Here is a 72089-nt window from a genome sequence, read left to right as displayed (position 1 = left end):
ACCTCCCTAGTGCTGGGATCAAAGGCGTGAGCCTCCACCGCCAGGCTTTGTTCCTCTTTTAGACTGGTTCAATCTCGTGCAGCCCAGGGTGGTCTTGAACTCCTGATCTTCCTGCTTCCTCCTCTCAAGTGCTGGGATTAAAGGTGTGAGCCACCGCTGCCTGGCCTCTATGGTTGACTAGTGGCTAGCTCTGCCCTCTGATCTCTAGGCAAGCTTTATTTGTTAGAACACAAACAAAATATCACCACATGCTGACACACTGTTAATGGGGATGTAATTTAGTACGGCCACCAGGAAAGCCAGTATGGGGGTTCCTCCAAAGACAAAAAGTAGAGTCATCATGTAATCTGGGGTATATACCCAGAAGAAAGAATTGAAGCCAGCTTACAGCAGAGATGTATGCATGTCTATGCTCGTCACAGGCTGCTCACAACAACCAGGATAAGGAACCCACCTGCTCAGTCACCCTCCCAGAGATGAAAATGTGGGGCACAGATATGCTGGACTACTATTCATCTAAAAAGAAGGATGGAATCATGTTCTTGCAAGGCAATTGGAGAGAAGGGAAGGGAAGGGTAATTGGAATAGTAGATTTGGTGAATACGTTAATGACACGTATGGAAATGTAAAGTGAAAGCCACTAACATGTAAAACTCTTATGCACTAATAGCTATTAGTGCATAATAGCTTTAAAGGTTGTGAGCCTTTAAAGCTGAGCTATCCTAACAGCCAGCACTGATAGTTACAATGAAGCTACATGGTAAATGAAATACTAGAGTTTTAAAAGGTCATGAGCTGGCAGGGTGTAGCTCAGTGGTAGAGCACTTGCCTCACTAGGCCCTGAATTCAACCCCTAACACCTGAGTGTAGAAACACCCCCAAAGTGTCTAGGAATTGACCTCATAAATGGCATAAGCAAGCGCATCGAAGCTAGGAATCACGGTTGTATGAAGCCTTCAAAGATCGGCCAGCGGGGCTGCTCTGTGCTTGTGGGCTCTGAAACCCAGCTGCTACAAACTAGCAGTTTTTCCCCAGATTTCTACAGATCCCATGAAACCCCCAAAAAAATCTCAACAGTTTCTTTTAACTTGACAAAATGGGATAGAAAAATTATCTGAAAATTCACAGAAGCAACCTAGAAAAGGACAGGACTTGTGTTGCTAGACATCGGGGCCTACAGCAAAACTACAGCAGTAATTCAGATTGTGCTGTGTGTGAAGGACAGACTGATAGAGCAAACAAATTAGAGTGTTCAAGACAGACAGACAGACACACACACACACAGAGACACACACACACACACACACGCACACACACCATAGTGACTTGGCTAGTGAGAATGAGGGGAAGGTAGATTTCTCAGTAGAGGGTAGTCGGTGGACTAGAGATCTGTACTGTAAGACAGACACACACACACACACACACACACACACACACACACACACACACCACAGTGACTTGACTAGTGAGAATGAGGGGAAGGTAGATTTCTCAGTAGAGGGTAGTCGGTGGACTAGAGATCTGTACTGTAAAATCAAATCTTGTCTTCTACCTCACACATACACATTATGAATGTAACTGCAGGTAGACCACTGACCTAAAGGTGTTAGAGACAAGACAACCAAGGTCTATAAAGAATACAGAAGACCATTTTCAAGACAATAGGCAAAGGCTTTTGAAACAGACCCCACAAGCCAAAAGCATAGCCAGAAGGACTAATAGATTAGTCTCCATTAAAATGAAGACTATTCAGGCCCGGGTGTAGCTCTGTAGTGGAACACTGCCTGGCATCCATGAACCCTGGGTTGGACAGCCACCACCCCTCCAACTCCCCCCCCCCCGCCCCCCCTCCCAGACAATATAGGCTATTGCTGTCACCCTTGGTTGTCTCCCAGAGGATGAAGGTAACTCCCTATTGCTGAAGACATCCTGCCCATTGCCACAAGACCTGGAATACCCAAGCTGGACCTGACTTGGAACCCTCCTCCCTGAGGACTAACTTCCATAATATTAGAAGGTACTATGCAAGCTTCCAGGAGAGGGAAACAACCAATAATCCTACCAAGCTGTAATACCTATGAACCACAAAGTTGACCACATAATATAAATATATATATGAATTAAAGAAAAGGAGGTCATGAATTCCAGAAGGATCAAGGATCAAGGGAAGGACTGGAGGGAGGGAAGGGGTAAAATAATACTATTATATTTTAAATAAAATTTAATTATATGTGCCAGAAAGCTCACCCTGGTGGTGAAGACGAGGGAGAGCTGGAAGGCTGATCAACCCCACAACCACCCAGGCCCAGAACCAGGGTTACGTGTTGGCCCACCCCAGCATCCACTCCATCTGTGATCTGCTAGAGCACGGGAGTGGCCGAGGGGATTGGTCCTGTGGACCCAGGGCTGCAGGATCTCCACAACACAGGGCAGCAACAGGATGTCCACAAAGAGGCCTAGTGATGGCCCGGTGTCGATGGTGTAGTAGAGACGAGGGGCCTCGAACTGGACCAAAGAGTCTTTGTGATGAACGCCTGCATGTAAAAATGTATCAATAAAGGGGTTTACTGTGTGACTCACTGTGTCACACTGCAGCTTCCACGACAAGATTTTCCCTTTCTTTCTCCCTTCTCTTTTTCCTTTTTTCTCTTAAATTTCATTTTATTTTATTCTGGGGTAGGGGAAGGAAATGGGTGGGATGGAAAGGAATGACATGAAAGACACAAAGGATAAATAAAAAGAAAGAAAAAAAATTAATTATATGTATGTGTGAGTATGAGTGCATGCTGTAAGTATGTGCACATGGATTCAAGTGCCCTAAAAGGCAAGAATAGGACATCAGATCCTCTGGAGCTGGAGTTACAGGCGCTTGTAAGCTGCTTGACATGGGTGTTGGGAACCGACCTCAGGTCCTCTGCAAGAACAGAATGAGCTTTCATTTCCGCAGCCCCTCCAATGACTTAAATTTAATAAGAGCAAAATGACCCCTTTTCTTCTCCAAATATTGAGGCAGAGCAGAAATATCTTCAAGGAATTTTAGAGTGAGGTTGGAAACTGCCAAACAATGCTCTAGGCCAGTGGTTCTCAACCTTCCTAATGCTGCAACCCTTTAACTCAGTTCCTCGTGCTGTGGTGACCCCCAAAACATAAAATTTTGTTGCTCCTTCATAACTGTAATTTTGCTATTATTATGAATCTTAATGTAAATATCTGATATGCAGGATATCTGATATGGAGTCCCTGAAGGGGCTGTGACCCACATGTTGAGAACCACTGGTCTGGCTGTCCCAAGTCACTTCTGTCTCTATTCCCCCACTTTCCATTTTTTTTCAAATTTGCTATATTCTTTGAAGATCACACACACACACACACACACACACACACACACACACACACACACACCCCTCTTTTGCTCACACACACCTCCATTTCCTCCCTCCAATTCTCCCTGATCACTCCCCCACCCTTACAACTTCAAGCCCTGCTTTTTGATTTTATTTTTGTCTTGGCTGAGACCCAGGTAGGGACAGGTTAGCAGTGTGAGGCTGACGGGGAAATCCTGTAGTGGGTAATGGGTAAGCCATGTCTGTTCTACAGGGTCCCTCAAGGCCACTCAAGTCTGACAGCTATGCTTGTTCCTTCCCATTTTAATCCATGCCCTTGAATTCCCTAGTACACGGGTATGACTCTGCGGTTGATTACATCAAGAAATGTGTGTTTGCAAAACCAGTTGACTTGACTATGGTCTTAGTCAGGTTTTAATTGCTGTGAAGAGACACTATGACCACTGCAACTCTAATAAAGAAAACATTTAATTGAGGTGGTGGATTACAGTTTCAGAGGTTCAGTCCATTATCACCATGGCAGGGAGCATGGCAGCATGCAGGCAGATGTGGTGCTGGCTACATCTTGACCAGAAGGCATCAGGAAGTCGACTGACTGTCACACTGAGTGAAGCTTGAGAAAAGAGATCTCAAAGCCCACCCCCACAATGACACACTTTCTCCAACAAGACCACACCTCCTAATAGTGCCAATCCCTTTAGGAGACATTTCCTTTCAAACCACATTCCACTCCCTGGCCCCCAAAGGCTTGTAGCCATATCATAATGCAAAAATGCATTCAGTCCAACTTCAAAAGTCCCCATAGTCTATAACAATCTCAAACTTTTTTAAATGTCTAAAGTTTGAAGTCTCTTCTGAGGTTTATGCAATCTCTTAACTGTAATCCCCTGTAAAATAAAAATAAAAAAACAGATCACATATTTCGAACATAATGGCACAGGATATACATTATCATTCCAAAACACAGGGAAGAGAGCATATGTTGTGGAATATTATTTTTAACTGTGTAAAGGTGTGTTACTTTTCTCTATGTTGCATTTGCTTAATGATGTAAGGATGTGTATTTAATTATGTAAAGATATGTTATGTCTATTTCACATCTTGCCTGCCTAAAGCACCTGGTTGGTTTAATAAAGAGCTGAATGGCCAATAGCTAAGCAGAGAAAGGATAGGAGGGGATAGCAGGCAGAAAGAATAAACAGGAGGAGAAGTCTAGGCTCAGAAACAACAGGAGGAACAAGAAGAAAGAGGAAAGAACAGGGAGAAGCCTGGGGCTTGCAACTGTCACCCACTTGCCAGACATGAGAAGCAGTGAAAGTAAGATATACAGAAAGAAAGGTAAAAAGCCTCGAGGCAAAATGTAGATAAAGAGAAACAGGTTAAGTTAAAAGAGCTAGCAAGAAACAAACCTAAGCTAGACCAAGCATTCAAAACTAGCAAGTCTCTGTGTCATGATTTGGGAGCTGGTTGGTGGTGGGTGACCCAAAAGAAAAAGCCTGGTACAAGCATAGAGAGGAAATACTGGACCAAAACAAGACTGAAAACCAGCTGGACAAACTCCAAACTCTGTATCTCCATGTCTGATGTCAAAATGCTCTTCAGTTCCCTAACTCTGTTCAGCTTTGGAGAGTGCAACACACCTCTTTCTCTTGGGCTGGTTCCACTCCCTGTTAGCAGCTCTCCTCGGCAGGTATCCCACGACTCTGGCATCTCCAACATCTTGGCTTCTCCAAGGCCATCCAAGCTTCAACTTCACAGCTTCGTGCAATGGCCTCTCTACTAGGCCTCCATTCAGGGACACCCCTGATACATGCCTGGCCTCAGGGGCTTTATTCCATAACTCCTTTTTTTCTATCTTTAACTCTAAATCCAGAACCATGAGGCCAAAACTGCCATGTTCTGCTGCTTACTGAGAATGGAACATGGGCCCCCTTGTTCAATTACATCTTCACCAGCTTTCTGTCCTTCACTGCCTAAGCTTGACTGTCCTGAAACTTGCTTTGTAGACCAGGTTGGCCTCAAACTCAGAGATCTGCCAGCCTCTGACTTCCCAAGTGCTGGGATCAAAGGTATGCCCCACCATGCCTAGCTCTAAACTTTTCTTTAGTTTCTTTTCTCAAGTTGGAAACGTAGCTGAGTGGGATCTTGCCCTGAGGTCACCACTCCCTATATTCCATTTCTTAATCTGTTTATCTCCTTGAACATAGGACTTAGTTACATTCCACTTTTCGATGACCCTTTTCTCCTTAAATTTTACATTTTGTAATTTACTCTCGTCAGCTTGCTCCTTTTCATTATAAATCTTCATTAGAGATACCACTTCTAACCACACGACAAAGTCTATATTAGACTGTTTTGAGATTTCCTCTACCAATGAAATTAATCTAAAACTCTTCACTTTGGCCTCAGGCAGACTCTTTGGACAAGGGCAAAAGGCAGCCGCTCTCTTTACCAAATATCACAAGAATGATTTCTAGGCAACATACTAAAATTCTTCTCCTTTGAAACATCTTGATCCAGCCCCCCCCACACACACACACAGTTCCAATAACTCTTAACACCACTGTCTTCTATGCTCCTGCTAGTATGGCCCATTAAGCAGCAACTGCTTTTCTAATCCACAGACCCAAAGTCCATATTCTTTCAAACAAAAGCATGGTCAGGCCTATCACAGCAATACCCCATTCCTAGTACCAGCTTTTTCTGTCTTAGTTAGGGTTTCTATTGCTGTGAAGAGACACCATGACCAGGGCAACTCTCGTAAAGGAAAACATTTAATTAAGGTGGCAGCTTATAGTTTCAGAGGTTTAATCCATTATCATCATGGAGGGAAGCATGGCTGTGTGCAGGAGACAAGGTGCTGGAGAAGGAGCTGCTATGTGTTGATATGCAGGCAATGGGAAGTAGACTGTCTCACTGGGCATGGCTTGAGCATATATGAGACCTCAAAGCCCACCTCCACAGTGACACACTTCCTCCAACAAGGCCACACCTCCTAATAGTGCCACTCCTTTTGGGGGCCATTTTCCTTCAAACCACCACAGGCTCCTATGTTGAAATTTAATTCCCACTGTGAGGTATCTGGAGAGCAAAAACTTAATGTGCTGTGGGAGGTAGAGATTTGGGAGGTGAAGCTTATTGGGTAAGGTTATCAGGGTGGAGCCTCCATGACTGAATCCTAGTGGCTTCATAAGAAGAAGAGAAAAGACCAGAAGACTCTAAATGTGTGTATCTGCAAGAAAACCATCCCCATTATAAAGGCCTTTGAACTTCTAAGACTGAGATAAGTAAATCCCCTTTCTTTCTAGTTATCCAGCCTCAAGTATTTCATTATAACAAGAAACTAATGCAGACAGTAAGAAGAATGGAAATATTTATGTGTTTATTTATGTATTTGTCTATCTATAGTGCATGTGGCATACACATGTCTAGGTTGTGATTTAAGTCTACGTGAGTTCATCAGAGCCCTCCCTGAAAGGGTGACTGTAGAGAAAGAAACGAGAGATAAGCCATGCAGCTCTGCAAGGAGAAACAAGCAAACACACAGGCCACAAGGTTGGAGGCCAACTGTTGTGGCGATTAAAAGCATGGAGATTACTTCTCATGTGGATGTGTCAATTTGTTTTCTAAGGTCTCAATGTTTGTGCGTCTCCCAAATGTGTGTTGAAATCCTCTCTCCAGTGGGCCTCTAAAGGGTGGTTATATTATGAGGGTTCAGCCACACAGAACAGTGTTCTCTTCTCATGTTAGGACATAGAGAGAAGCTGCCATCTGTGACCCAAGAGCAGGCCTTTCTAAGCTCTGCTGATCTTAAATGTTCATCTTCCAGAACCGTGAGAAGTAAACTGTTGTTTGCTAGTCATCTGGTCTGAGGTGTTATGTTATAGCAACTCAAACGGATTAATATTGCATTAACATTACATTCCTATTGCTCTACTTCTCTGGGCCATACATGCTTCTTAGCTGGATAGGTTCTCTCCTGTGTTCATGATCTGTGAAGACTGTTCTCTGTTGAGATGTGAGAACAGGTTTCTAAGGTGTGCTTCTCCATTTCTAAAGCAGGGCTGGAAACACATCTACCAGCAGGGCCGGAAAAGCCCTTCCGCTCCCAGCTTTCTGAGCAGGACTCTTGCGCAAATATGAAAATGTAAAAGAGGTTTTTGGTGGAGCAGACACAAACTGGACTTACAAACCATGGTGCACAGGCTGCTCCCTGCTCATAGGAAGGAGGGAAGGAAGAGACCCAAGCACTTTTCGAATACATCAGACCAACAGAGCAAACAATACCTTGTCCTGGACTCAGTGGAAGAAGGACAATCCTGCAGTGTTGAAGGCCCCACTGACTCACCATCCTACCAACCCTGGGTACCAGTCCAGGGAAAGATGGGCAGAGGACCCACTCTGAGGCTTCCGCTCAGCAGTCCCCACCACTTGACACAGTGGAATGGCTGTCAGTTTGTCCCTGCTTCATCCATTTGACTAGACTGGCCTCATCTCAGGTGCTAAGCTACCTCACGTTGTGGCTCTGAGCCTCCAGCAGATCACCTGGGTTCATGGACATCTTATCTACCCACCTACAGCGACTCTCTGCAGGTTAATGGCGCTGCCAGTTTGGTTTATGTGCCTATGTGGGATGTGTAATAAATATGATAGAAAGTTACTATAAACGTAGTCCCAAGATGAAGGGCCTGTTGGATGCTCTGAAGAATTCAGTGCAGAAGAAGTGAGGGGCCTTGACTTTGATCCCCTCAATTTCCTTTTGTTTAATTCAAGGCCCAATAATTCATGAGAGGAATTTATAGGGATATATTACAATTGGAAATTCAGAAATATTTCTGTGTCTATACAGTTTTTAAAAGGAATTCTTTCCATAAAATTAGCCTAATTCTCTTTGTGTATTTAACTTGGGACCCAGTAAAGCAATACAATGCGTTTCTCTTGTGTTTCAAGTATAGAAGACATTTTTCTCCTAACTGGCTAAGCATAGATACTTATGGAAGCCCAGACAGGAGTTAAACTGGAGCATAACAGGGCTGAGAATCCCATAAAGCACTGCACTCATGTAAAATTATGACCTTCCAGCCCAGTGAATAAATTTACTGTACAGCGTTAGACTCTGCCAGGCAACTTCAGGTAGAAAATATTCAGAAAAGCATTGTGCGTGGGTTTAGCACATGTAAACTTTCTTCTCATTATTATTACAACACAACGTATAGCCAATTGACATGGCATTTGTATTGTATTAGGTATAATGAGTGGTCTGTAGACTTAATGACATGGGAGGATTGTGTAGATTGTGTGAAAATACTACAGTACTTAGCATAAGGAACTCAGTCATCTTGTGGATTTGCTGGACCCAGTCCCCTGGGGCTATATAAGGGACAACTGTACCTGCGGATGCTGTGGGATGTTCTGTATGGCAAATGTGTTGCTAATTAGTCAATAAATAAAACACTGATTGGCCATTGGCTAGGCAGGAAGTGTAGGCGGGACAAGGAGGAGAATAAAGCTGGGAAGTGGAAGGCTGAGTCAGGGAGACACTGCCAGCCGCCACCATGACAACCAGCATGTGAAGATGCCGGTAAGCCACGAGCCATGTGGCAAGGCATAGATTAATGAAAATGGATTAATTTAAGCTGTAAGAACAGTTAGCAAGAAGCCTGCCACGGCCATACAGTTTGTAACCAATATAAGTCTCTGTGTTTACTTGGTCGGGTCTGAGTGGCTGTGGGACTGGTGGGTGATAGAGATTTGTCCTGACTGTGGGCCAGGCAGGAAAACTCTAGCTACATGCGGATGCAAGAGGCATCTTTAGTGTGCAGCCAGCCCTCGCGAGCCATTGGCTTGGGAAGTCATTGACACCTCAGGTGTGGTGGGATGATGATGGTTAATTTCTGGGAGTCAGATGGCTCCAAGGCTTTCCCAGAGGCCCCGAGGAAAGGACAAAGGGAACACTAGTTCTGTGTCCTTGTTCAAAGGCGGACTTGGCAAGGTCTGAACTGGGGCTAGAACCAGGGCCTTGAAGGGGTTAAGGTTCTGTTTCCTGGGAATCCCGCTTGCCCCTCTGAAGGGCTGTGGTTATCAGTCCTAAGACAGCTGTGTCTGAGGCATCCTGGTTTCTAATGCCTGCTAACATTACTTGATTTAGCTCTCAACTGACTTTGGCCCATTTCCCCCCTAAAAACAGTATATAAAATATACTTCTTAATAAACTTGCTGGGCATAAGATTTATCTTGTGTGAGCTTTCCTATCTTCTCATTCCCTGGTCCACACTCTCTCCAGAACCTGTCACTGAGGTGCGACCTGCTGGTCCAGGTCCGATGGTGAAACCTCGGTTTGGCATCCCAGACTCTTTCCCACAAGGCTACATCACAGAGCTACCGGCCCATTACACCAGGGTTATCGGACCCTCCCATCTCCACTTCCTAAGTCTTTGGGTGAAGGGAAAGTCAAATCCAGAAGCACTGTCTAAGCACAGTCCCAGACTGTGTATAGCCAGCGTCAGCAACGTCTCCCAGCACCCTGAAGAGGGTCTTGAATGAAAACAGGAAAAGAGGCACCTGAGAAAGTCCAGTGCCAAAATCAGGACCCTGTCCTCCCTCTTCCCACCCCTCAGCCTCCCTCTCCAGCCCACCCCCTACTCCCATCTACTCCAAGACAAGGTCTACCATGGGGAGTCAGCAGAGCCCGGCACATTCAGCTGAGGTAGGTCCAAGCCCCTCCTCCCTGCACCAAGGCTGCACAAAGTGTCTCAGCATAGGTACTAGGTTCCAAAAAACTGGCTCATGCACTAGGGACAGGTCCTGGTCCCACTGCCTGGGGGCCCCCTAAACAGTTCAAGCTAAACAACTGTCTCGTCCATCTACAGGGCTAAGTAGCTAAATTTGTATCTATGTGTATACAGATGAAAACATATTAGAAAACACTTTTTATTTGCAAGTTTTTTGTTTGTTTGTTGTTGTGTTTCAAGACAGGGTTTCTCAGTGTAACAGCTCTGGCTTTGCAAGCTTTTAATAATAAAATTTATAACATTTTTAAGCTTGAGAAAATGAGATGTATAGTAAGTTATAAGAACACTTTATTGCTGCATTGTTACCATGCAGCTCTGAGGTGGTCATCACACACTGTAGTCCTACATTTACGTTATGACTATCTGGGCCTTACATCTTCCTCTTCCATCTAGATCACAGTCTTCATGAAGGGCAGACAGAATACTCTGCTCTTTATTTAGTTTTACTCCTAACAACAATATTTAGTCTCCTAATAGGTTCCATAACAGGTTATATAAACAAACTTGACTCCTATTTTGAAAAATCTGCAGTGTGCCATACTGTAAATTCATCAGGAGTCTCTATTACAACTCATGACGCTGTGTGTTTCATCTTGGCATCATTTCAGTCCAGGAGATGTAAATTGTACAATGACATCAGAATTTGTTTTATTCTTTTTCCTTGCAAGTTTGATTACCCTGAAGCACAGTATCTCAGGGTTGCTTGTGCACAGGCCTTGTGCACACACATAAAGAGGCGGGAACCTCCTCCCTAGATGAGGAAATGTCCTTTGCATAGCTACATTTTTCAACAATGAAGCATCTTGAGATCGCAGCTCCTTAGGTGACTGTGCATGCTGTGGTGCCCCATTTCATCAAAGCAGTTTGGGGGGTGCCTTGTGATGTTCGAGATGACCCAGTTGCAAAGCTGGGTCAACACCAATTCCCATACAGTGTGATTACACATTGTGGCTGGAATACATTTCCTTAAGAACACGATCTTTTCATAGCTGCTCCACTAGAGTGACAGTAAGGATATCTGAGCATATGTTACTATTGCCTATTTTATTATGGAAAGGAGCCTATGAAGTGGTCTGTTAAGTTTTTGCTTCTCAAATGTAACCAACTCCTTTTAAAAATGTAGCTAGGTATCTTAAAGGTATTCATAAAATCACTTTCAGCGATAGTCTTTTTTAAGTGTTGGCGAACATTATTTTTCTTGTTGTTATGCCAATATCTGACTTACAGCAGAAACTATTCATTTTGACTCACAATTTGAGTGGTTAAAATCGATGATGGTGGAGAGGGATGGCTCCAGGTGGCTCTAGGGTGGCGGGAGTGTGCATCTGGGACCCTTCACCTCACATCGAGGCAGAGCAAGAAGCCGAGAATAGGCAGTAAGTGGGGGTGCGGGGTGCGGGTCAGGCTATAAAGCCTCAAGGCTCACCCCTGGTGACTCACTTCTTGTAGTGAAGCTTCTTCTCCTGAAGGGCTAACAACCTTCCAAAACAGAGCCATCAGCAGGAGACCACATGTTCAAATGCACTAGCCTGCTGGGGACACTTCACATTCAAACCACAAAACCGTCTTATGCAAAAAAGGTGCGTTCATTGCTTTCCCATTCTGTGAAGAGAAGAGCCTCTCCTGAGCCACAGGGTGACATCCAACTTAGAGGAGGCAGCATCTATTGCTCCTGCCATTGAAGGGGAGCTTTAAACAGGTTTGTGTGTACATCTGCACAGGTTTATTTAAACTCAGCCCTTGCTCTAGGCAGTTCTAAACTGGCCTTCACCCTTCCTTTTGTTGGCTGGCTCTTTCATTTTTCCTGTTCCCCTGGAATGTGGGCATCCGGCTACTGTCGTGGCTTTTGTGGACTGCTCTGAGAACCGCCTTCAGAACCGTGGCATGTTTTGAGTTTTGATGGCTTCACACTCAGAAAGACCTGTTTCTAGGCACAGCAAGGCCACAGTGTTTGATGTGAGGACAGTGTCTGGTACAAGGACACGTGCTTCTTTGTTCTTGTATTGGGAAAATGGGCAAAGGGTGTGGCTGCTGCAGGAGGATGTGACCTCCGGGAGGTGTCTGTTCAAGGATAGGACAGGGCCCTCTGGAAAGCAGTTTGCCAGGGAGGAAGAAGGACATTTCTTCCTTGGTACTAATCACCAATGCCCAGAGGGCAGCTAGGGCTCAGAAACCAGACATGACTTTCCCTCACAATCAGGGGACTGTGGGCAGAGAAGCAGGAAGCTTGTGGATCTCAACTCTCTACCATTCATTGCTGTGACCATACATTGACCCAGGAGCAGGGCCAGGGTCATTTCCTTCTATCCGTGCACAAGGAAAGGCCAGCACACAAGGCTATTCTTGTCACTGAGGAGTTGGCAGCAGCAGAGTCCTTTGCATTTGCTTCAGAGGGGCGTGGTGCCTGGATCAGCATTGTCATTGTCAAGACAAAGTATCCAACAAAAGCAACTTAAAGAGGGGAGTGTTTCTTTTTTAAGTTCATGGGGTTACAGCCCATCATGGGTGGAAGGCAGGACAGCAGAGCACAAGGCGGCTGGTCACACCATGTCCAAAGACAGGGGGCGGTGATCAAGGCTGAGGCTCCGCCCGCTTTCTCCTTTTTTATTCAGTCTGTGGGATGATGTCACCTCCATTCCTTCAACCCCCACTAGAAACACCCTCACAAACACACTCAGAGGTATGTCTCCTAGGTGACTCTAAATCCAGTGAAGTTGAAAATGAGGATTAACCATTATGTTGTCCAGGCCAGCCAGTGCCTTGAAGGAGGCCAAGACTGTAAGAAAAAGCTAGGCATTGGGAAGGGGGCTTGGGAATTTTGGTTGCATTGGTAGTGTGTATGTATTGCTGGAAAGGCAGTCTATCTCCAGGAGCTCCTTTTGGATCCATAAGTGACTCTAACAGTGGCTAAGACAGTGAATAAAGCATGCAGAGTTGAGTGACAGCTAGGTGCCTCAGTTCGCCTTTCTGTGGTCACTGCCTGTGAATCTGAAGTGGCCAGCTGGATTGAATTCCATGATGTAAACTAGTGACAAGTCCCATGCTGGGTGTTTCAGTGAGGTGGGAAAAACACCTAGAAGGTCAGTTGGTCTATATGGTGGTTCAAATGAGATGTCATCATAGTCTAGAGCAGTGATTCTCAACATGTGGGTCATGACCCCTTTGCGGGGGTTGCATATCAGATATTTACATTACCATTCATAACAGTAGCAAAATTATAGTTTTGAAGTAGCAACGAACAATTTTATGGTTGGGAGTCACCACAACATGAGGAACTGTATTAAAGGGTCGCAGCATTAGGAAGGTTGAGAACCACTGGTCTGGGGCATTTGAACACTTGGTCCCCAGTTGAAAGAGCTGTTTGGGAGGTTTAGGAGGCGTGGCCTTGTTGGAAGAAGTACATCGCTGAGGAGGGTGGGCTGCGAGGTTTCAGAGGCTGGAGCTGTTCTCAGTTCATTCTCTCTGCTTCGGAGCCCTCCGCTTCCTGCTCCGGTGGCCATACCTTCACTCTGCTGTCTGGAACCATAAGCCCAAATACACTTTTTTTTTATGTTGCCTTGCTCAAAGTGTTTTTTATCACAGCAATAGAAAAGTAGCTAAGACAGTCTGACTTGAAAAAATCCGGTGTCAGAGTCTATAAATGCCTTCAGTCGCTGCCCTGGGCACCTGCAAAGGTCCTCAGGCCCTGCCATTTTTCTTAACACACGCCCACCCCACACCCACGCCCACCCCGCTGAAAGCCCATTTGAAACAGCAATTTGAAATCTAGGCTTGCATAGGAATGGTGGCAGGCTGCATCTATTTTTAAAAGGAGACTAATCCATCATGACGTGTCGATTGAGTTCATGCAGTTACCGAGTTCTGCTTGTGTACCTCTTTAACTGTTTTAGGCATGAGAAGCTCATCGTCAGATCGTGAACAAGAAAAGCAAATCCTCAGTTTACGTCTAATACCAAGGGATATTTAATCAAGACTTGAAATTTCCTTAGCTCAATCCGGGCATTGGGTAGGGGTGGGGGTTAGTGTGCGAGCACTCTTGGTGAGAGGAGAAACTGTGAACCCGAGTTTATGTATCAACAATAGTGTATTCCCTACCCTCATCTCAGTGGTTCCTTCAGACTCAAGTCTTCCCTAGTTCTTTCCTGCTGCAGGTGAAACCCAGGCGGATCCCAAAGAAACGGACAGTGACCACACCTTCTTATGAATATTCAACAGCAAGGCAGAGCGAAAGAAAAACCCTTGGGGAAACTCCACTTAAGTCCAGGCGGCGGGCGGCCACCACACTCTGGGCTGGTTCCTGGAAGACCAGACACTGGACCCAGATCTGGATGAGCCTCAGGGAGCCGCACCACTTCGCCCTTCGTAGACCATCTGAACTCCTGCCACCATTGCAACAGCCACTCGGGGATGAAACGCTTGGGGACCGAGTGGCCAGGCGGGTCCCTGCCTTTGTGGCGCAGAGGAGGAGGGCGCGTGGCCAGAGGGTGACGCACGCCCGGGAAGTTTGTGCCCATCTTCTGCTGGTGACTTTCCCGACACACGGCTCTGCACGCGGTGATTCCAAAGACGCCCTGCTAACGTGAAGAAATTCTGAGCAAGGTAAGCGATGCTCCCTGCCGGCTGCCACCTCCCCCGCAGCGTGTAGCCGAAATCCTGTGTCACATTTTATTTCCTGAAGCGAGGAGGACAGCAATAAGACTTGGCGGCTCTACTGTCCCTGCTGTGGAGATTTGAAAAGTTTTGGCGGGCACAGCAGGTGCAAGGCGCCAGGGCAGAAGAGCGTAGCACAAAGCCTGCCGCCAGGAGGTTGCCATGGCAGCGGGAACGGCGTCTAGCCGGGGCGTGCCTGTGTTGCTGGGAGACCGTGGGGCTCTGGGGTGAGCCTCAGGATGAGCCCACCATGTGAGGTTTCATTTGGTACGTGGGTCTGCGTTCGCTCACACTGTGTGTAAGTAGCGTCTTGTCCCGTGGTTAGATTAGGCTTCTAAGCTGTCACCCGCTAAACCATAACCTTAACTCTGCTTTTGAAATTAGCTTGGATTGTGGTGTGATGAAAATGCTTGATAAAGTCAGGTGGTTTTTTTCTAAAGTTTAAGGCCTTCTGTGTAACCATTGCAGTTCGGATGGAAAGGGATCCTGGCAGTCGGGAGCCAAGGAGTACTACAAAGTCACTGTAAGCAGAGAAGCTTACAGCTCCAGGGAAAGGCTTCCCCAATGTAACAACTCTGCTGGTGTAGGAGAGGGTTTCCCCAGCAAAGTTGTTACAGTTCTGCTCAGGTCCCTCAGAGTGTAACAACTTTGCTCCGGGGAAAGCTTTCCCCAGAGAAAGTGTTATAATTCTGGTCTCACTCTGGCGAAAGATGTTACTTCTCTGCTCCGCCCCATTCACAAGAAAGATCTCACCCAAACTTCATTCAAGAGATTTATTAGAAGGGAAGAATCTAAGAATGTAAGAGGGCGATTGCCTCTGCCAGGGTGGAAAAAAGGCCAATTGAACAGGCACAGGGCTTATATAGGTTTTCTTAGGGGCGGAATTTTTCCAAGGTGCAGATTTTCGGGGTGGGAATTGGTCGGATTTCAATCCCTGAGTTTAGAGAAACTCAGAGATTGGCTGGATTTCATGCTCAGGGATTGGTTGGTTTTTCTGCTCAGGGATTGGTTGGTTTTTGCGCTGAGTTGGTCAGGGACAGACTGTTTTTCTTTAGCTCTGGTTTCAGGCTCAAAGTGTGTTTCTTTCACTGGACATGTTTAGTCTTTAGGCTCTGGTTTCAGGACTAAAGTGTGTTTCTTTGGCTTTTTACCTACCTCTTTTACCCTACATTCTGGGGGCTGGACAGATGGCTTAGAGGTTAAGCCCTCTTACAGAGGGCTGGAGTTCAGGTGCCTTGCACCCATCCTAGTCAGGATGCACCACCTGACTAATCAGGTAACTCACAACCAACTGTGGCTCCAGCCCCAGAGAGCCCTCTGGGCTCTTCGGGCACCTGTACACATGTGCACAGACACACACAGTCTAATAGTTTACTTTAGGCTTCAAAACAAAACCAAGTGTGCTTGCAATTTTAAATGCTGACATTGTTTCCTGCCAGCATTGTTTCCTCCTCTATGGAGTCAGAGAATGGGGTTCTTTAGGTCGAGGACTCTCAGAGAATCATTCACACTGAGAAGACAGTGAGGTGAGGGGGCGCAGATGCCTTTCAAGTGCACGTGGATGAGCTCATTTGAGTCATTCCCCCACACAGGAGATCACAGAAGATCAGAGACCCCAAAGTCCAGGGCCTGGCTTTACACATTTACCGCAGATCTGATGGTGGGGAAACGTTCTCAGGCTAACTCGGGGGTGGGGTGTCAATGAGTAATTGGCCTTTGGGGTTCCTGTGCCTCTCATTCAGAAAGTTTTGGAGTTTGGACCATTCCAGGTTTCGGTCGTTTGGATTAAGGACGCTTGTCCCAGTTTGCAATTCTACTGCTGTGAAAAACAGTATGGCGGAGCAACCTGGGGAAGGAATGGTTCATTTCACGTCACAGCTTAACACTCATCACGGAGGGCAGGCAGAGCAGGAGTTCAAGGCAGGAACCTGGAGGCAGGAGCTGAAGCAAAGACCATGCAGGAGTGCTGCTTACATGGCTCTCTCGGCTTGCTTTTTTATACAAGCACCTCCCCAAGAATGCCACTGCCTACAGACTAGGCCCTCCCGCATCAGTCATTAATCAAGAAAATGACCCCACAGACTTTTGTGAAGCCTATCTTATTTTGGCATTTTTCTCATTTGAGGTCCTCTCTTCCTCGATGACTCCAGCTTGTGTCAAGGTGACCAAAAATTAACCAGGATGTATATATACACACACAATTAAAAATAATAAAAACAAAAAGTAAAACAGATGTTTGTTTTCAAGGCTGTCCATTCCTTAAGTATTATTTTAAAATAATAACACTGTTTCTATTCATGACAATAGTTCCGTCTTCCAGAATTTCACAGTCTTTGCAAAAGAAAGGCACAGGCATCAGGTAGCCTGCTGTACTGGAAAAATTAAAATTCTGCTGTTGCATTTTAATGTTTTGGATGTAGAGCATGGGAGAGGATTCGTTTTATTTCACTGAGAATGGTCTTACAAGTAAGACGCCAGATCATTTTGGCTTATTATCCCACCATTTAGCCATACTCCATACCATTTCTTCAGAGCCTATTTGGCTACAGTTTTTCTTTCTTATCTTCATAATTAAAGACATCTTTTGTTGTTTTTAATTTGTTTTTTTTCCCAGAGTTTAATTGTGCTTGCCAAAGATACTGGTATGCTGTCAGCTGTTACAGCATATTCTCGTACTGTTACCTATTGCTTTCTCTGTCTCTTTCTTTCTTTTTTTAAATCAATGTGTTGTTCACATTGTCATTTTTTAAATGTTCCTCGAAGCCATCTTAAATGCACATGGTTAGATTGGTGAGACGTGGCGTTAGTGGCGGGAGTGAAGTAAAAAGCTCAATTAGGAAAAATCAGTTAGGGGCCAGGGGAAGGAAAATAAATGGACAGTCCTTTTACGTCTACTAGTCAAAGTCATAAGGAAGCTGAGGCCCCACAACAACCACTCTGCCAGGTCCATAATGGTGTCATTGAGCCGATAAACACCACTCAGTAATCAGCTTTGAACTACAAACTCTTCAGGACAGTTCCAAGACGAGATGGTCCATTATGTTACACTTCCAGCCAGAACTCCAGACAAACCTTACCCATTCCTCTGAGACTGGCTACAAACGTTACAGCTAGTCCCTATGAGACTTAACCATTGTTTTAGCTTTCTTACAGGATCCCACAGAGATACTATTGCCTTCCAGACATAGGAAACAGTTTTAAGAAAGCGATGCCCCCTCTCCCAAAATGTTTTATTTTCTCAGGGTTATGGATAATTGTCATCTATTAGGGGTTGGTTATAAGTTGTAATAGGGTTGGGAGTGGGACAATAAATTTTAGACTAAGGATTCTCCTTTTGGAATAGAAAAAGGGGGAACAGATAGGCTAGGATGTTAAGGTAGATTATTGTATCTACTTGTAAACTAATTTAGCAAAGTACAAACTTAGATAATTTGCACTGGTATGGATTCTTGTATATTGATACAAATGTAAACTATTTTTTCTATTCCTATTTAAGATAATTTGTATATTTATATAAATTAAAAACTATAATTGTCATATTGTACATATGTTCCTACTCCTGTTTGAAATATTTTGTATACTGATACAAATGTACAATTATATTTATCATATTGTAGTTCTACCTCTGTTTAGGATATTTTGTATATTGATACATATTAAGGATATTATTATCATATTGCACTATACATTTCTACCTCTGATTAAGATATTTTGTATATTGTCACAATTTCGAGGTCATTGTCCTTATACTGTAGATTTGTTTACAGATTGTTTACTTTAATTTGAAGCCTTGGTCCTAGGGTTATTTAGGTAGATAAGACCTACAGATTAACAGTCACCCATGCTTGTCATACTTATAGTTATGTTAGTTAGGTTTTTCCAGACTTACAGAAATATTTGTCAGATGGATAGGTAATCTTCAAACACTTCATAGACCTAGAGAAAATGACATTTAGATGTTTCGATAACTTAGAATTCTGTTGATGTGAGACACAATTGCTCCTGGCAGCACAGATCTACTCCTGAGAGAATGTCGGGCATCAAAGACACTCCATATTGGAAGTTTGTCGTCTTCTTGGCAAAAAAAAAAAAAAAAAAAAAAAAAAATGGCCTGCTGGGCAAAGAACTGCCCTTGCCTCAGCTGCTGACAGTTTGTATCCTGTCCTTTCCAGACAAGCAACTGCTGAACCTTGCCAAGACAAGGTAAGATGGTCTTTCCAAATTTCTTCTTCTGAAAATGGTCTGTTAGATATTCTAGGCCTGAATGCCCCAATGGCATATGTACATTTCTACCTCTGATTAAGATATTTTGTATATTGTCACAATATACAAAATTCTAGGCCTGAATGTCCCAATAGTGCTGAGAAACATTAGGTGACTGTCCAGGCTGCCAGCTGTCTCTGTCAATTTTTTGGAAGTTGCTTGCTTGCACTTCCTGCTTACTTAGGTAATAATTATTTTCCTTCTCAGGTCTTTGATGCGGTTGAACACTAGATAGTTACAGTTATAATCCTCTCGTATCTTAGCTAAGAACATTTTAGGTACTAAAGCTAGATTCTTCAACATAGGCCAGCTACTGGAGTAATCTCTGTAACTTGTCATTTACCTATGGTCTGGATATTTCTGGACATTTAGTATGTGTCTCTTGTTTGATGTTGTTCTTGTTGGTTGTATTTCTGTTTTTGTTTATGTTATTACCTTTCCCCTTTCCTGGACAATACTTGATAATTGTTTTTATTGTATATAGTTTTGCATTAAGTTAGAACTTTCTTATTTGGACAAAAGGGAGATGTAGTGGGTACCTGTTCCATCTATGACCTTGAGGTACCAGCCCTTATGGTGTGGCCTCAGGCTAGCTTAAGATCTGAGGGGCACGTACACCTCACTTTCTTCTCTCCCTCATGGGCTTGGATGGTGTGGACTGACTCAGGCGGCAGAAGCAGCGTGGGACTGGCCACTGGCCTTCCAGAACTTTACGATGATTTTGTCTTAGCCTGTTTAGTGAGTTGTTCTCCCCAATTTATATCCTAATCAATTCCCTAATACTCCTTAAGCAGACTCCCTTGGATTTCTTGCTCTATTATCTTTTTCATTATTTTATGTCATAAAATGCTAAGTTTAAAAAAAACCTGGGTTAAGGTGCTTATAATATAAAATATGCAATAATGTGTTATCTTGATATTGTTTGTACTTTGAGACAGGATCTTATGTAGCACAGCTGGTCTCAGATTTGCTTTATGGCAGAGGATAACCTTGAACTTCTGATCCTCCTGCCTCTACCTCCTGCTGGGATTACACGTTTACCCAGGGCTGTGTGGATTAGGCAAACAGTTAATTGCATCTCCCAGAAGTCATACAAGAATTTATATTGTTATCTAAAAATATGTTTGAAAAGCAAGCTCAGAAATATTGAGTGAGCAGCCAAGGCCACTCAGAGAGAAAGAGAGGCACACTAATGATGCTCTGTGCCCACTCCTGCAAACTGTATGTATTCATGAGCTTCAGGAGACAGGCCTGCCTCTCACTGCACCTGGGGGCTTAGGGTGCAAGTGTCTCACCTTCCCAAGGCTCCGTCTGGGAAGATAGAGAGAGAAGCTCTTTAGAAAGAGGGAAGAAAGAAAGGGGCAGAAGGGAAGAGGTAGGGGAGGGGATCCAAGGAACAAAAGAGCGGGATCAGGATGAAGGGAAGTCAATAAAGGATGCAAGGGTCACCAAATGGGAATAGAGACAAAGGTGAGCAGGTAAAGCAGTGAGGGGAATTTAGACCTATTGATCAGCTTAGGCCACTAAAGCAACCAACTGCATGTGGCAGCTGGACTCACAGCTCCAGGGTCTCACAGCTTTGAAGGCTCTACTCCTCAGGTGGTCTCTTCTGAGGCATCTCTCATTGGCTGCCTTCCCCCCATGTCTTCACATGAGGGTGCTTCAGCTAGTGCTGTCTATAATTGTTTCCTGGAAACACACAGTTCTATTGGGTTAGAGCCCACCCTAATGACCTCCTTATACCTCAGGACCTCTTCAAAGGCCCTGCTCCAAACAGCCACATTCTGAGGCACTGAGGATTAAAACTCCATCCCAAGGACTTTAGGGACAAGGAAGATGATACTGGCCTATCACTGTGAAAACCAGACCAGCACCTGGCTTATCATTCATTCCCATTAGTATTCTCTCCTGGGGCACATAAAGAGTTGAGCAACCTGTGGTCATCTCTATATATCAGTATATTCCACTGGCTGTCTTTTTTTAATAAAAGACAAACATGGATTCTGCCTTCCTGGTTGGTTCCTTGCTTTTATTCTTAGCTCTGCAGGATGGCTTCAAGCCTTGGGAAGTTTTGACGAGGGCAGATGAAGTTGAACGATGACTTGGTTTCTAGTTAGACACGACCATCTGCCTGCCTTTTGTGAGTAGTGGAATGACAGTCACTGGCTGTTGAGCATGTTGTGGCTGGTGAGAATGAAAGGAACTCAGTGGCAATGCCATGGGGACTGGAAAGAGCAGAGGTGACGAGATGCAGAGCCGTAAGTCCAGGGCCACCTCTATCTACCCACTTCACGCTTCTTTCTACTAAAATCTATGGGCATCCTGCTTCAGAGTGCTGGGAAGGTGGCCAGGGAACCTTGAGGGGTTTGAATAACTAGACAAGATGTAACTGAGATGTGTTTTAAAGACTTCAAATTATTGAAATATGGTCACAAAATATCAGGAGCCAAGAGAAGCCTGCTAGTCTTGGGCCAGATCCTCACTCTTGGCTGGATCACACAGAACCTGCTTTGTAAAAGGAGGAATTGATACTAGACATCAAGACAGCCAAAGAAGGCTCCAGAAATTTCCACAATAAGGGCTTTACTATTCATCCATCACCGGAGTCTCAAAGTACTTGTGCCTGTCTCCTTAGCGCCCTTCAGTACTCTGTGCTCCAACGTCAAGGGAGACAGAATGTTGTCTGTCTTGTATTTTGGGGGGAAAGGAAGTTTTAGTAGGTAGCTCATTGGCCCTTCTTTAAAAGTAGAATGGAAACTCTGTCCGCTGTTCTAAGAATGTTTCTATGACAGTCCGCAGAACTCGCCCTCCACCTCTTGACTTGTGGAGTTGTGATGTATGTGTCTTCTTTGCCCTTCCCCGAGTCACCCCGCTTTGAGCACCATCTTATTTCCTTTTGAGTGTGAACCCCTAAACTCTTCTGGACTGTCCCTTCTGAAGAATGTGCATCCGTGCACTTGGTGAGGCCTGGTCAAGGCGTACAGGCGCTTTCCAAATGTGCTCTCTGGATACAGTCCAGCTGCCTGGCTGGGTGGTTCCAGAAGCAGGAGCTGGTGTGGACAGCTATTGTTAGACAGCCAAGACAAGAATGCCTGTTTCCCACTGCAGCACATACTTGATCAGTATAGGGACCAGTGCCATGAGCTGGAGTTTGAGAAGTCAGGCTTGACAGAACAAGACAGCTCTCCTACTCTGGGCCAGAAGTTGGTCATTGTACACTACAGGTGACAATTTCAGGCAGTTGATGGTGGACCCAGTGGCTACTTCTTCCGGCACCTTGTCACAAAATGCTCATCTCAGATGGTGGCACAGAAGAACCGCATGTGGGGATGTAAGGGATGAGGAAATCCAGCTGTTCCTGCTGCTGCTGGTGTTCTCAGAGTTGGGTGTAATGAACGACACTTCACTGCCCTGTGCCTCTGAAGAAGGCAGTGGTGTGGCAATGGCTTGGAGGTTCCCAAGCACTTACTTACTATACACTCTGTGCTGACAGGGGCATGACACACAAGGCCACTGACTTTCTCTTCCAGTGGTTTACAGTGTGGCTCATAGTGAAGGGACACGGGCACACAAAAGGACAATGACAGGCTGTGTGTCTTAATTATGCACAACAGCTTGTGAGCTCATCTCTCCCCAAGCTCTCATTTTTAAAATAAGGTTTTGCTATATAGTCTAGGCTGAACTCACAATCCTCCTGCCTCAACCTTTTGAACACTGTGCTCATAGGTGTGCACCATCGCATCTGGATCTAGAGTTTCTTCCCAAAATGTCTGTTTTCTGCAATTTCTCCTTACCCAGTTCCCAAATGGGGAATGCGCATGCACATACACACACACACACGCACGCACGCACGCACGCACGCACGCACGCACACGCACACGCACACGCACACGCACGCACGCACGCACACGCACACGCACACACACATGCACGCGTGAGTATCAAATGCTGGGTATCAAACCCAGGGTCTTCTGAATACTAGACACACGTTTTGCTGCTGAGCTACAGTCTTAGCACTCTTTCTTGCTCTCCAGCTAGATTTCTACTCCAGACCAGAGAAGATGGCTTAAGAAATCTCACCTGTGGGTGAAAACCAAGCAAGCTGTGCTCACTCACACCTCCAGGCTTCTGTCCCCCCCCCCCCCCCCCCCCGCATCAGAACCTTCTGAACTGTACTTGGTGTTCAAGCATGTTGTCAGCTCTGCTTCTCTGAGTACCTTGGAGTCACGGCTGTGGTCAAAGGGAACAGAACTGTTTGTCATTCCATTATTCCTGGCACTTCAAGTTAGAATGATAACATTCTGCCCAGGCTCTGAGGTTTGCAGGGCTCTGTGTATTTGTCTAATTTTGTTTCTTTCGTTCTAGCATGTTACATTTTCATGCACATGTACTAGATATCTGGGCCTGGCCTAGGGACCTGCTCATCACATATTTTGTTTTTTTCTTTCTTTTCTTCGACAGGGTCTCACATAGCCCAGGCTGACTTCAAACTCTTTGTATAGCCAAGGATGATCTTGAACGTCTGATCTTTGCTTCTGCCTCAAGAGTGTTGAGGTTCCAGGAATGCTAGGTTTATGTTTATGTGGTGCTGGGAATCAAACTCTGGGCTCTGTGCACATCAGGAAGTCCCAGATGCACAGGTACAGGTTCATCCTTCACCTGCATCTACTCCAACTCCAAAACTTGGGGCTCACCAAAGGTGAGGTGTATCCTAAGCCAACAGAAAGTCAAAAGCACGGTGTGCTCCAGGCAGCTGCAGGGCATGAAGTGTCGGGCAGATAGCTGGAGGACCGAGGGCCTGTTAACGGTCCAGGAGGCTGGAGCGTGTTGTTCTCCCCTCTGGGACTCACGTTCAGATGCAGTAAAGACTGTGGGAAGGTGGCAAGGCTGGGCCAGGGTGGGAGGGGCCTCTTCCCTCTCGCACTGTGGGGCGAGTCTGGAATGAGCCACCAATGAACGACAGCCCTTCCCCAACACCTCCAGTTTCTAAGGAACATATATGGTAAATTTCCAACAAGTGAAATAATTTTTTGTTGCACAAACTCTTTGACGTGTAGAAATTCGGAAAACTGGGGACTTTGTCTGAAGCAGAAAGTAGAGTGTGCTGGAGAGCGTCAGCATCCAGGCCCAAGTCCTTCCTCCACTGGTGACCAAACACTCGGTGAGCCAACCCCTGAGAGACAAGAATGTGCTGTCTGTAAGAGGACAGATTTGGTTAGCTTCTAGTCCCCCCACACCATGTTCTATAATTTTTTTCTAAAAACTACCCTAATACAAGAGAGATGTTTTCCCTCATTAGGACACTTGGAGAGGTGGGAATTTCTCCACTTTATTTATTTTGTCCTTTTGGTCCACACCATTGTCAAATTGTCTTCCAGTATTCCTGGCTTAGATGACTGGGGTGAGAGGTCTTCTCAGGCTTGAGAGAGCCTTAGGACCACACAAGAACACATGGCCACAGGGACAACACACAGTCCCCGTAGGCTATTGCTAATGTTGTATTCCATCTCAAGTAGATTCTCAATCTGTCTCCCACCCGCCATATACCTGTGGGCTCCTTTGATTGGAAACTGAGAGACCTCTGCTACACAGTCAACAGCAAGATATCTGGGTTACACGGTCACCTGTCCTTTTCCCTGCTGGTGAAGTCCCAAAGCACTTCAGATCCAGATCTCTGTAAATGAATGAAGGAATCAAAGTATTTGAGAGTGTTCCTTGATGTGGTTGAGCCTCTATTTAGATAGTAAATATGTTGTTTGAGAAAACACTGCCATGTCTGGCTCTTAGGATATGTCTGTCTCCTAAAGAGCCTTGTCATCTGGAAGGTGATCACATTTTTAGTGAGGTGAAAGATAGTTGAAACCACAACCAACCCCTGACTGAGGGAATGTGATCTTTGGAGAGAGTTTAAGCACTTTTGAAGCTAACTACTATATCCATGCCTGTTAGTTCTGGAAACCTGCTCCAAGGAGTCATTTTTCAACAGTGTCCTTATTGCAGCCAACTCAGGCAGTTGGCTACTGAATTTGGATCTTTATTTTCCCTATCTAAAATACATAATTTTCCAGAAATAATTTGGTTGTGCAATTTTATGTTGACTAGTAAGAGGTAAAGGCCCTGCGTTTGGAAAGTTTGGTATCTCATTTATCATTTTTGAGTAGCAGCTCAGCGAAACTGATCACTTTCATATTTATTATGCAGTCACCAATGCCATCCACCTCCAGAACCGTACTAGCAAAGCTCCAGCCCCATAGCCATCCAACTCTAACTCCTTGGCAACAACATTCTATCTTCTGTCGTGAGGGATATGATGATATAAGGAGCCTCAGGAAAGTTTGCACACTCGTGTCTGTCTCTTTGTGTCTTGAGTATTTTACTTACCACGCTGTCATTAAACTTCATCCATGTTGCAGCATCTGTCTGATTTTCATTTCCTTTTTATAGCCAAATGGCATGCCATTATGTGCAGATCCACACTTCATTTGTCCATGGACATGTGTGTTGTTGATGGGCATGTGGGTTGTTTACACCATTTTCATAAGTGTGTGTGTGTGTGTGTGTGTGTGTGTGTGTGTGAGAGAGAGAGAGAGAGAGAGAGAGAGAGAGAGAGAGAGAGAGAGAGAGAGAGAGAGAGAGTCAGAGGACAGCATGGGTCTTCCACCTTGTTTGAGAAGGGTCCCTTAGTTGTTCACCACTGTGTACATCAGGCTTGCTGACCTGTCAGCTTCTGGACACTTGCCTGACTCTGCCTCTCATCTAGACATGGGAGCATTAGAATTACAGATGTGCAGTCCACAGTCAGGCCCTCTTGCTCTCACAGCAAGTGCTTACATGCTCAGCTACCTCTGCAGCCCTCTTCTTGGTTCATCTTAATGGCAGTGTAGAGTTTTCTTTTATGGCTATAACACATTGTATACACCTGTGCTTGCTGACAGGATTTCAGCTTTTTCCATGTTTCAATACACAACTGGGAACTGTGTATCTACAAGGATATTTGTAGATGGAATTTCTTGATGTGAATTTACTGGGGTGAAAGTGTTTGGGGGTATTAAACATGGGGATGTTGCTAAACTGCCCTCAGTTTGTACCAGTTTGCACTCGTGGGGAGGGAGTGTGTCTTCTTGTCCTCCCCTTGCAACCTGTTGCCCACCATTCTTGCTCACTTGATGGTGGAAAGTGATGTCTCAATGTAGTCTGAATTCTCAGTTCTCCTGAGTGATGCTGCGTGTTTCCAGGCTGTTGTGTTTCACTTACCGTGTCCAGCTATCTGCTCACTTTCTTTGTTCATTTCTCAGGCTGTTGAGGTTTTCCCCTCTCTTCTTTATATTGGCTGCTGTTGAAAATTGTGCTTTTGTTTGGCATCTTTCACTCCACCTGGGCGTGTCTTTTGGAGCTGGCCAGTGAAACAGGAGCTTTGTCTGAGAATAGTCAAACCTGCTTTTCATGACCATGGAGCAAATACTGGCTCCGTGACAGAGCACTGTATTCAGTGGGTACCTGGTCCTGTAGGAGGCTTTGCTGAAGGAGTACTTTTCAGAAGAAGGACCATCTCTGTGAGAGCATCACTCACCATGCGTTGCAATATTATTTCAGATTTAACCAGGTTTCTTTTACAAGTTCAGGGTCTGAACATAAGACAATAAATAACATATAAATGGGGAAAAATGGCATGGCAGCTTTTCATTAGGTTTCCTTTTGTTAAACCCATACTGAACTCATTTCTTTGACAGGCAAAGTAGCTCCTCAATTCTGGATTTTCTTGTTTAGATTTTCCAAGGTACATACCCAGGCTCATTTATGTCCAACATATTACTGCAAGTGTTTTGAATGCATCTCCCAAAAATTCTTTTTTAAAAAATGATTTATTCAATTTTATTTTATGTGCTTTGGTGTGAAGGTGTCAGATCCCCTGGAACTGGAGTTACAGACAGTTATGAGCTGCCATGTGGGTGCTGAGAATTGAACCCGGTTCTGTGAAAGAGCAAGCAGCTAGTGCTCTTAAGCCCTGAGCCACCTCTCCAGCCCTCTCTAAAATTCCTATGTTGGAACTTAGCCCCAAGATGATAGTATTGGGATGTGGGGCCGCGGGCATGTGGCTGGATCCTGAAAGTGGAGCCTGAGTGAGTGACACCAATCCTCATAAAAGAAGCTCCAGAGAACCACCCCCTCCATCAAGGGGTCATCTGTGAACCAGAAGGGGGTTCTCACCATACACCAAGTCTGCTGGTGCCGTGATCCTGGACTCATCGCCTCCAGAGCCATGTGAAACTATTACTGTCTACAAGCCACCACATTTATATTCTCCTGTGGCAGCATAGACTCAGCCGACCCTCCAATCAGGTCCAGCTTACTAATCAACATTCTTGTGTCACAGCCCTCTGCCCCATTACACCCAACCTCTCTGTACCCCCAGATGATTGCTTACCCTACCCAGACGCATTCACATTCAGTAGTTCTCTGAAGTGTCACCAAAATTACAAAATGAAACCAGTTCTCTACCTCTCATTAAAACCCTCTGATGCCCTCTCCAATTGCCCTAAGGATAAGCACAGCTCTGAGGCCAGCTTCCCTCCACCTGCCTACTGCCCTGGTGTCCCCGCTGTCTTCTTCTTCCGGCTCTTCTCACAATGATCTTTCAATTCCTTCAACTTGGGGCCACACATTCTTGTTTATGGACCTTAGAATCTGTTCTTTCTAGAATGCCCTTGCTGCCTATTCCTCTCTCCCAACTCCATCACCTGGGCAACTCCTACTCAGTCTCTCTCTAGCAATTTTCCCACCGAGTCTGGTTAGTGGCTTCTCCTATTGCCCTTCATGACCCTTAGCATTTGTGAGTCCCCAGTATTATAACTGCCAGTTTCCTTGTATAGACACTTCCACAAAGCCCCAAGGGCAGGACAACACCTACCTCGTTCCCCCCATTGGCATCTGTCCCTGCTCATAACCAGCTGTTGATGGAGTGACTATTGACAGATTTCTGGATGATGGAGGAGAATGTCTCCTAGCATGGGAGGTTGCTACCTGTGAGTGGGTGGTGAGACCACTACACACCCAGCATTGCACGAGGAGACTCTCAGCAAATTCTGGAACCTACAAAAAAGACAAGACAGAGTTGATATTGTGGGTTTTATTTTGTTGTATGGTTTTTAGTCAAACGTCTCATGAGAAAGTCACTGAAGGTAAAAAGATTGCTTGTGGAAACCAAGCAGAGGTCTTGGCAAAGTTTGAGATAGGGAGGAACTTAGGAGAGTTGCCTTGGGCAAGGTTTATGGCTGGGGCTGGTGAGGATGGGATTGGTTTCCAACCTGGTGACCCATAAAGAACAGAAGGTTATTTGAGTCTTGGTTCTGGAGTCTGGTAAGTCCAAGTTCATGGTGCTGAGATCTGCTCCACATCAGGGACAAAAGGCCTCATATATCATGGCACAGCAGAGAATGTTCCACTGTTGGAGCAGGGGAGCACCTTGGTAACAAAGCCTCCCTGTTAATCCATTAACCCATCCCATGAATGGGCTGAACTATTCATGAGACAGAACCTCGATGCCACTCGAGTTTTGGAGGGGATCAATGATATTACAAAGAACGCCACATTTGGTCACAGTAACCAGATAGACATTAGGTTAAGCCCCTGGAGGATGGCTTGCTCCTGGGTCTTTCCTCCTTAGAAACTTGCCAGAAGGCAGCTCCTAAGAAACTTTTCATCCTCTGGGCTTCCCACTTAATGAGGCTTAGCCTCTGACAGTCCACTGCCATTGTGGTATTCTTGGCTTCCTTCCTAATATTGATGTGGCTGAGTTTCACAGCAAGGCAACAAGGGACAGGAGTGTGGTGGCATGGTGGGTGGCAGGGGGATCACCAGCATCATTGGTGTTGTCTGTGTGACCAAAGGTAGTGTTCTTTGAGAAAAAAAATGTTAAGGCGGTGAATAACTTTCTCAGTCCATAGCACCATGGTACTAGGACAGTGAACTCCTTAGAAAGTCAGATTAGAAGGCCTTTGGGGATGGAAAGTGTGAGATGTTGCTTTTCTTTTGTTTTTGAGAGTAAAAAGTCTCCCATGAATAGCAGTAATGAATGAGACTCATTATTATTAATTATTATTATTATTTGTTTTTTTTTTTTTTTTGAGACAGGGTTTCTCTGTGTAGCCTTGGCTGTCCTGGAATTCACTCTATTGACCAGGCTGGTCTTGAACTCATAGAGATTTGCCTGCCTCTGCTTCCTGAGTGCTGGAAATCTCAAATGTGTTACCAAGAGGATATGGCTTTTGGGGATGTTGAGGGCTGAGAAGTGTCTAAAAAGACACAAAATGGAGTCAGGACAAGACCTTAGTCACTTTGCTATGGCCACTCCCAGGGCTTTGAGGGAGTTTTCGGGGGCAGGGGCTCTGCAGTCTGAAACTCCATATTCTATTGGCTGATCTCTGTGACGGGCAATGCTTGACTACAGATCACCCAGATCACCTGAGTTAGAAGACCATTGTCTTTTAGGGCCACACGCACACAAGTAGCTTGTAGCTACTATTACCCAGTGTATAGGCTGCCTGAGGGTTTCTATCAAGACTGCTGTGCCCTGGAAACTACCTGTCATTAACATGCTCTGGACACACTCTGTGCACTGTGGTATCTGCCAGGACCCTGAGTTCACAGCAAAGAATGAACCAGCAGCAAAGAAAGGGCTTAAGAGAGGCAATGATCTAGCTCCAGATACAGCAGATAGCAAACCGCCATCCCCACCCTACCTCCATATTGCAAAGGGCCACAAACAGAGTTGTCTCCCAAGCTTGGCCCTCCATAGAAAATACTTAGTACCAGCAGGTTAGTAAGTCAATCCCTCACATAGATGTGCAAGGCATGGTGAAGGCAATGACTTTCACACAGATGTGCAAGGCAAAGTGTGGGGAATGGTTTTCACCTAGATGTGCAAGGCGTGGTGAGGACAAGGCCATCGTAGTCCAAGGCAGAAGTTTTCAGCTGTCTCTCTCATATGGATGACAGGTTCTTCATTAATGATCTTAAAGAGGGTGGGAATCCACTACTAAGCAGTCTGAGATAGATATATATACTATTAAAATGCCATTGTTAAAATATGTTATGCTGTGATCAAACCTCTTAGCCTCGTTGACACACTTAAGTGAATAAGGTGTCCACAAGCATGAGAAAATCTGCCACACTAAGAAGGCTCTGGCGTTAGTTCACAGATGTCAAACCCTTAATGCCAGGTTCTGCAATGACACTCTCAGCTAGGACACTGATACCACATGCTTTTGACCTGCCCAGCTCCAGCCCTTTCCCAGACCACCTGCGGTGCATTCACAGATCCAAGTCCACGAAGTCGAGCTAACTCAGTGTCTGCTGCGCAAAGCCCCCTTTTCAGCTACAGGGCAGAAGAACTTGACTTCCCAGGAGTCTTGAAATGTAATTTGCTGTAAAAACACATCACTCAGCCACCAGCTAACTGAGTTGGCCCCAAGAGCAATGTTCTGGCTGTGGCAAAGGGCTCAGTTGGCCAGGACTTTTTGCAGCATCTGAGTGACACCATTGCGGATATGGCTGAGGATGGGGCTAGAAGTTCAACTCACTCGTTAGGTTCCAAACAGCCTGTAAGGTGCAGCCTACTGGTATTTGGGAAGTGACAGGTGGGCTCCGTGCCCTTTTGTTGTCTGTAGGAGGCAAGCAGTCAGACTGTAACAGCCCTTCTTCTCAGTCATGAAGACTGCTATACTTGGGAGTCGGCCCATTCTGGCAGACTGGGGGTGTTCTTGTTACTCTTGCAGACTAGGGGTAAAGGAGATGTCTTCTTGGGACTCTCAATTCTAACCTGGAAAAGTTTTCAAATGGAAACACTGTTCCTATGGCAACCAATAGCTATAAATGTGCTATGGGGTGTGTCTGTGTCATAGTGTCAGCTGTTAAGGGTTTGAAATGAATCTTGAAATGGTCCAAATGAAAGGCAAGTTTTACAAAGCCCAGCTGTAGAGGAGGAATTCTCTAGGTCCTGTCTGAATCCCAAGAACGGACTCAGAGTGGAGGCGAGGGATGACATCATCTTCCTGAAGCAAAGCCACAGTTCCATTCTAACAGAGACAGAAGCTCGAAGCAGAGTTCCAGGCATCTTTTGGCTTTGAGGTCCATGATGCCTTAAGCTGGAGTCCTTCCCCTCTGATTGAGAGCCTGTAACTCAGGCACTGTAGACAGAAATGGCATTTGCTGCTCTTCAGTGAGTAGCAGCCAAGAGTAAGAATAATATGAATAAAGGTTGTTTTTTTTTCCTCTTTTTCTTTATTCTTTTCTTTTTACTACCTTGCAAAATCAGAGTGGCTGAGTACAAAAGAATAAATTGCACTAATTATTAGAAATAGAACAGTAGGATTTTAACAGTCAGTAGGCAATAGATTTTTTTTTTCCCTCTACAGCTCCTTGGAGATATTAAGAAAATACCTTGTAACCAAGCCTTCCTTACATTTTAGGCTAAAAGGTGCATTAAGAGTCAGAATCACATCAAGTTATTGTTACAAATACTTGCTTTAATCCTTTTAAATGAAGTGAGTTCATTTAACTCAGTGTTCTCATGGAGGTAGTTTTGTCTCCCAGGGGACATTTGTAAATTTATGGTTTTATCATGATTGTATTGGAGTGTGTTGCTGGTACTCGTGGGTAGAAGCTGGGGTTACTGCTAAACCCCACAATGCACCAAGCAGCCCCTAATTAAAGAACTGTGTTGGGTAAAATATCAACAAGACAACTGTATCATCCTGTTAAATATACTCATCGGGTCAGGTCTGGGGAGATGGCTCAGCAGCTAAGAGTTGGCACTGCCCCTGTGGGATGCATCCTCCTTTATCAATCATTAGTCAAGACAATGCCCAATAGTCTTGTCTTCGTGCCATCCTTGTGAAGGCATTTTCTCAATTGTAGCTCCTTCTTCACAGATAACTCTAGATTATGTCAAGTTGACCAGCACAATTGACTCCTTGTCAGCTTGACACACAAACACATCACTATCCAACTAGAACCTTTCCTTTCTTGTTTATCTCCAAAATGTCATACTAATATCACAGTATAAAACATTCCAACTTTCAAAAGTCCCATAGTCTTAAAAAATTCAATACTTAAAAATCCAGTCTCTTTAAAATATTTAAAATCTCTCTAAAGCTCCAAAGTCTCCTCAAAACTCAGAAATCTCTTTAAAATTTCAAAGTCTCTCATCTGCAAACTCCTATAAAAAATAAGCTACATACTTTCTTATTGCAGGAGAGAAAACCCAGGACACAGTCACAATCAGATCAAAGTAAAGCTGAAGTCCAACAGTGTAAAAAGAATGCCAGGTTCCTGGGACTCACGATCTTCTAGGCTCCAAAGGGCTGGCCACAGCCAATAGCATGTCTCACGGGCTTGTGTCAGCTCTACTTCACAGCTGCAGCTGTCCTTGGTGGGTGTCCCATGGTACTGGCATCACCAAAATCTTGAGGTTATCCACTGCAGCTGAGCTGTACTTTCACTGATAGCCTCTCCTGGGCTCTCTTCAGGGACTCTGACCCTGCCCCATATATGGAAAGCCTCAACTTCTCTCCATGACCTCTTCAATCTAAGGTTTTTTTCACTGCTACTGTGCCTAGTTCTTCACCAATGGTCTCTCCTGGCCTCTCATGGTGCCAGCCCTCAACTGCTCTCCATGACTATTCCATGCCTTCAAAACCAGTATCACTTGGGAAACTCCTACATGTTACCAAACTTGACTGTCAGCATGAGGTATAGCTTTGGCCCCCATCTAGACCACAGCTTCTGTGTGCTGACCTTCAGGAAACACTTCCCAGAAGGTTTTGCCTCAATGCTGCTGGTCTCAACCAGCACTGATTCCTCAGCTCCAGCTGACCAGCATCAACTGTCCCAGCAAAGCAAAGCTTTTGTTTTGGTAATTCTGGTTTCTTGTTAATTATGGCCAATTGTTCACACAAAGCTTTCCAGAACCAGTTTTTAAATTCAAAATATTGATGAGCCTTGGTAGAGGTTTTAGGGGACTCTCAGACTTCCCTCTGAAACTTCACAAGCCAGGCCCCTGCATTGTTCTCTGTGTGATCTCCAAGTTTATACAATCACTCACCAAGCTGAACACTCTTGGGATCTTACTTTGCAGTTACTGTGACAAAACTCCATGACCAAAGACACTTATAAAAATGTTAGATTTGGGGGCTCACAGTTGCAGAGGGTTAGAGACCATGAGGAGGATAATGCTGAGAGGCATGGCCCTGGAGCAGTAGCTGAGAGCCTAAATCTTGATTCACAAGCATGAGACAGAGAACTAACAGCGGGTGGCATGGGATTTTAAACCTCAAAGCCTGAAACCTGTGACATAACTCTTCCAACAAGGCCACACCTTCTAATCCTTCCAAAACAGTTCCACCAGCTGAGGACCAAGCATTCAAATAGATGAGCCTATGGAGGCCATTCTTATTCAAACCAACACATGGCTTTTCTTGGCCAGATTTCCCAAGTCCTCCCACAATCCTCTCTCCAAAACACGTGGTTAGGTCTGTCACAGCAAGCGGGTGGGGTACGGGGTGGAGGAGTGTTCATTTGACCTTACAGCTTGTAGTTTACCATTCAGGGAAGTCAGGCAGGATTCTGGAGGCAGAAACAGATGCAGAGGCATGGACAGTGCTGCTCACTGTCTTGGTCTTCATGGCTTGCTCAGCCTGAGCTCTTAGATGACCTTCCCGGGGTGGCACCACCCCCTGTGGGATGGGTCTTCCCACATCAATCATTAATCAAGATCATACCCATACCCCATAGACTTGCCTTCAGGTCAATCTTACGGAGGCCATTTTCACAACCGTGGTCCCCTCTTATCAGATAACTCCAGCTTGTATCAAGTTGACATAAAACTATCAAGCACATACTTATAACTCAAGCTCCAAGGAATCTGACCCTCTAGGACCTTCAGGCATCTATCTATACTCATGTGTGTATACCCCCACACAGACACATATACATACTTTTTTAAAGTTGAGTGTGGTTGCATGTACTTGTAACTCCAGAGCTTGGGGTGGGGATGGGAACAGGAGAACCACTGGGGCTTTGTCCTGGTTTGCTCTATATTTCTGGGGGATGCAGGGGAATGGAGCTCTGACCAAAAGTAACTTGGGGAGGAAAGGGTTTACATGGCTTACAATTCATGTCACAGTCCATCACTGAAGGGATTTAGGGCAGAAACTCATGGGAGGAACTGAAGCAGAGGCCGTAGAAGAACCCTGCTTACGTTTTTTTTTTGTTTTTGTTTTTTTTTTTTTTTTGTATAATCCAGGACCACCTGCCTAGGGGTAGTACTGCCCATAGTGGGCTGGGTTCTCCCACATTAATCATTAATCAAGAAAATGCCCCCATCAACTTGCCTTCAGGCCTATGTGATGAAGGCATTTCCCAATTGAGGTTCCCTTTTCCCAGGTGACCCTAGTTTGTGTAAAGCTGATAAAAAACAAAAACGAAAACAAACAAACAACAACAACAAAACAATAGCTAACCAGCACAGACTTCATGACCACAGTCTAGCTCTAGAATCAGTCAGCAGCCCTGTCTCAGACAATGGCGTAGAGTGATGAGCAGGACACCAGACAGTCTCCTCTGGCCTCAGCACCTCCTGTATGGTCATATATCACACATACACATAGTTGTTTTTAACTTGTACATCAGACGTAGCTGATCTTCTGATAATAGCCTTGGAAAGACAAAGACAAGATCTTTGAACAAAATACCTCAAAAATAATTTTATTTTTCTACTTCGGTGGAATCAGATCAGCAGGGTTCGAGGTTATCTTATGATATTCCAATTTAACTGGCTTTGGCATCAAGTCAGCACCACCAGGACTTGGGGTCTGAACTTGTCATTTTTTTTCTAACCTACTTTTTTCTGCCCATCCGTTAGACTGAGAGTTTGAAATGATTCATACTTGGGTGGGAACTTACTGACAATGATCAGCCTTGGAAGGCAGCCAGAAAAGCCCAGAATTTTTAACTCAAATCAGGTGCGGCCTCAAAACCAACCAGATTTCTCTTTGAGATTAAAAAATGACATCCTATGCCTCCACGTTTATCTGATGTGCACTTTATATTTATAATCAGCCTTTTATGATCTACACAGTTTTGATTCTTTTTACCAAAAGCTGCTGAAAAGCCATACAAAGGTGATAAAGGGCAGAGAACACAGGTGATGTTAACTGATGTGCGTGCAAATGTGAAAAGAACAAAGGATTTGAGTGCTTGAAATGACTGAGGCATGGGGCTGGAGAGATGGCTTAGTGGTTAGGAGTGCTTACTGCTCTCACAGAGGACCCAAGTTCAGTTCCCAGAACCATGTCAGGTGGCTCATAGCCTGTGACACCAGCCCCAGGAGAGCCTGACAACTCTGGCCTCCATGGACACCCAGTGGACACCCACGCTCATGTGCATGTGCCCCACATAGACATGCACACACACATACATATTAAGAATAATACAAATATAAAGATATTTAGAATAGTATTGAGACAGTGATAAGGGCATAGAAATATCAGCAAGTCCCTTTTCCAGGAGGACCTCTGCAGGATGAGGCGGCCCTTTGCTAGGCAGGGGGGCAGGTGATCCATTGTTCCAAATGGATTGTACCCTGATGGCATGCGCTACGTGTGTCCTCCATTCTGTCATCTGCTGCCAGGAGCAGTGTCTGAGCTTCCTTTCTTCCCATTTTAAAATTTATTGTATTTTGTTACACTCAGTCACAGTAGGCTGTCTTCTTGGGAGTGTCAAGCGACTCTGAGTATAATCCCACACACACACTGTACCAACCTCTGCCCTCTGGTCTCCATCACGCCCCAGACAGTTTCCCTTCTGCTTCCGCGTCCTCTGTGCGCATCAGTATATGTAAAGTCTTGGACCACAAAAGAGAGAAAACGTGACATGTGTCTTCCTGAGACTGAATTTGGTGGCTATGATGTCACAGTGGCATCCATTTTCTTTCGAAGGGTATGACTTCGTTCTTCCGTACAGCCGAGGAAAATTCCACTATGCTTACATTCTACTCTCTCTATCCCTCCGCTGTTGGACACCTGTGTTGGTTCTGACTTAGCTGCTGTGTATAGTGCTGTAGTAAAAAGACACGCAAGTGCCTCTGTGCTGTGCTGACCTGGAGTCTTTCAGGTAAATGCTCAGGAGTGGTAGAGCTGAGTCACGGGGTCCGTCTACTTCCAGGATTTGAGGGGCTTCTATACTTGACCTCACTAGTGTCTGGATTGGTCTACATCCCACCAACACTGTATAAGCTTCCTTTGTAAAGCACCTGTAGCATATAGCTCCTGTGTCACCTGCAAGACACAAAGGGATCAGGATACTTCATTCTGGACTCAGACTAACTCCAGTGCTGGCCCTTGTGGAAATGAAGTATGTGTAGCTAGGCTCTGTATTAGCTCCCTTGCGCCGCTGTAGCGTATTACCGTACCGAGTGGCCCTCAGCAACCCAAATTTACTGTCTATAGTTCTGTGACTCCAAAGTCCACAGTGGGCTTCACTGAGTTAAACACAAGAGGCCTTCAGGTTGATTTCTTCCTGAAGACTGTAGGGAAAATCCATCTCCTCTCCTCTTCCACTGTCTGGGTGCTGCCCACCTTCCTGGCTCATGGCCTGTCCTCTGTCCATAAAGCTATCAAACATCACTCCAGCCTCATCCTCCTTCATTGCATCGGTGTGTCTGGCCCTCCGTTCTTCCCTTTGCTGCATTACGGGCTCTTGTAACACCTGGGGCCCACTTAAATGATGTCATAGATGGATACTGTCACCCCCACTTCACAGCTGGAAACCTGTGGTGCGGAACACCTTGCTGCTCTTAAGAATGTTGGAGTTGAGAAACACCACACTTGTGTGTTTCCAGCCACTCTTGAAGGACTAGTTATGATCCGCCCCCCCCCCATCAAAATCAGGCTTTAAAAGTGGTTTTCCCCTATTAAGCAATCATCAAAACTAAACATTTTGAGAGCAGAAGTGGTGTTTATTTTTGTTTTGTCTTTGCTTTCCTTTGCTGAGGTACCATAGGCATACAATAGATGTCCATAGTCCAAGTGCAGTTTGGTAAGTTTCAGTGTATGTTTCCACCCAGGAAATGGGCATCTCAGTCCAGAGAATGATCATACCCTTCACTTCTAAAGACAGAGTACTGATGCCCTGGGAACCCTTCTCTTTCCCCACACCATAGGCCAGTTGACATTTTTCTAGACTTATACATTAGAATCCTACAAGATGGACTCTTTTTTTTTTCTGATTTCTTTTTCTTCGAAATATATTCATGCTGTGCTTACATTTCCACATGTAGTCCATCACTGAAGCTTTCTCATTGCTTAGTAGTTTTCCATCATTTTCCCGGTGGGCGTACACTCTCTTTCTCCTTGGATACCACACACTTACAGAATGATTGGGTTGTATGGTGGATGTGTTCAACGTTTTAAGAGACTGCCGAACTAATTTTCAAAGACTTTAATGTCATTTCACTTCCCACTAGCAGTGAGTGTCCCAGTGGTTTTACATTCTTTGTAGTTTTATGTGTGCGTTTCTTGATTTGCTTTATCCTGTAATTTGTATTTTTTAATTAATTTCATATATGACCACTGACTGTAATTACATCACTCCCAACCTTCTCTCCCTTCTATCTAGCTCATCCCATGTCCCACTACTCCTTCCCAAATTCATGACCTCTAACTCCTTAACTATTATTGTTATTTTATATTTATGTAATTATATAATAAGCTATTATAATAAAAAATAACCAATAATAGTTATAATTGTTACTAATTAAATAATTACAGTAACAGAATGATTAAATAATTATATAATTAATTAATTATAGTAACACATAAATCAGTACTGTGTCAGTTGATGTTGTCTTGTCCAGGTAACCATGTTGTTGAGATTTCATGTGAGCATTTTCTCTGTCATGTCCAGCAGCAGGTGTCCTGGCTAGTTTTCTGTCAACTTAACACAAGCCAGACTCATCTGAAAGGAGGGAACCTCAGCTGAGGAAATGCCTCCAGAAGATCCTGCTGTAGAGCATTTTCTTAATTAGTGATAGATGTGGGAGGGCCCAGCCCATGGTGGATGGGGCCATTAGGTTCAAGCCCATAAGCAGCACTCCTCCATGACCTCTGCCTCAGCTCCTGCCTCTAGGTTCCCACTGTGTTTGAGTTCCTGTCCTGACTTCCTTCAGTGATGAACGACATGCGAAAGTGTAAGCCGAATAAACCCTTTCCCCCCCAACTTGCTTTTTGGTCATGGTGTTTCGTCGCAGCGATAGGAACCCTAACAGCAGGTGCCCGGATCCTCTGACTAACAGTCTTTTCAGCCCTTCTTTGCCATGTTCCCTGAGTTGTAGGTGCTGGAGTTACGTTGTAGATGTGTTGGTGAGGTCGGCCACCCTCAGTGGGGTCAGGCATCCTCGGTGGGGTGGGGCACCCTCAGTGGGGTTGGGCATCCTCGGTAGGGTTGGGCACACTTGGGTACTTATTCTCTGCCTTTGGGGCAGCTCTGGATCTCTGTGACAGTCACTTTTTCTTGCTCAAAGAAGCTTTTTTGCTGAGGGGTGAGAGCCACACTCTCTATGGTACAGGGACTTATCCATAGAGATTGCTTCAGTTCAGGAAAACAGCACTGGAAGGTCCTCTGGGATGTGTGCTCTTAACCACCTTGGTATCGGCAGCTTTTAAAGAATCCTAGTCGCACTTCCTTGATGGTGGGTGAGGTTGACCATTCTTTATGTAACTCATTTTGCCATTTTGTATATCTCTAATAAAATCCCTATCCAAGTGTTTTATCCATTTTTATCTAGTTGTTTTCTTGTTGTTATAAAAGTCATTTCTAAACATATTCTAGGTAAGTCTTTAACCAGATACATAATTTGCAAATCTCCCATCCCATGACATCTTTTCATGTTCTTTAATAAATTTTTATCACACTTGTTTACTTATTTATTTAGGTGCAGGTGTGTGAGTGCACACCCACACACATACCTCAGCATGGAGGCGGAGGTCAGAGACCAACTCTCAGGGGTTGGTTCTCTCCTTCCACCATGTGGGTCTTGGGGATTGGACTCATGTCACCAGGCTTTGGCCACAGGCACCTTTATCTGCTGAACCATGTCACCAACCTAATAAAATTGTTTCCTTAACAGCGTGTTTTAAAGAGCCGAAGTTCTTAAGTTTGATGAAATTTTATGCCGTTAGGTCTGAGACTACAGGCTAGTCAGGCCACACCCACCAGCAGCAGGGTCTGTCTTACAGGAACTGGCAAGCCCTCTGCTGACAGCCTGCCTGTGAGTCCCCAGGTGTCTGGATTTCAGGATGCTCACAGACTCTGTGTTGCCAGTCTCAGGGGCATCAGAGGGCTATGGACATATGCCTCCCCCAATATCATAAAGACATGAATAGACCTTAATTAAATGTGACCTTCCTCCCCCACATCCTCAGAGGCACCCATTCCTTTCCTAGAATTCCCTCCCTGCCAGCTGACCAGCAGTCTGACTGCAGGCATGTGCTATGAAATCTCCCATCTTCCTCTGAGACCCTTAACAAGCGTCCCACACTTTGCCTTGTAGGTCTGAGCTCTCCTTAGAGCCCCTGGCATGCTTCTGTCTGTCTGTATGCCCATGACATTAATAACTACTCCTCCGATAAACCTTTTACTCAAAAGGACAATGTGCCTCAGAGTCCCCCTTGAGTCCCAAACCTGAGACCTTTCCAATTCCTATGTTGTTTTCTTTTATGGGTTGCATATTTTGCTGTACTTATGAAATCCTTTCTTAACCCAGTAATAATTAAATTAGTAATGATTTCCCCTAGGTGTGGCTATAAAGGCCTGCGATGCAGAGGAGTAAAGCCCATTGAAGGGAAAACTCCTGCTCTAGAGAAAAGACGCTCCCTAACCTGCATGGGGACCTGACATTTCAGCTGGGCATCAGTCCCCTAGCCAAGGGACTTCCCTAGGAAGGTGGCTTCATCTCAAGCCGTGGTAAGGATTAGAAGTCTACTGACTTTTCAGAATTCCTTAGAAAGGCCTAGGTTGTAATTTCCTTCTGTCTCCTTCTGAGCTTGCTTTCCCTAACACTTTGGGCTTCCTTGATCCTTCTTTAAAGTGCCCCCTCCCTGCGGCTGCCTGACATCACACGGCTGACCTCCACCTCAGCTTAACACAAATGACATGACCCCCCACCCCCCACCCCACCCCCGCCTTTCTCTCGTCTCCTCCTCCAGGCAGAGGCTTTCCTGCCCTGGTCTTTTAAAAGCAATTCTAATAAAGTTGTTCTCAAGCTTCCGTTTGAGTCCATTCTTTTATTTGTGTGACTTAGACCCCAAGAGAGGCCCCCAGTTTCCTTGGTATCAATTACACAGCTAGATTTTGCCTGTGGGTCTGTGATGCTCCTGAGCTGACTTTCACATATGGTACAGACAGGATGGTGTTTCATCTTTCTGCATAAGAATGTCCATCTGGTCCACCACCATTTCTGACAAAATAATCTGTTTTCTACTGAATTGCCTGTGCACTTTTGCTGAAAATCAATCAGCTACATAGCCGATCCATTTCTAGATGCTCTTCTGCTTCTGCGCTATGACCCGTTTTCTATCTTTCCACCAGCACCAGACTGTCCTAACAACTGTGACTTTGTAAGTCCCCAGGTCAGGCACTTCTTGTTTGGGCTATTTCAGGTACTTCACATTTTGTGTGTTGTAGGAATAGATCCTTATTTTTATCCGAGAAAAAAAGCACGTGTTAGGATATGAACTTCTATTATGTAGAGTGTGTAGCTGGAGTGGGGAGATCTGAGGTATGCCACAGACAGCACTGAACCCCAGTCCTCAGCCACTCAACTCCATTCCACTCTTCCCCCTTGAGCTGCAGCTGGAAAATCCCCTCTGGACAGTGACTCTGGCCACAAAAGGGTTTCCCTCCTTTGTACCATTTCTCAGGGGCCATTGCTGAGTGTTGCCTTGTGATCTAGTATTTGAAAACCATTGTTTCATACGTTTGAATTGGTTAGGGTTTGTTTGTTTTTAAAGGTGAGAGAGTAAATTGGGTAGTGTTCAGTCTTTGTTTATTTGTTTGAGACAGGATTCCATTATTTAGACCAGGCTGGCCTTGAACTCAATTAAGATCTGCCTGCCTCTGCTTCCTGAGTGCTGGGGCTAAATGCATGCCTAGCTTTCTGTCATTGACGTATTTTTTTTTCATTAGAAACATAAAAAGATGACATTTCACACTTCCTAAATCGAATAAAATTCACCATACAGCTGCTCTCCACAGGGCAGACAGAACTCAGTTGGGAGGGGGCCTAGGGGGAATTTCTGATGGGTTTTGCTGGGAAGTTTTGTGGTTTGGGAAAATACAGGATGTCTACACAGCTTGAGGCGTCGACAGATGAGGCCTTTGTATTGCTCTGTAGGATATCCCCGTCCCTCCATTTAGCTAATGGAGGATGGGAAGTAGCAAAAAGCCTCCTGAATAGACTCTAGAGTCTCCCTGGAGGAAGACTGTCCTCATGTCTTGTCTGGCTCTGGGGTAGAGGGTATGGAGCACACTGGATCACCTGTCTGGGTGCTGATGGAGATGAGCTGCCCCTTGGTGTGTTGTGAGGTATCCACCAAAGAAGACCACTCGGACATGGGTCCAAGCCAATAGAAAGTCTTTATTAGCCAGCCAGCAACTACATGGGGTGTCTGGGACCTGAGTAAAGTCCCAATCCTTTCCCAGGGTGAACTTTTAAGCATAAACACCACCACCTGAGTTCACATAACTTGGCAAGAACAGTTAGCCAAAAGCAGAACTGCAGAAGCCAAAAAGCAAGGTTAGAGCATTTAGAGACTTTCCCAGAACTATGGACTTGGATGGATTAGGTCTTTGTTCTCATTTTGGCAGGGTTTCGAGGCCTGAACGGTACTTCCATCATGGCGTCTGTTGTGCTAAGGTCTAGGGGCCTACTAAGGTCTGGGGGTCTGTTGGGAGGCCCTGCTGCTCTGAGGTTGCAGTCTACCATGTCTGGACAGCTCTCTCAGAGCTCAGCACAATATGGAGGACTCCCTGCCCCACAACGAGGGCTTCCTGCTCTCTACCTAACGTTTGGAGAATGTCTCTAGGTCCGGATGCCTGACTTATCTCAGTCACAGTTCCCTGTAAAAGCCTTCCCCTGCTGCCCATAGGGTAATCAGACATTGTGTTAGGAGCCTCACGATAGGACCATGCTGTCACATATGATAACCAGACATTGTACTAGGAGCTTTATGATAGGAGCGTGCTGCCTAATTAGCAAACTAGGTGATGTCCCAGCTACTGTCCCTGTGCTGTGCATCTCCCTCACTCTGGAATAGAGTTGAGTTGTGATGTTGGAGCAGTCTCCTGGAAGGCTATTTCTGTCATGCTCACAGGCCCGACAAAGCCCTGCTTGCCGCTTCTGCCCCCTTTGCCCTCATGGCCTGGTGGCTAACGGACCACAGGGAAGGAGAGGAACCACAGGGGCCCGTCACAGTTGCTGCTCAGCCACCCTGTCTGTCTCCTGCACCGGCACCCTGCCTACCCCCCCCCCCAAGTAAATGGCAACAGACCGTGGTATGCTGGCTGTGCCCACTGGGAGTGTGACTCTGTGTGAGTCAACTTCATCACCGCCTTGACATACCTGTCAGCAGCTGGGGACTAAACAAGATTATTTCCCATCCAGTTTGGAAGATTAAAGTCTAAAGGCCACGGCCCAGGCCCTACATCAGGAACCTCATTGGCGGCCTCACCTTGTGATGCAGATGGCCGTCCTGGGGACATGTGCAGGAGCTGGCCAGTGAGGCAGCCCCACCCGGGGGCCGAGAGGACAGAAGGCTCAGAAGGGCCCATTTTATAACCCGCTTTAGGCAAACTAGAGCGCCAAGATCCACTTCCAGGAACACACCCCAACTAGGCTCTTCTGTCCCAAAGGCTCTACTGCCTCCCAAGGATGCCACCTTGAGGCCATGCCTTCAGTCACATGGTTCTGTGAAATCTACCTAAGCCTGTTGATGCTCTCTGTGAACTTGGCCAAGTCAGTGTGGAGGATGCCCTTCCCTCTCTCTGGTTCATGGCTCAGTCTTGACAAATGCAATATTAGCACAGTTATTCCAAGTCCCATGTCTGTTTTTCCGATTGAGATTGTTTTGTTTGGAGCATTTTTCCCCACAGTGATCTATAAATGCACCTGTGTGATTGTGTGTGTGTGTGTGTGTGTGTGTGTGTGTGTGTGTGTGTGTGTGACTAGGTGGCTCTGTGTGACTGTGTAACTGTGTGTGATTGTGTGACTCTGTGTGTGTGTGTGTGTGTGTGTGTGTGTGTGTGTGTGACTGTGTGATTCTGTGTGTGTGTACCATATCAACAGAAGTGCCGAATTCACTTATTTTGATGTCTCAGTGATGGAAACCCTGAATCTAGCTTCTTTGGCACCAGAAACAACTTTATTTCTGGGCCTCCAGATAACCAGGTGAAGATGGCTGGACAAATACAACTTTTTAAAAGATATCTGTTGAAATAGTAAATGGAATATACCCAAGGAAGTGTGCTGTGCGCAGCTTCAGAATCTGGCTTAAATGGATGATGAGGGTTGTATTTTTCCTCCGGAAGAAGGACAAGCCTTCGGTGATAACCACCAGCATTTGAGAAAACCCGGGGTTTAAGAAGGAAGCGGGAGTGAGGTCAGCTCCTTCATAAGAGCTGGCTCTGTAGCAGGCTTTCTTTTGGGCCACCAACCAGCTCCCAAATCATTACACAGAGATTTAATATTAGTTATGAATGCTCAGCCTTATCTTATGCTTATCTCACTAGTTCTTATAAGTTAAATTATTCTGTTGCTTTTCATCTACATTTTGTCTTGGGGCTTTTTACCTTTCTTTCTGTATGTTCTATTCCATGTCTGGATTCTGGGCCCGGGCATGTCCCTCTCATTCTCTTCTCTCTTCTCCTTTTTTTGAGCCTAAATTTCTCCTCCCACTTATTCGCCCTGCCTGTCCTCTCCTGCCTAGCCTTTGGCTGTTCAGCTCTTTATTAGACCAATCAGGTGCCTTAGGCAGGCAAGGTGAAACAAATGCAACACATCTTTACACAATTAAACAAATGCAGCATTAACAAAAGTAACACATCTTTGCCTAGTTAAAATAATATTCTACAACGTGGCTCCTTAACTCTTTACTGACAGCTTCCAACACAGGGCTAATTGCAAATGATGCATACCCAGCAGACTGTGTGAAGCAGCTAATTAGTGGCAGAGCTGTACAAAGAAAGCCAGGGTATTTTTTGGTGAATACAAAGTATTGGCTCTTAGATTGCACATCAGCCATTGCTCATTACAAGTTGCACACCTGTGCTGGTTGGTATTTTGGTCAACTTAACACAAGCTAGAGTCATCTGGGAAGACAGAATGTCAGCTAAGGAGTTCCTTCCATTTGATTGGTCTGTAGGCATGTCTATGGATTCTTTCTTTTGTTTTGTTTTTCAACTAATAACTGATATGGGAGGGTGCAGTCCACTGTGGGCAGTGGCGTCTCTGGGCAGGCAGTCCTGGTTGTATATAAAAAGCAAGCTGAGAAAACCATGGACAGAAGCCAGCAAGAAGTACCCCTCCATGGTCTCTGCTTCAGCTCCTGCCTCCAGGTTCCTGCCTTGAGCTCCTGCTCTGCCTCCCCTCCATGGGGAGTGTAAGCTGTAAGGTGAAATGAACCATTCTTCCCCAGGTTGCTCCATACTGTTTTTCACAGCAGTAGAATGCAAACTGGGACAAGCGTCCCTGTAGCTGGAGAGTTTTCTCTCCGGGTCCCGCCAAGCCCCGGCAGTCTGACAGCCCACTTACAATAAACACACAGATGCTTATATTATTTAAACTGTTTGGCCTAATGGCTCAGACTTCTAGCTATCTAGTTCTTACATCTTAAATCAATCCATTTCTATAAATCTATACCTTGCCACATGGCTCGTGGCTTACCGGCATCTTCACATGCTGCTTGTCATGGCGGCAGCTGGCAGTGTCTCCCTCCGTCTTCCTGTTCTCTCAATTCTCCTTTCTGTTAGTCCCACCTATACTTCCTGCCTGGCTCCTGGCCAATCAGTGTTTTATTTATTGACCAATCATAGCAACACATTTGACATACAGACCATCCCACAGCACATCCCTAATCCAAACGTCCGAAACCTGGAATGGTCCAAACTCCAAAACTTTCTGAATGAGTGGCACAGGAACCCCAAAGGCCAGTTACTCATTGACACCCACCCCCAAGTTAGCCTGAGAACTTTTCCCCACCATCAGATTTGCAGTAAATGTGTAAAGCCAGGCCCTGGACTCTGGAGTCTCTGATCTTCTGTGATCTCCTGTGTGGGGGAATGACTCAAGTGAGCTTATCCACGTGCACTTGAAAGGCATCTGCATCCCCTCACCTCACTGTCTTCTCAGTGTGAATGATTCTCTGAGAGTCCTCGATCTAAAGAACCCCATTCTCTGACTCCATAGAGGAGGAGCCAATGCCGGCAGGAAACAATGTCAGCATTTGAAATTGCAAGCACACTTTTTCCTTTGGGAGCCTGATATGCTCACATTTTAAAGTGATTTTAATTCTCATAATGTTTGATAGATATATGAATGGACTGACAGATGGAAGGAACCATGTTTGTAAAATATACACATGGGTTTAGAGACAAGAATGAGGGATCCTCGGTGTACTGGGGAACTGCCTTGTATCTTTACCCTAAACTAACATACCAAAGACTTAGTGTTCAGTTGTTGCCTATATGGATGGGTTCGGGGCAAGAGCCATATTAAGACATATGAGACATGAAATGTGTGTGCAGACATCAAACAAAAGCAATAGCTGGGTGTGGTGGCACACACCTGTTATCCCAGGATGTGGGAGGTAGAAACAGGAGTTCCAGGTTACCCACTGCTACATTGTGAGTTTGAGGCCAGGCTGGGCTGCATGAGATCCTCTACCAAATTAAAAAAGAGACAATAATTTCAAGGGTGTTTGGGGGAATATAGATTAGCTTGTGACTGTTGTGACCTCACGACTTTCTTATCCGATAAGGGAATGAATTCATGTTGGTATTAGTAACAGGGTGTGGGAGAGGCACAGAAAAGACATTTTGCTCACAAAACTCGTCAGAAAATCAAAGTGGTTAAGAACAGCTGAAAAGCATCTTTCAAATGGCTCTGAGGCCACTCAAAACATAGAAGGTCATTTCCCAAGCAATGCACATTCTTTTCAATTTGCAAGCCAGCCTTAAAAATTTGGATTGGGGCTGAGCGAGCAGCGGTCTAGACATTTTTGACAATGGAGGAGTGGATTCCTGCTCTCACACAAAACAGCATAGCTGACATTTTTCCTTCCTTAAGACTTCCGCCCTCTTGACCTTTGCAGCCGACCTTCTGGAAGACACTGTGCTGCTTCTTGTGCATTTATCACCTGTTCGGCTGCAGGACGACCTGCTTGAACTTACCTCCCTGAGAATCACTGGAGGGGAGCAGCGGGGCTGGAAGTGACCGACCGATGGTGCTGGTGACATTTCTCCAGGGTCCAGTGTGAACTACAGAGAACAGCAGCAGTTTTTGTGAGTAGCCATGATTCTATTATCAGGTGACAGATTGGTAATGTATCGTTATTGCCACTTCTTGGCCCTTGGCTAAGATCTAGAGTACTATTGGTTCCTATCGGTTTGATAATGGACATACTGAAGTGTACCACGGGGGTACTAGTTAGACTGCAAGTCTAACTAGCAGTGCCCATTAGGAGTTGTTTTCTTGAATTAATTTTTTTCCAAAACTGGGTATAGTGGTGCATGCTTGTAGTCCCAGCTACTGTGAAGGCTAAGCCGGGGATTCACTTAAGCCTAGAGTTTAAGACCAGCCCTGACAACAGAGAAAAACCAGATTCTCTTCCCTTCTTCCCCCCACCAAAAAGAGCTTTCCCTAGTCCTAGGAGACATGGAAGTTGTTACTCTTGAATGCTTATGGGAACTTGGAATGACTAATTCATTAGCAGATAAATAAACACACAGGACCTTCACGGCCTCCTAGGCATCTGAGAACATTGCAGAGATGATAGGAAAAGCTTCAGTGGACTGCGTGAGTGAGTGAAGATGCAGACAATGTGAATCTGAAACGTCCCCCACAGACTGGGGTTTTAAATGCTTGTTCCTGAGCTGGTGGCTTAAGGAGGTGGGGGATAGAGGTGACTAGGGACGGGCACAGGGAGGTTACAGTCTGGCCCCTGGTTCCTGCTACCTACTCTACCATGCTATGGCTTCTTTCTGCCTTATACTTCTGCTGCCATGGACTCACTGTACCTCCCCCATCATGATAGAGTGAAACCCTTTGATAATATAAACCCAAATAAATCTTTCCTCCCATAAGCTGTTTCTGTCAGGTATTTTTCTCACAGCACAAATGACTTACTTGTGTTCTCAGCATGCGTCCATCTTGTGTCCTATATGTAAGGGACCCAAGGAAGGCCAGGATGAGCTCAGCAAATTGTAAGAGCTAGTAGGGAGCAACATGAGGCAGAAGACAACCGGAAGGCTCTGTCACAGTAATGATCGCAATAATAGTAAGAGCGGCTATGATTGGCAGGGCACTGACTGTGGGTGGTCCAGGCTCAGCGGATGTGACCATCTCCGCAATCTGTGGAGCATGTATAGTTCCACCCAGTGTGACAGCTGAGCAACTGAGTTGCAGTAAGGCCCACGTCTCAGTCATGAGGCTAGCAAGCAGAGGTGGAAAAACAGATGGACACATCCACCACCTGACCTGCTTGCACGAGGTTTGTTCTCCTGAGAGCTGTGTAAATGATGAGAAGAAAAGACTATCTTTGCCTTATGATAACCACAAACTCCTAGCAAAAGATGGTGCTGAGGCCCGATGTTTCTGCAGCTTTCTCAATGGTCATTTTGGACCAGCGTGCCCTTCATCCTTTCAGCTCAAAGTTGTCCTTTCTGCTGTGATCCATTCCAGTGCCCACTCTTTTTTTTTTTTTTTTTGGTTTTTCGAGACAGGGTTTCTCTGTGTAGCTTTGCGCCTCTCCTGGAACTCACTTGGTAGCCCAGGCTGGCCTCGAACTCACAGAGATCCGCCTGGCTCTGCCTCCCGAGTGCTGGGATTAAAGGCGTGCGCCACCACCGCCCGGCGCCAGTGCCCACTCTTATGGACAGCCTTCCCGCATCTCCTTGGCAAAGGACCCTCCTAGCCAGCTCAGTGTCCTCTTGAGCTTTGGTCCCTGTTGTGGATGTGTGACCTGACTGTCAAGCCTTTCAGGGCCAGTGCCTGGTCACCTGAAGACACCTAGCACAAGACCCTGACCTTGTGCAGTATCAAGTTTAGCTTACTTTTGTTGAGTGGCCCTGCCCAGGCCTATACGGCAAGGGCACAGCATGGGCTGTGCTACCTGCTCACAGGTCTGTGGTCTTCGTCTGTCAGGGTGATGGTCACCAGTGGAGAGGTGGAAGGCTCTGTGCAGGGGTTGGTAGCTGGGACACTGAGGGTGACCAATTGCTGCCTTCAAAGTCCTGCCCAGTAGTGTCTCACTGTGTGACTTTTAGAAGAAGACACTAAAGCTTAAGGGCCTTACATTTTTTAGTGTAGGAAGAAAGGAATGCTGGGATGCAGCTTAATAGTACAGCCCTGGCCTGCCTAGCATGTTCAAGGTTTTGTCCCCAACACTTGGGAAAAGGGATGGGAGAGTTCAGGGAAATAGTGCTACTGAGCTCTGTGTTCACCGTGGGAATTATTAGAAATATCATGTTACGTGGTTCCTAGGAAGGTTTGCTGGACATCCTTTTAGGATCATTATCTGAACATGCTTGTGACCCCAGAAAGCACAAAAATTACTTGTGACTCAAACACTGAAGAATGAGCAGGAACTTCTTATGTGGTAGCCAAAAGGGTGCCTTGCAGGCCTAGGCTGCAAATCCAGGGGAATGATTTTGTGGCAGCAGAAACAAGCACTCCTTTCCTCCCTGATCACAGGAGTCTTGTGGGTTGCCCCTCCATCCAGAGTTGTATAAAGAGGCCAGTCACTGGCTTAGCGCTTGCCTTCCTAACCTCGTCTTAACTAATTACCTCCGTAGCATCCCTGTTTCCGAATGAACTCACCCTCTAAATCACTGGGGTTTACGACTTTAATAAGTGGTGTGTAGCAGATACAATTTAGCCTACAGCAGCTAAGCAGGCCTCATAGATGCCCCCTGGAAGGCCATCTGCAGTAGAGAGGAAAGAGCAGTCTTTGCCTGAACAGCCAAACAAAGTTGTTTATTACCTTTCTGTTGCAGGGACAAATCATCAGTGACTTGAAAGGAGGGGAGATTTCTTCAGGGCTGTGTCAGAATTGATCCGTGTTTACTCTGTTCTGTTGCTTTGGGCCTATATGGTTAAGGCAGACATCATGGTATGAGCCGATGGTACAGCAAGGTCTTTCACCTTATGGTAGCCAAGAAGGTGAGGGGTGGGTGTGAGAAAGAGAGTACACGGAGAGAGAGGTGGGAGAGACAGACAGACAGAACAGACAGAGAAACATAAAGAGACATACACAGAAAGAGAGAGACAGAGACAGAGAGACAGAGAGACAGAGAGAGACAGAGACAGAGAGAGAACAGACAGAGAAACATAAAGAGACACACACAGAAAGAGGGGGGGAAGGGAAGGAGTGGCAGACAGACCAGGGCTTCTAATACCGACTTCAGGGGCGTACCTAACTTCTTCTCACTGTGCCCCACCTCCTAAAGTGTCTACCACCTGCCAACAGTGCCACAGGCTGATAACCAAGTTTTCAACCCATGGCTTTGGTGCTCCAAACCATGGTGATTAGAGAGATGGCTCAGAGGTTAGGAGCACTGGCTGCTCTTCCAGAGAAGCTGGGTTTGATTGCCAGCACCCACATGACAAGTAACAGTTGTCTGTAACTCTATTTCCAGGAGCTCTGATGGTCTCTTCTGGCCTCCATGGACACAGGGTGCACAGACATACATTCAGGCAAAACACCTATACACATAAAACAAAAATAAATAAATCTTAAGGATAATGGTGGTGATAAAGATCTATACTGTGGTTGGGTGAGATGGTGCACGATACAATCCCCAAGTTTACAGAATTCATCTATGCTTAATCCAGTACTCGGCAAGCAGAGGCAGGTGGATCTCTGTGACCTTGGGGCCAGTCTGAGCTATACAGCAGGTTCCACGCCAACCATAACTACATAGCAATACAGTAAGACCCTGTTTAAATAAATAAAAATAAATAGATAAAAAATTCTATTACAATCCAAACCATAACAGTCATAACTCACACATACATTATTTGAGTTTCATGTGACCTCTTTTTCCAGTTAAGTGGTCCCTAGAACGTCTGGTGCTCTGGCTGAGGTTTAGATTTTCATAGCCAAGTTTTCTCTGCAGAACAAGGCATATCATTAGAGAGGTCTAAATGATGACTTCTGCAATATGGGCCTTGGGGGAAAAATCTGTCCATCCATGCACCCACCCATTCATCTACCTACCCATCCACCTACCTATCCACCCAACCATCCATTCACTCACCCATTCATCCATCCACCCACCCACCTACCCACCCACCCCCCACCTATCCACCCAACCACCCATCCATCCACCCACCCACCTATCCATCCATTCATTCACCCATCCTCCCATCCATCCACCTACCTATCCACCCAACCATCCATTCACTCACCCATTCATCCATCCACCCACCCACCCACCCAACCATCCATCCATCTATACACCCATCCATCCACCCATCCACCCATCCATCCATCCATCCACTCATCCATCCACCCACCCATCCACCCATCCATCCATCCATCCACCCACCCACCCACCCACCCAGCCGTCTCTACCCATCCATCCATTCATTCACCCATCCACCCATCCATTCACCCATCCATCCTATTAGGTATAAGCTTCCTCTAAAAATAGACATAGTTTGAGTTGGACTGTGTATTTCAGGAATGTGTTCTTCATCATAGACCTCAGTGCCAAGAACAATTTATGAATAACTCTGCTTCTGAGTTAGTTTCTCTCCTTGCACTCTTAGTTGGCAGACACCTTTTGACAACACAGGATGAATGTGCCACCTCCGGGCCAGGCTGTGAGCATGGACTCAAAGCTCATCAGCAAGCTATCCAGTATCTGCATCTCTTAGCTTCATTCTTGCCACTGCCTGCAGGCTGGACCTCTTCCCTGGTCACAGTGAATTCTTGATGGTCTTCCCCTGCTGCTCCTCAAAGTAGCATTCCCGGACACAGCCACAGAGCCCTTTCTTCCCACCTGTAGCTGGAGTCTTACCCCATTGTCCCTCAGGCTGATCCAGGCCCTGGTCCCAACAGCATTTCCAGGGACTACCTCCTCTTTGAAGACAGTCTCAGCACCCTCCCTGACTGTGAGTCTCATCTCCAAAGCACCTCTATGGTCCCCATCATGACAAACCTAAATCATTAAGACCAAAATGATGGATCACTTTTGGAGATCATTTAAGAGCTAGTAAGCTTTTCTTCACCGATTGTGACTTTCTCCTTAAAGACAATGGCAATTTTGGTTTGTCTCACTTCACCCCTGAAAATATAGTTGGTGTTCCCTTTTCTCTGTCACCAGTGTGGCTCAGCTCCACAGGAACTGGAGGTTATGAAATGTATTGTTTTGGAGAGATGACATGATGTAAGGCACAGTGATGTCTTGGCTCTGGATACCCACATGCAGAATGGCAAGAGCCCCATTTCAAGTCCTGACAGAGTTCAGGGTGCTCCATGCACCTTCCTCACATTCTGCCACAGGCCGTCTGTTCTTGGGCTTGTGCTGATGGCTTCCTCCTGTGGTCTGCTCCTGAATGCTCTTCCCGGCCAGGTGGGCTGCAGGCAGGGTGGCTGTGGCCTTAGATCCTGCCACACCAGTAATATTCCCTCTTTCTGGTTTGCTGCCCTGGTGCCTGTTTCTCAGCCGTGAGCATTTCTTATCAGAATCCAGAAATACTCTTTCTTTGCTGCTGTCACTCTGGCTATGAGAGCAAATTTATTTTACTGGCTTCCAACTACTCGAGTTCTTGCTAGAACTATTCATCCTCCAGCAGCTGGCAAGACACTCTCTAAAAACTAATGTCATCATGAGGGCCTTACCCTGTCACCTCATCTGCTCCCAATCACCCCTAAAAGGTCCCACCTCCCAACACCACCAATATGTGAATCTGAGGATTTGGCTTCTAACATGAACTCTGCAGTAATACATTAAACTCAGCTATACATCACACATTAGCTCATTTAATTCTCAGTTTCCTGTCATCCCTGCCAGAGTAGTTAAATCGCTTGCGCAGGGTCGTACAGTAAGGAAGTGGGACTGAGCCTGTGTAGTCGAGCTTAACCCAAGTTCAGTGAACTCACAACCTGGACTTGTTATGCGAGGCTGATGTGTGTGCAATGGGTCAGGCAGATTTGAATCTGTGCTCTAAGGATCTGTGGGTAGGGCCATGTGAGATGTGATTGGGTCTAGAAGCATGGGCGTACAGATGGCTTTCTCCTTCACATGGTTTTCCAGGTCAGAGCCCTGTCTGACACTGATTGTACTTCAGTCTTTTTTCCTGTAGCTGTAAGGAAACTTTCATGCCCTCCTTCCCCTCTCCTCTTCCTGTGATAGTCTGTAAATTCCACCGCCTACTTTATCAGACTGGCAGCTTCATGCTTTCCCCAACTGTCAGGATGCTCTTGTTGTTGGGCCTTTGTAGGTGACACTTCCCTTTTGAAGTTAATCTTTCTGTCCCTGTGCCTACTGAATGTTTTACTACTTAAGCCAATGACCTACAGGCAAACTTAGAAATGATTTTATTTTGAAGATGAATACCAATAGTTCCCACACACTAATGGAAAACAACACCATTAGAGTCTTATTTAAAAAAAAAACATTTTACAGTGATTCAAAATCTGGAATTGTTTGGAGTTTTAAATTTTTTTGTTGGCTAAATATAATCTTGGAGTTTAACGCATTTGGTGCTCAGGTCCAGACATGGACGTAAATATGATGCTCAGTCAGCCTCTATATCTACAGAATCAGCCAACAAAGGATCAAAAATATGTTTTAGGGTTGAAGAGGTGGCTCAGTGATAAGATTCCTTATTGTACCATCATGAGGACCAGAGTTTGGATCCCAGCACCCACATCACAGGTAAGGAATTCTATATATGTCTGTAACCTCCAACTCCAAGGTGAACAGAGGCAGGAGAATTGCTGGGTCTTGCTGGCTCCCATCTTAGAAGAGAAAACATGATCCCCAGGTTCCTGGAGAGTCCCTGCCTCAATAGGTGGAGGGTGATAGAAGAGGCCAATGCCCTCTTCTGGCCCCTACACTCATGCCCCCAGTGATGTGCGCACACACTCACACCCACACACACACACACACACACACACACACACACACATTCACATAGACACACATACAATAAAGGAAATAAGAGTTTTAATTGTGTCTTTTCTAAGCTCATTGAAAGTAGATATCGTAAGAAATGACTTAAAATGCATTGGAGTATGTGTTCAGGTTTTGTGCAAACCCTGCTCCATTTTCTGTAAATGATAAATGGATATTAGCAAACTCTGGGATACTAAAGCCAGTCTCCCCTGGACATCCAGTTGTGTCCTCTTATAGCCTTGCCACAGTAGTAAGACCAACTGTCTCTTTTGCTGGGAAGCGGCAGTGCTGTGGAAGACCGTACTTCCATGTCATCAGTATTTACAGTCGTACTGTTCCTGTTGGGCATAAGCAAAGACTTTATGAAAGTGTGCCATTTGGGTGCCAAGATTTTGCATAATTATTGCATAGATTTTGCATAGTTATTGCATAGATTTTGCATAGTTATTGGTGAGTTATCTGTATATCTTCAAAATCATTTGACATAGATTCAAATAAGAAGAAATTATAGCACAGTATAAAAACTTTATCAGGTCTATTTTAAAGCATTTAAATGTTCTATCAAACTGAATTCTTGTGTCTTCAATCACAATAACTTAAGGGGAGCTTTAATTGGCTAACCAATACAGAATTTAGGGAATTTGACTTGAAAGTACATTCAGGCTTCAGAAACCTAGAGAAGTTTGTCCATGAACAGCCGGGGCAGTCAGGTGTGGCTTCTTGGTGAGGCATTTGTCTTCTGCATTTGCAGCTTAAGCATGGAATTATTTGTGTGTTTGGTGAACAACTGGTCTCACCTGACATTGGCGTTGGCATTCTCTTGCCATTTTCCACTGACCTCCAATAAGGACACTAGGTTTTCCTGTGTTTTTGACTTCATTCATAAGGTCTAGGGGTAGGAGGTGAGGTGTAGCCTCTCTCTCTCTCTCTCTCTCTCTTTCTCTCTCTCTCTCTCTGTGTGTGTGTGTGTGTGTGTGTGTGTGTGTGTGTGTGTATGCCTGCTTACAACCGCACAGGTATGGAGAGCAGCGGACAGCTTGTGGGAGTTAATGCTCTCCTTCCACTACGGGAGCCCCCAGGGATTGAACTCGTGTTTTCAGGCTCCGTGACAAACTCCTTACTCGCTGAGCCATCTCCGTGGCCCCTGAATATTTATAACAGGGAACATCCATGTTTTCATGGCAGACTATAATGACCGCAAATGGAACCAGTTACAACTTGCTCATGCTGTGTGTGGGTTTTTGTTTTGTTTTGTAAATTCACTTCTAAGAGACCTTACCTTGTATATTTATGCATAATTTGTTGTTTGAGGAGATCTTTTTGAGACAAGATCTCGATTATAATTTCACTTTAACCTAATAAAACATTTCATAATGCTTAAGTAATATGTTAATATTTATAAGCACATTTAAAATTATGACATGGAAAATGTTGAAATACTGAAACAACTTATACTTACTCTCGGAATGAAAATAAGATATTTAGCTTAAATTTAAAAAAAAACTTTCACCAGTGGTGATTGATCTAAAAATCTCAAAGTTTAAGCTGTTTAAGAAACCCTTCAAATTTAAGTTCTGAAAATGAATTCCGTTTGACTTCACAGCTCTCCAGATCCACAAACCTAATTTCCTTCAGTGGCCACAAGAGGGAACTGTTTAACCTTAAACGAAATGTATACACATTTGTGTACTAAAACTTGAGGTAAATTACTCAAATAACCTGGCCTAGGAAATTTAAGAACCATTGAAATAAACAAAACATACAGTGTGTCCAAAGAGAGAAGCAAGGGGGTCGGAGAGCGGAGTGGACGGGACGGCCTTCAAGATGAGCATAGCTGTGACCCATCCCTGGGGAGTCGGTAACCTTGGAGCTCCCTGCTGGCAGGACCCTTGGCTGACTTAGGAAACTCTTAGAGAAGTGTCTTCAGCCACACCATCGGGTTGGCCTTCAGGTCCGAGGGCATCCCTTCCCATGCTTACAGGCTGTCACCGCAGGGAAGCTGCTCCTTGGGGGTCACTGTGGCCTCCACTCCGGGTCAAGACTTGGTTCACACAGCTGTGTTCGGAGTCCACATGGAGCTGTTTCCCAGCAAACCATGCATGCATCAGCAGGAAGTGGGTGCTTTGGGAATGGTCCAGATCTTCACGTGTCTGGCGAAGAGCCAGGGGGCGTCATTTTGGGTTGGCGTGGAAGTCACCCTTTTACGGTCATTCACAGAATGGCTGAGTGGTGAAAGATTCACCTCTTGCCTTTTTATAGCAACTCGGACGGAAAAAGAAGCTTCCTGGCTGGAAGTGAGACACTGAGGGTGGACGTGTAGTCCGTGTTTGCAAGGCCTTGGGTCCCATCCCCAGAATCACCAAACTATGAAAACTATGACATTAGAATTTTTAGAGCCTGAAAATTGCACGATCAGAAGAACTTCAAAATAACCACCAAACTGACACCACCAAATGGAATGAAACTGCTCAGAATGTAGACTTTGTAAAATCTGATAAAAATGGAAGCCAAAGGCAGTAAAAATCATAAACAAACAAACCATATATACAGACAGCCAAGCAGAGAGATATATAGCAGCCAGCTCCTCCATATTGCTGTTGTTTGAAGGATCCCAGAGGGGGCCACGTACAGAAGCTTCCTTTCCATTAAGGAGTGTGCTGAGGGATGCAAATGTCAACGGTCGTGTGACGTAACCAAAGTGTGAGACATCCCTTCCCTTTTCTTCACTGGCAACTGTTTACTTCCTGAGTAAACCACCAGCTTCTACCACCGGCCCACCAGCTCGAACTGGGGTGACCCGGGAACAGTGGGCAGAATGACCGGCACTCCCAAAGGCCACAGGGCAGGCGAGCAGTCTTCCAGGCTCTAGACACAGTGTGATGTAGAAACACAGGCAGTGAACTGGGTTCCATGCCAGAGCAAGAGGATGGGAGAGTGCTTCATCACCGCACACGTAGTGACTAGAAGCCACTGTCGGGACCCCTATCTGTCTTGGAAACTGAGGCTCTGAGGAGCTTCTGCTTGGCGTGGACTAGTCTAACGTTTACAGCACTAGCTAGTGTAACTGGGAGACTTTATGAGTTCTTGCTAACTCCTTTGAAAAAACAGTAATAATCCCATTATACAACTTACATACCTTCATAAAAATAACTACATTCTCCAGAGCCAAAGGAGTTGCATAAGAAGGGTGCTGTTTTGGAATTCCGCAGTTCCTTTCAGTGTCGACTGTAATGGAAGACAGCTGAGTTTCCTATCTGCTGTCGGCTTAATTGGAATCTGTGGAAATATGTTGTCGTGGTTGAAGCTGATGAAGAAAATCTGGCCTCCCCCAGCTATGTAAGTGGAAAGGGGGTGCAGTTAAGCAGTCTTTTAGATAATGATGGCTTTGTTTGAGCCCCTTCCTAAGTGGTGTTTCTTAAGTTCTTAGAAGGGGCTGGAGAGATGGTTCAGCAACGAAGAACACTGGCTGCTCTTGTAGAGGAAGTGAGTTTGGTTCCCAGAACCTGTGCGGTGGCTCACAACTTCTTATAACTGTCTCCAAGTGACCTGGCACCCAGAGGCACATGCGCACATAGACAGACACACATGTATGCTTTTTTTTTTTTTAAGTTGGTTGTAATGTGGAATCTGGTAACACCAGGGTATTAATTTGGTGATGATAGACGGTTTTAGGCATGTTTTGAGTCTCCCCTGCTTGAGGTCCACAGTGGGAAAGCCACACTGATGACTGAGACACAGACCTGTGCAGTCTAGCCGGGCCCGCCGCTTCCCACCTGTCTGAGCCCTCGGTGTCCATTCATAGGCAAGACCCATTTCTTCCATGAATGTTCTCTCGCCTCCTCAGACCACGGGCGTGGCTTTGCTTTCTCGTTTTAGCAGTGTGGCTGTCCACACTGTTTAGTTGGCACTGAAGAGCAGATGTTGCCAATTTTAGGCCCATCACTAAGGAAGTGTCTAAGCATATTTTCAATAGCTCATTGTAAAGAGCATCTTGAATAAGTTTTTGTTTGTTTTACCCAAAAGAAGCTATATATATCTCAGTTCATGGATAAATTTGTTGGGGTGTGCGCACACCCAGAAACTGGAAATAAAATTTTATCTGTAGGCTATCTGTACCTACGGAATTTTTCCTCTATGTTATTCTCTCTTCCCCTCTCTCAGAGTTAAAAACAACTAAGCCACACTCCTTACAGCTGTATTCATATTGGTCTTTGGGGGATTGTCAAGCACAGATTTGCTAGACACAGTCAGAAAGGCCACCAGATGGATGTTCCTGCCACCAGATGGATACTCCTGCCCTGTGTACTGAGTCTATCCTTCCTCTGTGGTGCCAGTGGGTTCTCCATTCCCTCCATTTTGTGTTCACACTGGAATTCCAAGTCCCTGGTCACTTCAGCCAAAGGCAGTCTGATTGGGAGTGAACCTTTTGTCTAGTCTGTCCTGCACAAACATTTGGCTAGTATTCTGTAAGGGAAGCTGGACAAATGCCGTACAGATGGTAGCCAATTTAAGACGGGCCAACTTTCCCATCTGCAGAGTCGGCACTTGGTTACCAGTGTAGTAGAAACCGTAGTTGGAATTTTGAGTCTGGATCTGTTCCTGGGTTAGACACATGCAGTCCAATCCCCTCTCATTATGCCAGGCCATAACAGCAGCTGTAGCTAGCTCCTGGAAGCGCCGGGATCCTGAGGGTACGTGGTTGGTAGGCTCCAGTGTTCCGTGCTTTTGAGCTGTGCTGTACATTAGGTATTCCAAGTATTCTCAGCCTAGTCAGAGTGTACGTTGAGACCCAAGCAGGAGCTTGCCAGCCTCTAACTTCATTCATCGCTAACAAGGATGCAGGAGTACCCAGTTAAGGAGCATAGCACTGACAAGCTGGTAGAATCCTGGCCTCTGCCTCTGCCCAGAACATGGAATGCAACTCTTGGCTAAGTGATGGTTCACATTCAGAGGCAGTAGCTCATGTAGGCAATGGTTCAGACAAGGTGGTCCAGTGGTACTAGAAGAAAAATGGGGGTGACTTTTGTGGTCACTGCCCCAGTTCCCACACACTCTATCAGAAACAATACAAATTATTGTCTATACTACACGAACAAGGAGAAAGCACGGCAGCTTTGCTCTGCTCTGCCTTTCCGTAATTAGGGGCCATTTCCTCCTCTGTCCCCTACAAACAATGGATAAAAGATAGGCTGGTGTGTGATGTCACTGGAGTTCTCAAAACGGTCTCTTAATAGTTCACCTTTAGCTCTGATTCTGCACCATAGGGGCCAGAGCTGGTAGTCATTCCCCCATAACTGGCTATTAGTACTAAACAATGTTAATAGCTGCCCCGGAGCTTCCTGGAAGGAGAAGATCTGGTGGGAGTGGACCATGCGGGTAGAGACTCAGAATGTCACTCCTGAGAAGGCCCTGATTCAACTCTGAACCAGCGTCATCCAGGGACAGAAGATCCTGAGACTGGCCAACCTGCACATCACATTTGAAATATGGCCAGAGCCTTGGCTTGTTCAGTCCCCTTTATCATCCGGTTTCATCAAAGGGCATTTAACATACACACACAGTAGGAGGCCTTGGGTCCCAAGCAGTCCAGTTTGTCTTCATTTGTGAGACTTCCTTTCCTCTCTTGAGATTTCATCAACTACTGGGAGGGAGCTATCTCCTCTTTTAGCCTTTTCTACATTACCGTTTGCTGCCTTGATCTTGCCTAGAATTGAGACTAGGGGGAAATTCCAGATGTGGTAGTTTGAATGTAATTGGCCCCCATAAGCTCAGAGAGAGTAGCATTATTGGGAGGTGTGGCCTTGTTAAAGTAGGTGTGGCTTTATTGAGGGAAGTATGTTACTGTGGGGGCAGACTTTGAGGTCTCTTTTGCTCAAGCTTTGCTTGGCATCACAGTCCACTTCCTGTTGCCTTCTGATCAAGATGTAGCCAGCATCACATCTGCCTGCATGCCGCCATGCACCCCACCATGATGATAATGGACTGAATCTCTGAACTGTAAGCCAGCCCCAATTCAATGTTTTCTTTTAAGAGTTGATATGATCATAGTGTCTCTTCACAGCAATAGAAACCCTAGCTAAGACACCAGAGTTGCCTGGGTCCTGAGTTCTGTGCCCCAGAACTTAGCACTAAGAGCAACCATGAATGTGCTCATCAGTGCAGCCTTCTGAGAAAAACAGCCATTTAGTCAACATCATGGTCCCCACCAAGAGAAAGAAGGAAGGAAGGAAGAGTCCTCTTCATGAAGTACTCAGCTCTTGGTATTTTGTTTTAGCAACAAGAAATAGGCTAATAAATAAGGAATTGTATATATCACAAACTTTATTTCTCAAGTCAGAAGAGTTGAACTTCTGAGAACATAAGCCCTGAAAGTTGAAGGAGACTGAGCCAAGACTTGGAATTGAATCTGAATCACAGCGTACTGAGTAAGTAAATAGTAATTAGAGTATGAGATAGAGAAACTGATCCTAGTCCCCAGAAGCCAGGTGTCACCCCACCTCTGTGTTCTAAGGCCCAGCGAGAGTTGGAGGGGCAGATAACATTGTGAGCCTGTAGCCTCTGGAAGACGGACATAGATGTGGTAGATGGCCAGGAGAGAGGCAAGAAGCTAAGTCACAAAGCCAGGCAAGTCTCCCTCCATAAAGCCTCTTCTAGGTGAGGAGGAAGTGCCTGGAGGAACTCCAGCCTTAGAGAACCCTCCAGTAAGGCCTCATTACATCTGTAGCCTTGCACAGGGGCCCTGTGATTCCTGCAGGTTCCCCAGCTGCCCAAGCGTTGAAGTTCCATGAAATTCCAGAGACTATGTTGCCCATAGAGGCCCCAAGAGGACAATGGATCCCTTGGAACTGGAATGACAGATGGTTGGGAGCTGTCATGTTGGTCCTGGGACTCGAACCCTGTCCTGTAAGAGCACCCAGGGCTCTTAACCTCTAAGCCATCTCCCCAGCACCAAGAGCATGAATTCTTGAAAGATGGGGTCCTCCTTGAATTTGTCCTCAAGTTTTGTGCCCCTTATAACTTTAATTGGGATAATGTGTGTCCCTTCAAAATACAGAAAGGACAAAACACTGTGTGACTGCAGCTCATAGTGAAAGGTCACATTTTTTTGCAATCCAGTTTCGTAATTCTGTGCTAACTCACCACACACTGGGATTTTCTAATAATTACCCTTGCTGACAGACTTGAGGACCATGCACAGAACAGTGAAATGCGCTGCCTGCCCACCCACTCCTCGCCCCGGACCAGGGCAGCAGGGAAGACAGAGAGTGGCATTTTAACTGCACCTCCACCCTGGGGACAAGGGAGCTTGTACTTTTTGTTTTTCCTGTTTGGGTGGCAGCACAGACACAAGTTGATAGATTGTTGTGCATTTTTGCTTTAAGGGGAGGAAGCAGGAGAGCCCCGGCATGTCCACTCTCCCTGGTAGGAACGCCAGGCTCAGAGAGTGAAGAGCTTGTCTGAACCCTGTGGCTTCAGGGACCTTGAGCCAGGGTGGCATTGGGGGGCCAATCTGCCCCCTGCCCTCATTGCCTGGTCCTCTCTTGGAATCCCAAATCTCTCCTCCCTCCATCCTTCCTTTAAATTTTTTTCCTCTTTGAACTCATTTTCTAAGAATAAAACTGGAGACTATTGGGTTTGTGAGCTTCTCCTGTTGGTGGTATTTCTGGCTTCATCACACCCACCAGGTGCCCTGCTCTGTCCGACCTTCAGAGGGCTTCTTGGCATATCTACTGGGAATCTGCAACTGAAAAATTGTCTCCTTTGAATAACTGGCCTGTTTCCTGTTATCAAAGGAGATTTATAACACTCTTCCAGAAAGCTCAGAGCTGAATTTCACATTCAGCCATGGCCTTTGGATCACCCTAAAGATGTTTTCCCTTCCCGTGATGAGGTTCTAAATCGTACGTTTCAGCTTCGTTCTATTTTGAGCCAAAGCTTTTTTGGAAATATGGTCCTTTGAATAAATGTTTTATTAATTAATTTTTAAAGTTAATATGCCAAGTTACAGGTTTTGTTATAATGTTTTATGCATACTTATCATTCAACTTTGCTCATCTAAGCACCCCTCCCTTCATACTCTCTCTTGTGGCTCCCCTGCCCCTTTCCCAGATCTTTCTACCTCAAACAAAGCCATAAGATTGCTAAACTGAAAGGTGAGAATGGTGTACACACCTATAATCCCAGCACTCAAGAGGCTGAGGCAGGAGGATTGCCCTGAGTTTAAGATCACTCTGAATATAGAATAAAACCTTGTCTCAAACAAACAAAAATATACATATATGTGCATATGTTTACATATATAATTGAACGGGGTAGACCACATAATACAAGTTATTGTTGTTTTAAGCCCTATAACTGCTCATGCTTCAGAGTAATTGTTCTTATGGGAGAAATTTGGTTACGAAATGACACTGCATCAGTACCAGGCTTATGACACAGAGAGGTGAAATTAAACCAAGGAACAAGGGAAGCTCACAGTTTAATGTGAGAACACTGAGGCTTAATGTGAATTCTGAAGTCTCTCTAAGCAATTCATGTAAAATGTCTTGGGAGCAGATCATCTTTGTACTTCCCAGGGAGAAATTAAAAAGCCCAGCCACAGGGTTCCTGTGACTTGGAACTCCAGGCTTCACTCCTAAGAGCCAGCAGGAAAACATGGACCCTGGCCCTGGGGCAGCCTTCCAAGGTCATGCTGAGGATCGCTGCCCTTGGTCGAAAAGACTACATACAACCAGCAGGCGCATAGGCAAATGGATGCCAGGCGGGGTTCATTTTCTTTTGTTTTGAAAAAAATATGTTTTGGTTGATTTTATGTGGATGGGTATTTGGTCTCCCTGTATGTTTGTGCAGTATATGCATGCCTGGTGTCCACAGAGACCAGAAGAGCCTGTCTGATCCCTAGGACTGGAGTTTTGGATGGTTGTGAGCCACCATGTAGATGCTTGGAATCACAGGTGGGTCCTCTGGAAGATGAACCATCTCTCTAGTCCCGAGTTTCATTTTCTTAATCTATAAAAATGGGGTTACAGTCCCCCACTGCCACTGGGCAGTGCAGAGAAGGAAATACATGACTTATCAGAAGAATGGGCACAGTGCCTGCAGTTTCCCTGAAATTTGAGTCAAGTGTGGCAATTTCTGTCTCATAACAAATCCTGTGCAAGCCACATTAAATTTTAAATAATAAAAAAACAGCTGTAGGGTACTACATGTGCAGACACACCCATACCTCAATAGTGTTCTGCTCCCTTGATTTCCCCAGTCTATACACTCATGTGCTACCATTTGGCTTAAGAAACAGATTCCAAAAGCCCTCCTGCCCTTCCCTGCTCACCACATGGCACTAGAGGGCACCTGCTGTCCTATATCCACTACTTATCATCCTATATATGGACTGGGCCTGGTCTGTAACTTGTGCAAATGGAGGCACACAGTCTGTGCCGTTTTGTACTTGGCTTCTTTCACTCATATTTGCAAGATACACCCATGATGTGTGTAGAACAGCAGCTTGTTTATTCTTTTAACTCTATAGACGCCCATCATCAGACAGTTCAGTTCTTCATTCCAACGTTGATGGGATTTGCGTTTGCAGAGTGAGGATGCTGTAATCATGCCATGGTGAGATGCTGGTGTGTGCCTTCTACTGTGGGACATGGACTGCTGCCTGGAAGGATGAATGTCGATCAGCTCCAGTCAGTCCTAACAGTTTTCCAAAGTGGTGTTTCTGTTTATACTCAGTGCAGTGTAGATGGCCCTCGTCATCCTCAACACACAGTGTGGCAGACTCTCATCCTTGGCTATGGAGTCTCCAGAGGAATAGAACCAACAGGATATAGACATACAGTTTGTCCATTTGTGTGTAGATGTACAGAAAGCTTTTACCGTTGTAAAAGCTGTGAGGTCTGAGGAGGTGCAATCTGCAAGCTAGAGGACCAGGAAAGCTGATGATGTGCTTCTGGTCCCCACCCAAAGGCCTGAGAACAGGGAAGCCAGTGCCCTAAGTACCGGCTCAAGTCAACAGGCCCAGGAACTAGAATTACCAACCCCAGGACAGGCTCAGATGAGCAGTCCAGCTGCCTGGCTTCCTTCGGCCCTCTTGTTCATTGTGGGGTTTGTTGTTGTTTTGTCCAAGCGTGGCCCCCCCTTGTTTGACTGGATGGCGCTCACTCACACTAGGGAAGGATGATCTCCTTTGCTCAGTCCATTATTCAAACACCAGTCTCTCCTGGAGACACCCTCACAGACATACCAGAAGTAACATTTTTACCTGCTAACCGGGCATGGCTTAGCCTACCAGGTTGATACCTACATTTCCTCTCAAGCATCATGTGCCAGTGTGGTGCCTCATTATGCATTTCATGTGCAATTTCCGGATGACTGACAGGCCTACTGCACTTTCAATGTTACATTATGTCATGTAGATAAATAAGACACTTGTATAGACAAACAACACAGGCCCAAACATACGGCGCAACAACAGAAATGTAAACAGAGTGTGAGAAAGCACAGGTATAATGAATGCTTTAAGTATTCTCATTGAAGAATTCAAATTAATTAACCTCAAATAATCAAAGACAAATAGGATCTTAAGGCATTTTAGTATCATGCAAAAGAAATTTGCACCACAAAGTTAAAAATACATAACTTTTCCTTATTTTTTTTTTGTCTTTCAAAAGATAAATTTTGTGACATTTGTGAACTTCAGTCAGAAACTTGATGATAAAGGACATTTCAAACAGTTTAAGGAATTAGATTTTAGAATCATCTGTCTCATATCACCCCCTACCAAATAGATAAATCATGGAAAGGCCCAATTTTCTATATTTAGAAAACAAAGTACATTCATTAAATGTCCCTGAGCAAACAAAGTCAAGGCTGAAAGTGTGTTATTTAGCAAGCAAGCAAGCAAAACTAAGAGATGAAAGATGGCTCAGTGGTTAAGAGCACCTGCTGCTCATGCAAAGGACCCAAGTTTGGTTCCTGGCACCCACACAGTGGCTCACGCTTGCCTATAAATCCAGCTCCAGAGTGTCCAATGCCCTCTTCTGTCCTCTGTGGGCAGTCACACACAGGTAGTGTGTGAGTGAACACACACACACACACACACACACACACTCAAACCAAGAGATCTCACAACAGACCTATAGTGTGCACAAAAAGTTGTATTTAACAAAATAGCTTTGCACACGGTCTTTAATGTGGAAAGAAAATTTAAAATACAAGTTAGAATTCATCTTAAGAAACTAGAAGACAAAAAATATCAACAACAAAAAACCCCAAAGGATGTAAGACAAGGGAATTAAGGCAGGAGCTGACAACAGTGTTCAGTCCTTGGCTACATCGTTTTAGGATTAAGGCTGGAAAACGTCTGAGTTCTAACCCCAAACATGATGAGGAGCCTATAGGACTCGATAGTGGTTGATTTCCTTTGCTGTAAAGTATCAATAGCAGTAGTAATGACAATGCGGGGCCTTGTAAATGGCCATGATGGACACTAAAAATGAGCATAGCTTTAGGTCAAATTAGGCAATGTTGATAGTAAGAGTCTCTGTGGAAAACCTACTATATACGTGTGTATATGGTTGGTTCCAGGGCTCTCAAACACACCAGAATCCAGAGATGCCCAAGTCCCTCATCCGAAATGGCTGCATATTTACAGGGACCCCCCCCCCCCACAGACGTCCTCTCATACTTGGCATCTTCTCTAGGTAACTTACAATTTGCAACACAATGTGAACTCTGTGTAAATGGTTATTAGACCATATTGGCCAAGGAGTAATGGCAGGAGTTGGTGGACATGTTTCAGTACAAACAGAATTTTAAGAAAATATTTCTGCAGCGTGTGATTGGTTGGATTCACAGATGCAGAATCCATGTATAGCAAGGGCCAACTGTGCTGCGTATTTGTTCAGAACATTAATGCCCCGAGTGTGTGCACTGTCGCAGGGAGGGTAGAGACCCTGTTTGTCATGGAGGCCTTTACCCCACACGTGTGAATACCCTGGAGTTGCTTTACCGTGCCGCCAGCATACAGTAACTTTAGGAGCATCCACAGGCCGAGCGGGGCCAAATCAACTGACCTCGTCTGCAGACCTTTTCCAGCCTTTCTACCACCTGGAGAAGTTCAAGGATTGCTATATAACCCACTTGTGTTTGAGAAACTGTTTGCATTAAATGTGTAAAATGGGACGGAACAATAGCTGGCCCACAGTTGTTACAGAAAACTAAAGTCCTCCGGCTCAGAGTACTCTGCTTCCTTGAAATCTGATAATGCTGACAGGTCACTTCCAGAGCCACATTTACCTGCTTGGCAAGTTCTACAAAAACCAAAATAAAATTTAAAAAGTTAAAAGCCAGATGTCCCTGCTAAAAGAGGTGCTGTCAAAAAAAGAGCAAGTCAAACGAAACAGAATAGCGGGCGCCTTCGGCGGCGTAAGACTCCGAGGATGGCTCGGACGCAGAAGTGATCGTCCAGGGGCTGCTGTCCCTGAGTGAGGCCAGCAGCCAGGACAGAAGGAAAGGGCCCAGCTGGTATCCAGCCAGAACTGCACCAGGGCACAGGGTGGCAGCTGCCAGGGCTCAGCCTTGGGCAAGGATCCAGAGGAGATGAGGTCATTTTCTGACCTGTGTCCCAGCCAGAAGTTTGAACGCGAAAAGGATTTCCATGAACTTTCTGAATGTCATCTGCGTCTGTCTTTCGACTCAGAGCCGGAACTCAGGCAGAGTGTGGGCAAAGGCCACACACCGGTGTGTCACGGGGCTCTGCCTTATAGACGACTGCAGCCATTTGTACAGCACTAAAGTGTTAAAATAGGGGTGAGAATGGGCTGCTTCCCCATGCTAGGAAGCCTACCTTCCTCTCCAACATTGCTGATTTTTGTGCTCAAGCACATAGATGGTGTTACCAGAGGATTTTTCTAGAACATTCTCACCTGAGGATGTATTGTGAACTAAGCCAAGTTCTGGACCCTCACTGGCCATCAGTCCCATCCCTGCCCTTTCCCAGCTGTGTGTGGAAAGGACAAAGTTGATGGACGCTCTACAGGAAGTAGCTGGGGCTGCCCTCCTGAGACTTCAGACACCTGGCATCTTTGTCCACCTGGGTACAGAGTCCCCTTGACCTGCTAAGAAGATGTGAGCTGAAGAAAGTGTTCCCCATCACATCCTGGTGGCACCCGGCATTTCCGAAATCCTCTATGAACTGCCTCCAGCCTGTCTTGTTCCAGTCACGCCACCTTGACTTAACCTGCTTCACTAAGTGCGCCTCTAGGGTCCCCCTTACCTCCTATTTGGTGCTTCTGGAGTGACATCCAGGATGGCACCCCAGGGGACGGTACTTGAGTACGTGCGTACACAGTCTGGATTTAGCAACAAGGTCATTCCCAGAGTGAGGGCTGGTAGAAGGAAATGGTTGTATTTACGATGTATCCTGTCTCCTCACTGGCCAGGACAGTACAGCTGTCTAGAGAATGTTCCTTGTTGATAGTCACGGGTGGAGCTCAGAAGATTCCGTAGACGGGTCAGATGAGAGAATTGGTAGAGGGGGGTGGTTTAGGGAGAGGAGGGAAAGGTGGGCAGAAATTAAAGAAAGTATAGCACCATTAAGAGCTGAGGTGGAAGACGCTCCTGGGACCTGGAGGACAAGGCAGAGGAACGGGGTGCTGAGGGGACAGATGAGACAGAGGTGGCTGGCCGGGGGTTCACAGGAGCTCCGGGGCTTGTTCTCTCTCCTCAGCTCTGGCTCATTTGCAGCTCTGACCACTCAGCTTTCCCAGTGCACCTGTGCTCTCCCTCAGCCCAAGGAGTCCGTTGGCCTCAGGATGGGATTAGCTTTTTCCACTCACTTTGACCTCTGGGGTCCCTCAGAGCTCTGCTGTTAAGGCAGCACCAAGTGGATGAACTGGAGACAAAGCCTGGTTCTGGAGGCTCTCAGGCTCACTGGGGCTCACACTGATTTTACAGCCATCACTGCTTAATATTGAAATTCTGAATGACCAACACTAACATTCAGGTCCTTACTAAAACAGGACAATAGGTATGCAAATATGTATTGGTGTATATGTATTTGATGCACACTTTCCATCCTTTTAATCCATCACAAGAGACATCATTCTGGTTATTTGTTAGGACTCCCCTCTAGATCATCTCTCCCTGCTTCCCCATTTCTCAGTGAATACCAGTCTCCATGGACACAGACCTGAAAAAAAGAGAGAAGAGAAGAGAAGAGAAGAGAAAGAAGGGAAGAGAGAGAGAGAGAGAGAGAGAGAGAGAGAGAGAGAGAGAGAGAGAGAGAGAGAGAGAGGAGGGAAATGCAAAGAGAAATTACTTTAAGGAGCTGTCTGGGCACGGTAAAACGCACTAACCTGTATAAAGGTGTTTCCTGCGCAGCACCTGATGTGCCGTACCTCGTCATGGCACCAGATGCTGTCTCTTCTTCCGGCCAGGAAGGTCCATCCTCACCCAGGCTCCGCTCTTCCGCTGTGGCGCCTTGTCTCCCCACAGCCCTGCCCACCTCATTATTTATAAAACACGTCTCCTGTTTTCCATAGAAGATTGTTCCATGGAATTTCCTGTAGGGCTGTTTTGAGACTAAGAACCTTGGCTTTTGTTATTTCCCCTTCACCTTGCATGAGGCTCCAGTTGCTGATTCTCTTTAAATCTCGCTCTCTCCTGCTGCTGTCTAGTCCTCTGCATTCTTTCTTCCTTCCTTCCTTTCTTTCTTTCTTTCTTTCTTTTTTTTTTTTTTTTTGAGACAAGTTTTCTCTGTGTAGCTTTGGAGCCTGTCCTGGAACTCACTCTGTAGCCCAGGCTGGCCTTGAACTCACAGAGATCCGAGTGCGCCATCACCACCCAGCTTAGTCCTTTGTATTTTTATTGTGGATCCATAAGACCTGCCTGTAGCTCCAGCACAGTTATTACCTCTGTGACACTGTTACTTTAGATATTAAGCACCAAATGTCTGAGTAGCAAGAATGTTTCTGTTTTCTTCTACTTCGTAGTCACAGATCTTAGAAGACATTCATTTGCCTGATCTTTCAAAGCAAGAGTCCCAATCATGATTGATAAAGGCTAAGTTATAGAGTTGAGGAAAGTCACAGCCTCAGATAAAAACACCTAGTGAATATGCTTCACTGAGACTGCCTCTCCATCACCTGAAACTGTCACACTCTGGTGTTTAGCATAGACTCCCTGCATGTCGGTGTTCAGGTAGACGTGGCCTATAGGATTTAGCCAGCATCACCTGGTTAGGGACATGAAAGCTGGCAAGCCATTCTTACCCCAGATTGTACCAAGAAAAGAGTGATAGCCCAGCTGAGTACCTCCTAACACTTTTATGCTCACCTTGCTACAGGTAGGATGTAAAAGCCAGGGTTCTGGTTGTTCTGCAGAGCATTTCTCTCTCTGGACACTAGATGGCGCAGATGCGCACACCTGCGGGGCTGAGGTCTGGAGGTGGGAGTGGCGGTTTTTCCTATCCCCCTGGGTGAGAGGGAGAGAATGTTGGGTTAGCTGTTTGTAGAGACTGGTGGCTCAGCCAGTGATTCAGATTCAAATTTTGAGAGTTACAAAAAGAAAAAAAAAAGTGTTCCTTAATTGTTCTGGTGTGTTTGAAACCCGACTAGGAACCATTTCCAATCTCAGGGATCGATTCTTGTGTGCTGTGGATAGAAATTTATAAGAGATCTTTTAGATATCCTGGAGCTCACAGAGGAAGAACTACTATAGGTTATGGACTTAAGCTGCAGGTCATGTAACTGTAACAGCAGACAAGCTTGTCTGTGTCTGTGGCCTGAGGGAGGGCCCTGAATAGCTTTGCCCACGCAGAAAACAAAATAAATGCTGCCCTCACAGTCCACAAAGAAGAATGTGTTAGCGTTCCATTGCTGTAACAAAATATGTAAACTAATCAACTTATAAAAGGCAAAGGTTTAGGTTAGATCACAACTTCAACGCATGGTTGGCCCAGTCACTTTGGGTCCATGGCAAGGCAACATATCCTGGTACCAGTGTGTGACAGAGCGAGCATGCTCAGCTCCCAGGCAGGAGTGAAAATGAAAACCAGCAAGAGACTGGGGTCTCGCCATCCTTGTGGACACACCTTCAATGAACACCTCCCAGTCCATTCCACTTCTTAACCAGGTTCCACCAAGTTCAGTAGCGCCAAGCTACCAACCAAGCTCTAACTCACGGGCTTCTGGGGGACAGTCCAGATACAAACTATAGCCAGGGGTTACCCTGATGTGAGTTTGACCCCTGTGACCTAGAGTGAAAAGAGACAATGCCTGACGTTGGCCTCTGACCTCTATGTGTCCCCATGGAATGAATGTGAGCGTGTGCGCGCGCGCGCGCGCGCACACACACACACACACACACACTTTTCTGAAAATTCCTGCCACAAAAAGGAACAAAGTGTATATATGGATATATATATATATATATCTCACTTATACACACATACACACACATATATATTATTTATATAATTCAAAAACACTTTGAAGGGCCCTCATGCTCTCCCTGTGCCAGAAGGCCTCCATTCTTGTCACACTGAAGAGCACATACTAGGGACCACGTGTCTAATCCCACAGGTCCAGGTCCAGACCATTAGCCAGGAAGAAAAACTACTCATGATGGGACTGCAGAGGTCCCCAAATGCACTTTGCAGTCACCGTGAATAGACACGTGTCAAGCTTAACAAAATGAGCTTTTAGTTACGAGGTTTCCTGGGAATAATTAATTGCTAAACTGCTCTCAGAGGTAGCAATGTGAGACACTAAAACCCCAGCCTGCCAGCAGAGGCCTTCCCAGGTCAGCAGCCGGAGACGTGCGGTCGGTCGCGTGAGGATCAGAATGCTGACAGAAGGCGCAGGGCTCCTGCTAATCCCTCTGATGATATGCCCTCCAGCACTTAAAAACAAGCAACTTTAGCGAGCCCCTTCCAGAGGGGAGTTACTCTGACTGTGCATTCACCTTCATCATTCAAAATGTCTGTGGAGAAAGCAGTACCGGTTAAGAACAGAAATGCTGTGCCCTGTCTTATCTCACACAGCCTTTGAGGATTAGGTTGTGTAAACTATGGTCCCCATCAGCCCCAGGGCTGTGTGCTGCATGTAGGGCCTGGGGTTCTCATGCTGCACTGTGCATGTGCTACAAAGCACCACCTTGTGATTTCATGCATGTGTACTGTTCACATCTCACCTTTAGGGATCCCAAGTAGTTTCCCCAGACCCCTCCTGTTTCTTCACTGTTACACATACTGTTGAGTATTCATCCTCTCTTTATCAGAACAACACTGTGTCTAGATCATAGCTGCACCTGGGTCCAAATCCTGGCCCTCCCTTTTCTATCTCTGTTATCTTAGGCTGGGTCCCTTACTTACCTTGGTAGGTGGCAGTTAGTAGTACCTACATCACTGAACTATTGGGGGGCAGATGTTCTAGTGAAGGGTTGGACATCGTTAGAGTACTTTCAGCAATTAGTCGCTCACTTCAACATTCTGTGCGGTGTGCAGCTGTGTGCCAGGCATGACGCTAGGCTTTCTAAGACAGTCCCAGAAAACCCCGAGAGTCCCCCCCCACCAGCCCCATGTCAGTCCTCACGTGCTACTAAACCACCACCAGCCTGATGCCTTTGACTCAGTCACCCCACCTCCTCCAGCTCTCCTCTTGTGTCCAAGGCTGAAAGGAATGAACGATCTCTAAATCACTTCCAACCTTAAATGCTCTGGAATGTTCTACTTCTAAGTCAAATGTTTTCTGCTGAGCACCATCCCAGTTGGCGGAGTTCTGATACCCAATGCACCAAGCAGAATAAACTGGCACATTTAGACAAACAGTCTTTGCAAGGTTGGCTTTGACCGTGGAAAGTTAGTTTTAGGTGTTTGATACACGAGGAGCTGTGAAGATATCCTATATTAACGTTATCAGGTTGAATGATTTGGAAAGTATCCTAAGAGATTTCAGTGGCGGAAGAAGCCAGCGCATTTCTCTGTGACCACCGAAGACGCCTCCTCTACTTGGCTGTAGGAAGATGGGACATCTTCAGCAAGTCATGGATATTGAAACAATCAAATGAAGGGAAACAGTCATTTTTTGTCAGATGGGTAGGGGAAGGTAAAATCGGGAATGATGAAGAAACCAAGAGCCTGGAATGGCTTCGAGGTGGTATCCACTTGAATGAGCTCTAGGACACATTTTGAGGTATTTAGAATAAACTTAACCTTGGGTTTGTTCCTCTATTTCCATGCAAGTCATGAAGCTTCCTCCACAGACGCCCAAAGCACTCTAGTTGTCTTTGGTGTCACGTGATTACTTCCTGTCCTTGGTGTCACGTGATTACTTGTTCTGCTCTTTCTTTTCTTCCACAGTTTGAGCTCTGGGTTATCTGAACTGCTGTGCCCCAGAGCCTGCACAATTGCAGCACACAGGAGAGAATACATAGACACATGGCAACCTTGCACAGGTACACAAGGGTGGGCTTCTTGTAGAAGGCTCACCCTCTGATCTCAGCAGGCATGGTGCTTGTCTCAGTTAGTGTTTCTGTTGCTGTGATGAACGCCATAACCAAAATCAACTTGGGGAGGGAAGGGTTT

General features: G+C 45.6%; 1 long non-coding RNA gene across 2 annotated transcripts; it reads left to right on the top strand.

Moving 5' to 3' along the window:
• The first annotated feature begins 14637 nt into the window (after window positions 1-14637).
• LOC131919355 (uncharacterized) lies at window positions 14638-56975 on the top strand. 2 transcript variants are annotated; one of them, XR_009381232.1, is made up of 4 exons: window positions 14638-14734; window positions 46468-46657; window positions 53178-53260; window positions 55104-56975. It is a non-coding gene; the product is annotated as an uncharacterized LOC131919355 (long non-coding RNA). The 2 variants fall into 2 exon arrangements; XR_009381233.1 differs by lacking the exon at window positions 14638-14734 and adding an exon at window positions 15002-15083.
• The last annotated feature ends 15114 nt before the right edge of the window (window positions 56976-72089 follow it).

Source organism: Peromyscus eremicus, chromosome 9 (assembly GCF_949786415.1).
Source record: "Peromyscus eremicus chromosome 9, PerEre_H2_v1, whole genome shotgun sequence".
In the NCBI taxonomy this organism is placed as follows: Eukaryota; Metazoa; Chordata; class Mammalia; order Rodentia; family Cricetidae; genus Peromyscus; species Peromyscus eremicus.
Note: the sequence above shows the minus strand (reverse complement) of the source record. Positions and strands in the feature narration are given on the sequence as shown.